Consider the following 70,889-nt stretch of genomic DNA (forward strand, 5'->3'; position numbering starts at 1 on the left):
ACGGTCTTTTAGACTTTTAATAAAAGATCATTTTAGAACTTATTCTAAAATCCATACTTGTATGGAATCTTTTATTTACTATAGCTTTTTGGGTTTTTAGTGGGATGACAGATGTGCATTTAGACTTTTATTTTCAAAAGATTCTACGACTTATAGACTTATGATCTCAACATAATCTTTGGTCAGATTTGATCCTTACTTGATTTAGGTTTAGTATCTAAGACTTTCCGTTAATCTAGTGTTTAGTCTATTCTAGTCATATTAGTCACTTTCTTATGTCTAACATAAGTTCTAGTGAGTAATTTGACCTTTGGGATCTCGTCAAATTTCTTTTGTTTGAACCATGATTAACTATCGTTGAGAGATACGAGATCAATCAAATGTAGCTTCATCCATGTTCTTTCAAATTTATTTGACTAGATTAGAAGAACTAAATTGGATCGTTCGGTATAATTGTTAAAAGTTGAATAGACATTTTTCTTGAGAACCTTTATAAAATACTGATTATTTTATTTATCTCCATAATCTTATTACAGAGTCAATGTTCTTAAAAAGAAAACGAAAACTAAAAACTAATTTAAAGTTATGCCTATGGAGCCCATGATCCTTCTCCAGCTTTATGTAGAAACTTTTGCTTCCTTCAGCTTTTGACAGGTTCGTCTCCTATTCAATAAATACTCAGCTTCCATTTGTTCCTGTCATTCATAATGAAAGGAACAATTTTAGGTATCCAATACCTTTTTGGAATTGTATTTAATTGAATCAACTTTCAATTCTTATTACCTTGTGCGGAAACTATATTTCCATTCTTTTTGTCTTCCAGGAATTTGGGACAATTTCTCTTCCAATGGCCTGTGCCATTGCAATAGATACACTTGGAATTAGATTTAACACCTTTGTTTTTGGAAACTTGTTTGCCTTTCCACTTGCCCATTTGCTTCCTCTTGAAGTTCTGCCTTCCTTCTTTCTTAAATCCCTTTTCCTTTTGAACCATCAGAACTTCTTTCTTAGGTTCCACCACTCCAATGTTCTCTTCGGCTGTTTGGAGCATAGCGTGTAGTTCTTCTAGAGATTTATCCCATCCATTCATGTGGTAGTGCAATCTAAACTGACTGAACCCATCATGAAGTGAATGCAGGATAATATCAGTGGCAAAATCCCGGCCATGGTCGACTCCAAGTCGAGCTAGTTTCTCAAAATGACTAATCATTTTGAAAACATGAGGCCCTACAGGCTTTCCTCTTTCAAGGCGCATATCTAATATTGCCTTTGAGGTTTCATACCTTTCCATTCTCGACTTCTTTTGGAACAGATTCCTAAGTTGTTGTATCATGGTGTAAGCATCCATGTGAATGAACTTATCCTAAAGATTAGGTTCCATGGTTGCTAACATAAGGCATGTTACGGGTTCGGACTTCTTTCGAAGACTTCTTTCTGAATGCTTCTCCTGATTAGTCGAATCTTCTGTGATTTCCGGAAGTGGTGTGTCTAAGATGCTTGCCTTATTTTCGAATCTGAGAACGAGTTCCAGATTCATTTCCCATACAATGAAGTTGCCTCCATTCAGCTTTTCTTTCTCTAAGAGCCAACGGATGTTGAAGTTTTCTTTGGACGTCATAATTAAACTACATGTGAGAAACGCGAAAGTGATTTAAACTTGTTATCCTGGCATGATATTTGTGTATGCCTATATTATTCTTTATTTATTGTCCCCTACGAATAATATAATTCCAGGATCCCATTTCTTCGGAATTAAGCGTACTAGGGCACTGCCCTTAATCCGTCGTCCTGGGTGAGTAACATCTTACTGATCATACTCTTATGACTCCTGGTTGACAAATTTCACACTTTAGTGTCAAATTGTCCTTTTGCCTCGAAATCCAAAACCCTTTTGTTGACTCGTTGAGAATAACCATTTAGACATGTAGACCTCTGTTATAGATCTACCCGTATCGTCCCGAGGTAAAATATGGCAGTCTGCGAAGGCCGACCCACCATCGATGAACAAGGGATCAACAGGTGTCTTAATCTGGGTAGGCTTTACTCAAAATTCTTTTGGGACTTTTTAAGTAATTTATCAAGTTGCGTTACTGTGAACTCTAGCATAACCAATTATGATTTATTACGTAAAAATTTATGTGGGTTTGCGTAATGAGTTATTCAAATCTTTAGTATATCCCTAAAAGATCTCATCTTTTAGGTTAATTTCTTGTTCGCCTATGGTTCGTATGGATTCTCATCCTTGAACCTCCATTGATTACTCCCACTTGGACCATGATCTCATCGTTCGGTTCATCAATGGATTCCTAAACCCTATACTCTAAGTATTATTTCGGGCACAATCACTTGTGTTTAGGAACAAGAAACGTTAGCCTATCTAAAGGTATACTAAACTACGCAATCACATAAAATATACATACATTCAAAAATATGACAGTCATAGTAAAGTATGTATCCTAGATACGTTTCTAGGTTCGCTATGTCTCGTATAGCTAAATGTGGGAAATTGAGACATTCCTATATCTAACGTGAGTTCTAAGTCTATAAAATACGAACCAATAGCACGTCATGTTTCTTCCTTAATGATTTCCAAAATCGCTTTAAGGAAAAACTCCATTTTGGTTCTTAGACGGCCCGGGTCAATTTTGGAAAAATAAGTTTGAAATTCGGAGAAAAAGGTCTGAAAAACTCCCACTCGGGTCAAGGCCCAAAAGTCCTCGAGTCAAACTCAAAAAGACCCAAGTTGACCCTGGTCAAACCCTGGTCAAAGTTCTCGTCAAAGTCCCTTGACTAGTCTCGGGTCAACCCTTGACTCTGACTAGTCATAGACCGGACCAAGGGACAACACGTTCCATCGTGCTTTGTCCCTTGGCCAGTCACGTCCTAGACTAGCTAGACGCGTCCTGGCCGGATCGGATGCGTCCTAGATGCATCTGGCCGTAGGACATACCCTAGGATGCGTCCTGGACGCATCATAGTGGAGTTTGGTGCATGAGACGCGTCCTAGACGCGTCTCGGGTGGGACGGCATGGGCATACATCTTTGGATGCCCTTTGGACGCGTCCTAGACGCGTCTTAGATGCATCCTAGATGCGTCTGGACATGGCTTCTAGTACCGAGACCTATTCCTAGTCCGTCTCGAACTAGGAATCCCAGACGCGTCCTGGACGTGCTGGGATGTCCGAAATCCTAGGATCTCGGACTCCTAGTCCGGATAGGACTAGGAATCCCGGCCGACACAGACTCTTAGTTCGTGTCCCACCCGTTCTCAGACAGTCTGTCCAAGACGTGCTGGATGGCCAGAAGATTTCCAAGATTTTCTAGGAAATCTCTCGGTCCAATCTCATCTTCCTCACTGGATTTCCTTTCCAGCTGCTGTAACTCACTGTTTTTAATGATTTTTATCATCAAAACAGTGGGTTTTGACCCTTTTTGGATAAATTTCAAAACCCTAAAACTAGTTTTCGAAAACCTTTTTCAAAAATCTAAAGTTTAAGTGTTTTAGGCTATTGAATCTACTTCAAAAACCCTATTTGATCTAATCAAGTTTGTGTTTAAATCTCCATTAAAACACTTTGTTATCTAATCTATCAAGTTCGAACCTAGTTCGTCTAGTCAAAGATAGTACATGTAATTGGCTCGTGATGCCACTGTAGGGTTATGTATGTATCTATTACACTATCTAGTGTTTATTGCGGAATCTCAAACATCTATATGTTAATGCTAGACATCCAGGATCGATATTTACATGACTAATCAATGAACTAGAATGGAAAGAAGATTACCTTAATCGCTTTCCCACGAACAAAATTTCGACTAGATTCGGAAGATCAAAAACTCCAACTGTAGGTCCTCTACTTGAGACACCGAGTGTATGACTTGAACTCCCTCCTTCGAGTCAGTTGGGACCTTCTTAAAGGTTGACATGAAGAACACTTTCTTCTTGACTAGATAACTGAGAAAACTCCTTTTTCTCTTTCTTGCTTTTTCTCTCTTGAAAAGCTCTCTTAACTTAGCTCTTGATTGCATACATAATTATGTCTAATGAGGTCTATATATAGGGAACATAGTGTAGGAGTTTGTCCCAAACTAGGATTCCTAAAATATCTCACTTAAGACATATCCTTAGAAGTCCCACATAAAACCAAATTAGGGCTTATGGTGTGCTCGACCACTATAGCCCATTATGGGCTTTGTGGCCGGCCCACTTAAGGGTCTAGCCGGCCATGTGCTGGCCAGCCCCTTTCTAAGGTCGGCCATCATATGGTCGATCCCTTTATGGGCACTTCCGGGCCTCCCTTTTAGCCCTGGTTTATGTATACTTCTCCGGACTCTTCCGAACACTAAATAATGGATCCAATCCACTTATTTGCCACTTTATATCTAGTCAATCTCTCTCCGTTCAAACCATCACTCTTATTTGTAACCCTTGTAGGATCCGGTCTATGTTAGCCGCGGATTAACGAAGTCATCCGACGATCGTAGTTGGTTTCTAGCTACGCATTACGACCCCTAATTCGACCGGACTAGTGATCTTCCGTATAAGGTCATTATGATCCTATTCGCCAAATCTTACGCATTGCCATCTTGGTCAAAGGACATTCCCTTAGAGGGATACCATTCCTTCGGACCGAGGGAATATATCCTTCACTTCCTTACCATATACTAAAGCTTTGGAAGAAGCGAAAGTAGGAAGAATGTTAACTAAACTAACCGCATCTGGCTGAAACTTAAAATCCTTCACCATCCTAACGAACAATTCTAACGCTTCATTTGAAACCCCAGACAGCATATAAGCAGTCACAATAGAGTTCCAAGATACGTTATCGATTACATCTCTTTGAGACATTTCATCGAACTTTTGTCTAGCTTCTTCTAGTGCACCACATCTAGCATATATAGCGACCAAAGAATCACAAACAAAGACATTTGAATCAAACCCATTATAGCAAACATAACAGATGGTTCTCTCATCATTCGACGGCTACTAGCCCTTCTAAGAAACCTAGCAGCTCTAAGTAAACTCGAATTCCGACCGATTATACAGTTACTATAACCATCTCGATTTCCATTAAAATTTCCAAATAACGAGGTTGAATCTACAATATCACTCACTGGTAGAGGGATTCAAAGGCATTATCGGTTCCATCTGTTTAGACGCTTAATTCAATTCAAACTCAAAGAATAAAACCCTAAACCTAATTTATTCAACTCTTTATTCCTTTGAAAAGTAATTCAATTGAAATCATTAGAACCCACAATTAACAAGAAAGAACTGAGAAAGTTGTCGAATTTCTGAAAACCAGATCAAACTTAATAAATAAGAAACCCTAATTTGATATTATGAGAATTTGAGTGGGAAGATAAAATGAGTCCGACACAACAGCTAATTTGAGTGAAGAGTATTAAAATCAGTACAAGGGTAATATTGGTATTTATTTAAATTTCGTCCCTAATCAGTTATTAACCTTTAAATTATGATAACTAATAACTAAATCTAAAAGGTAGAGGTTTTTATAGTTATTTCCAAATGTTTTTGTACCAAATAGTCATTTTCTCTTTAAAAAATGGTGGTAAAACTTCGCTACTACAGGGGTAGTATTTAAAGGAAAAAGGCGAGGATTCGCAGAAATGATAGCCAAGATGTACGAAGAGACGTCGCTCTATAATCAAAGCGTGACACATGGCAGAGACACGTCACTATGGACAGATAAAAGTCGTTGATTCAATATTAGATGACCAGACTAATGATAAGTCTCGCAACTCGAGAAAATAAAAGTAGGGTTGGAAGGTGGCCCCTCATGGTAAAGGCAGAAGCAAAGTCCCGCTCTATACTTGGCATAAAAAAAAAGAGAAAAAATATAGAAGAACGATCAACATGAATCAGCATAAAGTGTAATTAAAATCTTATTCATGATTCAAACATCTATTGTAGAAGTAATTACTACAAGGTTAGCAAAAACATCTGTCTCGGCCCATGAAAGAGAGAAACTTTACGAACAAGAAGAAAGGGTTGTCTAATAGATCCTCAGGTAGAATAAGGAAGTTCAATCGGCAAGTGGTCGCTTCCAACTTCTACCAAAAAAAGAGAGCAAGGAGGCGCTCCATATGCGAGAGGCACTAAAGGAGAGCGGTGCCTGTTGGGGAGTTTCCCAGGAAAATAGAAAGCATGCGGGTTTTGTCCCCTCATAACCCAACTATCTTAAATAGGAGGATGAGTAGGACAAACTCACAAGCAAGCTCTCCCCCCCTTCAAATCTTACAGCCAACCAAGGGTGGAGATAGCAATGGGCTCGTTGCGCACTAACCAGCTTAGCCGAAAAAAATTCTAAACCCTCAACGTTAGTGCGCCTCCCTTGAATGGAACTCCCATTTAGTTAGACTTTCTTGAACTGAACAAAGGACAAGCATATCCAAAATTAATATCGAACAAGGGCCTCATCAACAGCTTTAAGAAATTAAAAGGTTAAAGAAAAAATTATTTAGGCAAGAAAACAACTTAAGAGAAGTTAGAAAATCAAAAGATCAAGCAAGCTATTTATGGGCGAAAGGTGAAAAGCGAAGGTCTCAAAAAGTCTTAAGGAATGAACGAAAGCGCCTTAAAATCTAGCAAACCAATAGGTTCCCATAAATAAGTCATGACATATCTCTGACTAGGCATGAGATGGAATTAATGTGATAAGAACGACTAAGGCATCAAGCCAACGAAAAGAAGATGTGTGTCTCGCGCACGAAGAAAAGAGGTATTGTAATCAATTCCCAAAAGATAATCCAGAAAACACATGATCAGAAGATTAACCGCTAAACGTTAGAAGATCAAAAAGAGGGTAAAACTGAAACTTGGTCCCTGAAAAATTACAGACACTCGAACTTTTTGAAAATCAAGGACACGTAAGCAGCTTTGGGAAGCAACCCTAGAAAACAGCGCTGCAAAACATCTCGCTACATAGAAAATAATCAGGCTTCACGTACAACTCTGGTTCAGGTATACTCTAACCTTAAAGATTTACTTACTCAAATTACTCTTGCATTATTTTAAGTACATGTGAACTACTTGCATACAATTATTAATGAAAATCAAATGAAAGACTTTTAAGTTCTTATTCTCTTTAGTTTCTATTCTTTCGACTAAGGAATGGTGTGACTCGTTGATGATCCAAAAACGGGCTTTAGTTGACTACGATCAATAAGTCATAGAAAAATAAAAGCCCAACGGGTCTACCCGGATCAAGTCAACAAGGAGGTTGAATCCGAAAGAGGCCTGCCACTTAACCCCACAACTTGGGGGGTCGATCCGATTGTCTTAGGCGTGTAAGTAGGTTCGATACCTCGATCGCGAAAGATGGGGGGGAGGGTGGTTGAAGCGTGCCTAGTGCTTTACCAATTTAATCCCAAATCCTATAAAAGATTCCCAGCCGGTGAGGATCTGGGTGTTAAGAGTCCCCAAAGGATGAAACTTTCCTAAAGAACATACAAGCTCAGAAACACAAACAGATATGTGTTCCAATCCAACTCTTACCAGTTTCTGCCCTTTGTGCCCAATTAAATTTGGGAAGGTCAGGTTTGGTTTTGTGCCAAAAGAACTTAAAGGACAAGTTGTGTCTGGTTTTTTAAGAATTCTCAATTTTCTCTGACTTTTTTCTTTCTTTTTGTACACTAACTCTTAAATACCGTAACTACAACTATTATCTAGTTTTTGTAATTACAAAAAAAAAACTGTGAATTGAGCTACCACAAGTGTGACCGTCATAAATATAGCTCAAATGTTTTGAGTATTGGATAGTAATTGAAGATTCGACTTTTTCATCTTCAAATTATAATTTGATATATTCCATGAACTGAAATAGGATTTACAATATTGATAGTTTAATCTGTTATAAAATAGTACGTGAATTTATCAGTAATGAATTAAAATTGACTAGATATGTAGAGTCAAAAACTCCAGCATTATTGATATCAGAGTCTATTAGTTCTTATTTTTAGCTTGTCCTATAGTTAATTTCTGGCTTCGCCTATGGGTGAGGTAGAGGGAGGGAGAGATTAGGTGGAGGAGACATAAGATGAAGTGGAGGAAATAAGGGAAATGAGTGGCCACAAATTGGGAGTCAAAATAAAATTAAAACTGTTTTTTATGTACAACCATGGTAGTTAGAACTTCAAAGATCCACCTAAACAAGTAAATCTTTGAATTTGAATAAATTGTGTGTAAATTTATTTCCCAAAGTTTCTGGTCAGACTTTGAGTTAAAAGTTCTTAATTTTCATAAAAAATGAACAACATAGAACTTCAAAGTTCTTAAAAAAATTGTAAACCAATAACATGTGCGAAAGCTAATCAACTCAAGAATATAATCGTAGAAAGTGACAATATCAATCTCATCAAACATCTCCACAATAAACATCACACGGTACACTGGCAATCTTTAATCCACATCCGCAAAATTCGTGAAAGCAAAAAAGATTTCGAAGTGGTGAAATTCAAGTATACAAAAAGAGAACTCAATTTCAGTGCAGACAGATTAGCTAAATGGGCAAGGAAGAAAGGCGCGAGCAAAATTTGGAAGAATGTACCTTGTATTTTAGTTAATAAATATTGTAATAACGTTGTTATTTAATTTATGAAAGCTAGTTCAACAAAAAAAAAAATAACATGTGCTACAGTTCTTTAACCTACCGCCTTAGCCCATTTATAATCGTATATTATTTGAGTTGTCATTTCCCTTTTTTGTTGCAGCACTTGTCATTTACCTAATAAACTGCCAATTATTTTTTCTTTTTGGGCACGTTGTTGGCTGCCATTGCTTCCAGGCTGATTATTTTTATACCAAGTACCCCGTGTTTTCTTCAGAACAAATGTATTTTTATATTTGTTTTTACCCTTTTAAATTTTGATTAATATCCAAAAAAAAATAAATGAATCTTGTTATTTATATACTAAGTACATCGTGTTTGCTCCGCAACAAATGTATTTTATATTTCCTTTTGCCCTTTTAAATCTTGATGATATTATTAATAATGTCTGAATATATAAAGGAAGTGTGCTGCCTATAAAATAGTTGTGGGTCAGAAATGTCAGGTTAGAGATCATCTCTAAGTGATGATTCTCAACAAAAGAAGAAAAGAAAAAACCCCATGTGACACTCACCACTCATGGAGTCATGCTGCATGGCTGTCCAACAGAAAAAGAACTTAGTAACTTTAGTTGGATTAAATAAATGTGTTTGGAGTCTTTTCCCCAGCTGCCTCACAATATTTATTAATATTGAGAGTTGTTTAGGAAATGTTTAAAATAAGCGACAATGCCTCCCTAATCCCCCATTAGATGATGAAGTCTACGATTATATCATGAACTTTCTTTGTGAAATTGATGAAACAGGGTCTGCAAACAGAGAGATCATTCTGACGCTCAAGTTAGTTTGGATGTTTTTGCAATTTAAGGAATCAAATTCAAAGACTGAGTTAAAAATCTAACATTTCATGCCTCTTTTAGAACAAACCTGATGTGCTTTTATAGGTTTGGATAATCTACCATGATGCTCTGATGAGATGATGTGGTGGTAAACACCAGCTTTGATGAGAGCCAAGTGTGGATGGCCTTTAGGAGGACAATATTTGATGAATGTGTATCTTCTGACACGAACATATCCTCTACGGTCAACGGTTCATGTATAGAAAGTGCGTTTTTCGTGTGCTCTGGCCTTCCACCTCACACATCGTTGTTTAGGTAGCCTGAATCAGGCTTTTCTTAAAGCTCGAGCAGACTGAGCTTGTTCGACTGATCTCCCGCTCCAGACCCCAGTTCAGGTCGGGCTCACGTTGGTTAAATCTTGACTTGTTTCCACCTTATATCTTAAAAATCGACATATCAAGAAACAAGATCCAAATTGTCGAGCAAAGAAGCCACTGTGACCAGGGGCGGACCCAGAGAGGGACCCCTGGGGACACGTGCCCCCACGCGTCCAGTGTTCAAAGATATACAGTTTTTTCAAATAGAGCAAACCTTATAAATAAAAATAAACCCCACAAATGTTGTGTCAAGGATGGTTGGTGTGGTGGTCACAGTGTAAGGTGGTATCGTTGTAGGCCTGAGTTCGAACTCAGGAAACCTTCTCATTTTGTTTTTTATTATGAGCAAATTCTTGTATGCCCCCTAGTTTTCAATTATCTGTCCTATTAACCCTATGTTATTTGACCCCCTTATTTATAGATCTTTTCGCCTTTATTCTTTGTGAATTCGTTATTGACTCCCGTAAATGTTGCTAGAGCTAGTTTTCTTCGTACTACCATTTTATGCCTTCTTTTTATTTCATTTTCTATATATAATTTTTTTCTTGACTGTTTTTCTAAAATGCGTGTGTTAGTTTCTAACTATTTTCTAAAATGAGTTTGTTCTCTCTGTTTCCTTAACTTGTTTATATATTTCGAATTATAAGACTACTTATTTATATTGGTTATATTCAACATAACTTGCAAATCAATAGTAGTTGAGTTGGGTTTAAACTAACACTAATGTATAAAAATCACTAGCTCGGACGCACATCTAGACTTCTAACAATTTACAACTTATTATAACTAAAGCAAGGTCGGCCCAAACATTCTGGAAGCCCCAAGCGAAGTTAAAATTTGGGTCCTAATATAGTACACATTTGCAAAAATAAATAAAATTTCCAATAATGCTTATAAAAGGAATTGAACCCCTGACCTCTTACAAAATACACAAGCTCTTATCCATTAACTACAAATTAACTCAATTTTTAAATCTGTTTGAACTATAATATCATTTTGAAAATATCATACAAAATTTAAAGTTTGAGGCCGTTAATTATGTTGCGGCCCAAAGCGACCGCATTGGTACTTTGGGTCCGGGTCGTCCCTCACTAAAAGTGCCCCCACAAAGAAGATTTTCTGGGTCCGCCACTGACTGTGACAATGCTATTTGATTTTTTGACTGTTTTATGTGATTTATGAAAAACATATTATGATAAGAGTTTTTATCTTTCAACTTCATGAAGATGAACGTGGGAAAATCTTTCTCTTTGTTCATGATATGAAGGAAACAAAGCTTATGATAAAGTGGTTGAAGATGTCGTAACTTATTGGCCTTTTATTCAGTACTATTGCTTTTGAGACAATTTTAGCATCACTGATTTCAGATTTTATTTGGCATCTTTCATGTCAAATGGGAACTAAGAATGGCCTTGTTGATATCATCGTATATGGTAAAATCAACCTTAATGGAAGGTCTGGGGGGAAGCTATGAAAAGAAGAGGAGTATGATGGAATTACACGGCTAGATGAGCCAAAGGGACAAAGCTAATGGGTCAATCGGCCAAAGGGATTTTGTTAAGAAGTTTCTTTATTTTATAAATCCGATTTTGGTTAAGAAAATTTAGATTAATTAGAAGTTATTTACTTTCCTCATTCATGTTTATCTAGGTTTATCTAAATCTCTATATAAGAGAGTCTAGTTATCATTATTATCATTTTTGAAGAATTAATCAATCAAATTTATGAAATATCTTTGTTTTATCTGTTTATTTAGTTGGTTTATCATAGTTTTAATGGTGGATTCCGTCAACCAGTGACGGATCTATGTGGGGGCGAAGGTAGGCTTTAGCCTCCCCTCACCCCCACAAAAGGTGAAAAGAAAACAGAAGTAGACCGTTAAAAGAACTAAAACGTTGCTAAAATAATAATGGGAAAAATATGGGCCAACTGGTGAGAGGTGGAACGTTTTTTTTTTAGAAATCGGCCACGATCTACGTTTGTCGTTACAAGGCATTGACACATCATGAAGATGTGATAAGCACGATAACCGCCTAAGTTAAACCATTATTGAAAGAGGCCTAAAACCTAACAACATAAAAGAGCCTAAAGTCTGACATTAACCCAAATTCAATAAACCATGGATTCCACTTCCACTGGGAATCGAACCTGGGACCTTCAGGTTTTGGAGTTTATGTAAACACTTCTAACCTTCCAACCCTTGGGCAACCAAGTCTTGACGGAGCGCTGGATATTTGTTTGCCTCACATCACGGGTTCGACTCCCCCAAGTCTCAAATATCTTTCTTTCAATGATTTCTTTTACATACCTATCTACTTCTCTAACCTTTGTTTTTAAAGTTTATTCTTTTCCCATTGGTTTTTTAGGCAAAATCTTTTTTGGAAACAATTTCAAAGTTTTGTGTTCACAATGTTTGTCTTATTTTTTGGCCTCCTTGAACATTAATCCTGAATCCATGCTTATCACATCTTGATGATGTATCAATGCCCCTTTAATTTTTGGTTTAATTTAGGCAATTATCGTGCTTATCACATCTTGACGACGTATCAATGCCTTGTAATGACTACAGATCGTAGTCAATTTCTCAAAAAAAAAAAAAATGGCAGATTCCATTACTTTATCACTTCCTCAACAATTTACATTAAATAGCTTGTGTAAGCATTCATCTATCATACAAAGGTCAAAACGATTTTCTTTTGTGGTGGATGATTATTTATATCCACAAAAGAAAAAATTAAAACCGAATTGAATTTTAGTTTAGAGAAAGTTGGCCAAAACTCTCTAAAAGATTTGGACTTTTGGTTAAAAAGAATTTAATAACTTTTTATAGGCTTCAGCTCCCCGTGAAATTTTTATAAACCATTCAACAGAGATAAAAGACGAAACTGTTCTTATTGGCCAAAATACAATAGTTTGCACTGCTTTGCAAACAGGTTTGGATTGCTTTGCAATCTGGTGTGCCGAGCTTTGCAATCTGGGTTGCAGAGCTTTGCAGCTCGGTTGCATATATTCTTTTGAAAAATAATCACAACATATACACATGTTTCTTTAAATCTTTTTCAATAGATGCTGAACATAATCAAAAGATTAACATAAAAAAATATGCAATTATTTCTTCTGAAATATTGATATTCCCGCTTGATTATCCGAAGTCAAAGAAGGATCCAACAGGTTATCATTGAATACGTAATACAAATAGTTTGTAATTCATCAAAATTTAGCACACATTATATACATAAATTGAGTTATATTGCATTAAAGGTTATGCAAGTATGCCCAAAAATAGTTTAACGTCCATCTAAAGTGCAAAAGGATTCCAAAGCTTTTGATAATCTTGCAATGAGTTAGCAGCTTTGCAATGACTTCTATGGTATTTTCTATCTAGTTTTTGCAATGAGTTTGAGTGTTTTGCAACGCTTGCAACAAGTTTGCAATGCTTTGTACTGCTTTGCAGTAGCTGTAGCCACACCATTTTGTTTAGCTACTACAAAATAATTAGAAGTTCGAATTACTTTTGTATGTATAAAATTGTTAAAACAATGAAAATAAGTAAATCAAAAAGGAAAATTATACCTTGAAACAATAGAAGATTTTGCTTCTATTATTATTTATCAATAAAAATTAAAACTTTCTCGCTCTACAATTTTATTAAAAAAACTAGTTGAAAACCCTAAAAATTCAACTTCAAACAACTAATAAAGAAATTCAAACCTAAACCTTGATTTGATAGCAAAAAATCGACGCAATCTTCCCTCTACCTACGGTTGGAAGGAGAAATCAAAATTTCAATATCAATGTTTCTGAAATTTTGGGTCAAAGGAGTATTTTCGGTATTGAAAAAAGAGTGCTTTCAATATTGTTCTCCAAAAACATTTCTAAACTTTCTATGGTGCCCAGAAGGACAAAAAGTTAATGTCTTTTTAACCAAAAAAAAACAATTTTTATGGACCTGAAATCTTCTATTGCACACTAAACTTATAGTGGACCAATTTATATGCAAGAGGGAAAGAGGATTATCTCTCCAATAAAAGATGCCTTGTATACATATAACATTGAAGAAAAGAATGTAAACAAAATAATCTGACCAAACAAAGAACAGGGTAAAGAAGGTAACCTTTTACTCTGAGAACACGTTTTAAGAGGATCATCAATATACATGGAGATTATATGTGTAAGAAACACAATTTCTTTCTACTCAAATTTTAGAATTTTGATCACCACCACCTAGAACATTTCGGGTTCATAACAGAACTACACAAAGCCTGGTGAGGAAGTATTCCAACACCCTAAAGGAAGGACATTTCAGACAAATTCAGTACTAAAACTACGTTTTCTGGTCAGTGATAGCTGTTTTGTTCATTTGATATTTAGCCATGGTATGCTTAGGTGTTATTTTCGGGTGCAAAGCCAGGGGTGCAAAAGCTTATGTTTTATCAATTTTGATGATCATCAGCCTTATTATTGGGATGCGAATACTATGTTATTTCATTTATCGACTGTTGAATCCACCGGATCACGATGATGGTAGAAATGGGTATGGTATAGAGATGCATTCAGATCAGTCAGACCAGGTTCGGCGGATTTCTCAGCAAATAACAGATGCTGATAGCAAGTTTGTTATTGTTGCAGGAAGAAATCAGGTGTCTTTCATAGCTATACCTAAACCTTTTCACAAACTCCCTGTCTAAACACGATGCAATTAAAACTCTCTCTCTCTCTCTCTCTCTCTCTCTCTCTCTCTCTCTCTCATAGTAGAACCTACTAATTTGTTGGAATCTCTTTCTCTCTCTCACACATAGTAGTAGTAGTACCTGCCAATAACTTGTAAAATATGTATAGAGAGAGGCAAAATGTTTCAAGGGAGAAACAATCAGTTTCATATGAATCAGTAATTAGAAACAGGGCATACCGGTTAATCCAGCTGCACTGGCAACCTATGCAGCAAATGGCATAACACTTATTTCTCCCAACCAAATTGCCCCTTTCTTCACCAGAAAACGAAAAAAAAATAAAGCGTAGAAATATCCGAGGCAGACTGCGGAAAGCACCTGCCAAATATGATAATTAGAATCAGAAAGATGTGGTCAAAATTAAAAGAAAGACAAAAAAAAAACTGGTGCGCTAGAGCATATATACTGAAAACAACAAACAGAATTTTGTTTCAATAACATCTTGAGATGATCTACTCATTACACCTCGAATCCTTTACTTGAATAGTCGCCACACATCTGGAGAGCAGAAAACATCACAAAAGAAGATATTATGTGGTAATTATTCTATATAAGAAACAAGCTTAGTGACAAGTTGCACCGAAGTAACGACTCGTGATTCTACATATCACACCTGATGAGAACTCCGTATGAGAAGGCTAGAAGCAATGAAAACTGGAATCTGAATCACTAGATTAATGTGTTTACTTCGGATCTTAAGTATTTGAGTACGAAAATTAAAAACAATCATGGTCATATAAGATTTTGATTGAAAGATACAGGAACCATAATGTTTAACAAACTTATCAACCTCAATCGAATGGAAAAAAACATTACATAGTTACACATACCAACCATACAGGCAATATTAATTTTATGATTTATTAACAGATAAATTGAAGAAAGATTGTCATATTTACATCCATGTTATAGGAACCTTCAAAGCTGACACTAAAATGAAAATAGGGATAGCAATAGCAACCAAGCTTCATGAGGAGTCCAAATTATAGCAACACCATGTGTCTTTTAGTCACCTTAAATACAATATGCAAGAACTCGAGCAGCTTCTCCAAGATCCTTGGTTGAGGAAATAAATTGGGATTCAGCAATTCTTCTCAAGAAAACTCAAAAGGTATCAACCTCCAAGCAGTTGAGTAGCTTACTAAAGCCATCATAATTTAGTAGACTGAATTTATGAAGAACATACATATTCCCAATTTTGACTCAGATATAGAGTTGCCGTACCAATTATTTGGAAGAAGAAGAGTTGCGTCCTAGAGCAGTGCGCCAGCTGCTTGTAGGACCAAGTCTGCTATCAAGACCACGATTTAGGTTTGCAGCTTCGGCAGGCACCACGGGCCTTGTGATATTTCTCTTGGGGCCCACAGCCAAAGATAAAGAAGTAGATGGGATGTGCACATTGTCAGGATAACTGCTTAGTTTCTGAGAAATGCAAATAAGACATAAGCAGATAAGATTCATACAGGTAGTAAGTAGTAACCCAAGTAATGGAGTAAGCTATCAAATAGATAGCTAAATAAATAAATTTAGAGGAATAGGTAATGACCTTATTGTGACCCAAATAAAAATCTTAAAGAGGGTCTATAAAATTCCAGCCCCCTGATATATCTATTTGTTTACTTCAAAACTAGGGACTAAAAGACGTAAGGGTAAGAACCTCTTTGGTTTTATTGTTTATAAAATAATCAACATAATCCCATTTTACAATTTAGTGTAGTTCTGTAGTATAACTTACGGCGTTGTTAAAAGAACTGTCAACACCCAAATTCCTGCCTCCTGGTGATTTAAGTTGCATCCTAACGTTGTGACGAGCAGAGTTACTTGATCCGATGTGCTCTGTTGCCTGAGCTGATATGGAAACAGCATTTCCAGCTACAATGAAGTTAAATGACTAGATATTAGAGCTGCTTAAAGAGATACAACTAAATCTATGTAACACGGAATATCCGTACAGGTAGGGAGTTCCCACACTGGTACGAAGCAGTAACCTAGGAAATTCCCAATAGGGTGGCACATTGTAAATATATACATACAAATAATTCTTTTATTAAAATCAATGTGTTACTTTAAGCATAAAAAAATTCAGAGTCGGTTTATGATCCGAATAACATTTTGTGCAACAATATGCAAGATATAAATAAAAAATCTCATATTAATTCTCAGTCAAGTGATTGGAGTATTCATCTCTAACAAGGCAAAAGAATACTAAGGAACATCTTTATCAACATAGAGTAAAACTAAAATCCTAGCCAAAAATTTACCTTGACATTTATCAATATCCATGGTTGTTGCCCGATTGCTAGTTCCTCCGTAAATTGGCTGTAAATGAGATTAACGAAACAAATTATACTACTTGCTTGCAGCATGAGAAGATAATACACAAGTAATAAAATGTGTGAGCTGCACCAATTACCCAGTTAGTATAAAAACTGAGGCCCCCGAGAGAGCTACGCAATTATGACTCACTTCCCGATATATCTCATACCGCTTGATAGACGATACATATGTTGATATCCGATTTATTCACAATAACTCACTTCAAACTAGAAATCTATATTATTATTTCTACAAGCTTAAAGTTGTTACAGCCCACTTTCTTTTGTAAGAAGACTAATTTCTATGCACATTTTCCACAATTTTGTATATATTATGAACATCTTCGTGTTTTTATTTTTACACAAACATATTTCATTTTACGTGCTCATATATATTCCGGTATTATCCTCGATATATCAGTCACAGGATTAGCGGCACTTGACCTAAATGGTTCGATGTCTGACATCAAATACTGAAGCAAGACACTAAGTCCATGCTGAATTCATTATTGTAAGTTATAACACAGTTGCAAGAGATTATGGTCAAAGACCAAGTTATAAGGATTCTTACAGATAACCGAGGCTGATTTTTAGCCTTTTGTGCTTGCTGATATTTTAAAATAGTCCAATCAAATATATAATCAAATGTGTATCCTGCCATCCAAGAAACAGAAAGGACATTGAGGTTTAGCCATGCAATGGTGTAAAAAGATCAGCTCAGACATTTGATTTCTGCCATTTGCTGGCGCTGAAGAGAAGTTTTATGAACAAGAAATGTTAGTGAACCTCCTGCAACATGGATATGTCACAGATGTCCATAGAATTTCTAATGTTTGAAACTGAAAAATGAATTGGTATTTTCTGGCTGTTGGAGCTCTTAAAAGTTTAAACACTGAACCAATGCAACTTTGAGGCAAGTTTACTAGAAAGACATTCCTATTCTCCTAGGCGAAATTCTACTACTCAAGTGAATCACAAATTTACATATATCAATAAAAAACTATTTGATAACGATCAAATTTTTCTTCGTATTAAATTTAACAAAACTGAATTGCACCACAGATTTACTTATAAATATAAAATTATTTGATGTTTATAGATTAAAATATAATAATAAAATTTTCTTCGCATTAAAAGTTTCAAATAATAAAGAACTAAACCTAAATGCCTCCTAACATCTACTTCGGACAGTTCGGTATTCCTAAATAAGCTGCAGAAGAATACTAATGGATGGTCATACATGTTAATGTTATGTAACTAGGAAGTTTGTTTTCTTCTGTGCAAAAGAAACACAGACTTATATGAAATGGTGGTAACGATTTGTCGACCCATACCTTCACGAGTAAACAAATCACGGAAAAGGCGCTTCAGGAATCCATAGTCAGGCCGTTGATCAAATGTCAAAGAATGGCAGTAATGGAAGTACGATGCGAACTCCACTGGATGAGACTTACACAAAACCTATTCAAATGCTAATAACAATTAAAATCATGGACGGAAGGCAAACACAGGAGCAGAAAAAGCTTACCTCTATTGGAGTTGACACCTTCTTCTCACATATCTTGTCATATTTTTCCTTCTTATTGGCAGCTTTTAAACCTTGCCATGGAAGGCTACATGAATGAGCATTTGAATTAGGATAAACCAACCCAAAGCATGATTTGATAGATTTCTGTAATATCTTTGCTAAATCCTATGCAACTTGGGTACTCGTTAGCATTTTTTGCTTTTTGGCATGTCCGATTCTTGTGCAGGACACTCTGGTCCTACGGTCAGTTCTCTGATCACTTTAGTCAGTATAAATAACATCATAGTTTGACTATACACATAGTATATACTGGCGTGGCCGTGTTTGGATCACAAAATATCCTTATCAGTTAACATCTTTTTGTACGATATAGAAATGGTTAACCAGAAGTAAAAAAGAACTGCTTCAAGAAAATAGATTTTTACTGACTGTTTTCTTCCCTTTCTTTCACTAACTGGCCATTGAGATCTGTACACATATCCTTGTTACATAGGCTGTTACATAGATTAAATACTTAAAAATGATTCTCAGTGACTAAGGATAACAATCAACTAGCCTATATTGCAACTGAGAACCATTACTTATCCAAAATTAAGCAACATTTTCTAAAATACATGGGAGTAACAGCATTCAACAGTAAAATGAAAATTGAAGTGAATAGAAAGGGCATACCTCCCTCTAAGAAAATACAAGAGGACATAGCCGAGAGACTCCAAATCATCCCGGCGGCTTTGTTCTAAGAAAAAGATCAGAATAAGGAAAGATAAGGACCAAAGAGTATAAGTTGACCAATTTCTACTTTTTACCAACCATACTTCACTTACCAATGCCCAGATGAGTATTGCAACTCGCATAACGTGCAGTTCCTGTTAGGTTTTTGTGCTCCCTGTTAGTATTAAGAGGGTCAAGGAATCATTTATTATTAAGTTTAGAGTGTTGCACTCACCAACATGTAACATTTATCTGAAACTCTGGACGAATAAAAAGGAAAGAAGACATCCACAAAAAAACTCTGAACAGAAGATTGTATCTAGGCAATAATATGACAGCCTAAGTACACCAAATGATAGTCCCTGCAGTGGGTCTTCCATTCTTGGATGTCACTCTGTTTCTTGATATCCCAATCGCCCAAAAATAGCATGAGAAATACGTTTCTACAACTATCTCCCCCTCCTCAAAACCCTAACATGACGATAGGGTGTATTCAACCGATGTTGAGAGAAGCCAGAGAAGCAATAAGAAAAGAGGCAGTAGAGAAGAAGATGATTAACTTATTTCAAGTTTAGCACAAGATGTGTTAAGTTTGTGATCATCCAACTCAAAACCAATTGGCATCTAGACATTATATTCTTGATTACTAGATCACCCTTCTCCCATGTGGATTATTCCCAGTGCAGTGTTTTTTAGCATAACACGTGTTTTTTTTTTTTCGGGTGACGTGGAACACATGTGGCTTTTAAACCTATCATGTGCGGGTCTAGCTCTGAAACCATGTTAAGTTTGTGGTCTTCCAACTAAAAACCAATTGGCGATGAGTGGAGAGGTCCTAGACACTATTCTTACAAACTAGATCTCCTGATAGAGAAAGATATTCTCTATATTTAAAATTAGGAGTTTCTATATTTTGAAAGATATTCTATGATCATTTAATATTATGAGTTTCTATATTTTATAGTTTCTAAGTAATTTCGGAGTTTCTATAATTCTAAATATTGAATCCTAGTTGTAGTCTAATTAGGAGTCCTAGTTGGAGTCTAAATTGTTTGGTTGTAGCCTATATATATATGGCTGAGTTCATAATAGTTAAGAGATATGAATCTTGAAGTTATTAATAAAGTTTTCTATTAGTATTACGTTTATCTTTGGCTGGCCTAGAGAAGGACTTGGGTTCTTATCAATTAGTATCCAGAGCAGACGCTCCTATCATTCGCGTTCCCACCATTTTTATCTTCGTTAGATAAACTCGTCTATGATACAAACTCGAAAAGAAAAAAAAAAAAAAAAAAAAAAAAAAAAAGGAATGGAGAAGCAATTAGGTGAATTAGCAGAGAAGATGAATGAGATGACGGTAAATCAGAAATTATTGATTGAGAAGATTGGTCGATTGGTCGAAAATAGAGAGATTGTGCCTCAAAGAGGTGATCATTTTAAAGGTGAAAGGTTATATTTTACACGGTTTGACGGATCAAATGTGCAAGGATGGATTTTTCAAGCTGAACAATATTTTGAGTTTTATAACACTGCACAAGACCAAAAGATTCAGTTTGCAATCAGTTATTTGGATGGAAAAGCATTGCAATGGTGTCGTTGGGCTAAAAGAGGTAACTATTTTCGTTCATGGGAAGAGTTTGTCGAAGCGGTTGTAGGTCGCTTCGGGAGAACGACGTATGAAGATGCAAGGGATGCACTAGCAAAATTACGACAAACAGGTATCTACTATGAATATCAAGAAGCGTTTGAGCGTCTTTCAGACATGGTTAAGGAGTCTAGGAAAGGTAAGGAGAAGACAAAGACAAAAAAAACCAAATCAAAGGAGAAGAAAGCTCGCAGAGAGAACAAAAAAATCTCAAAGGAAGACGACATCGATGCCATCCTGATGAATATACAAAAAGAAGAATCTAAAAAGAAGGAAATTCACATTGAAGAAAATGTTCCTAGACCTTCTCCTCGATCAAACTGTTCCATGAACATCAATCCACTGAAGGAGACAAAATTGATCATATATGGAGGCGAATTCTATAATGGAAGCAAGACTTTCGTATACGGTGATCTTTACCGTTATGATGCCGATAAGCAGGAGGGGAAGTTGATATCAAGTCCTAATAGTCCGCCGCCTCGTAGTGCTCACCAGGTTGTTGCTTGGAAAAACCATCTTTACATATTTGGCAGAGAATTTACATCCCCAAATCAAGAAAGATTCCATAACTACAAAGGGCAGAGGTATGTAGTATTTCAATAGGAGGGTACGTGTACTTAAAGCTACAACTGTATCGGCAAGGTTCTACAGTAAGAAGGGTGTCTCAGAAGTTATCTCCAAAGTACTATGGTCCATATAAAATACTGGAAAGAATTGGTCCAATAGTGTATCGTTTGGAATTGCCAGATGGAACTAAAATCCATCATGTTTTTCATGTTTCCGTTTTGAAGAAGGCACTTATCCTCGATACAGCGATTGATGATGAAATACCAATTGTCGAAGATGAGGGAGATCCAGTGTTAACTATGATCGAGACCATCCTTGAAGGCATGGATGCTGTCAAGGGAGGAGGACTGATAGAAAAAGATATTCTCTATATTTAAAATTAGGAGTTCCTGTATTTTGAAAGATATTCTATGATTATTTAATATTATGAGTTTCTACATTTTAGAGTTCTCAAGTAATTTAGGAGTTTCTATATTTCTAAATATTAAGTCCTAATTGAAGTCTAATTAGGAGTCCTAGTTGGAGTCTAAATTGTTTGGTTGTAGCCTATATATATGGTTGAGTTCATAATAGTTAAGAGATATGAATCTTGAAGTTATTAATAAAGTTTTCTATTTGTATTATGTTTATCTTTGACTGGCCTAGAGAAGGACTTAGGTTCTTATCATCTTCCTTCTCCCATGTGGGACTATTCTCACAAGATGTACCTACCCACTATCATGGATCCTCTCTTTTGCAAGATTATTAATTACTGATATCTTGAGAAGTGAAGCCGCTCAGCCCAACAAGTTAACTCTCGAGAACTCTGTTTCTCCAAATAGCTTTGCACACTCTGTATCCAAGACCTCAAAACCTTTCTTTTAGGACTTGCATGATTGCATGAATTCCTCTAAACTTACTTAAGAAGTTTTCTCTAATTGGGCAAATTTGTTTTGCTAAAATGTAACGTCCACTAAATCTGAACATAAAATGTAGATAGAATAAGAGATGAAACAGCATTTGAGCTAAAGAAAGCTGAATACAATAACTATCAACTATTGGAACTAATTGCAAGCATAAGCACTTACCTGTAAGGAATATGGCGATTTGTTGTAGCATCACGATACCTTTTTGCAAGTCCAAAATCAATGATGTAGACCTGAAGATTGCACATTAAAGTGTATGATGGAATACAATCAAACTAGGGTAGGAATATTGACCTATTGATATCATTTTGATTCAAGTAATGATTGGTAAGGAATGATAAAAGTATTACCTGATTCGCTTTCCGACCAAGACCCATGAGAAAGTTATCTGGCTTGATGTCCCTATGCAAAAATCCTTTTGAGTGCATATACTCTATTCTTGTAATCTGAATTAAGTATTCATTGAAATAGATCCATCAATGTAGAATCTTTGTATGTATTTCTAATAATGAGTCTATAGAGAATGCACAAATTTAGAAAAGATCTTAGTACTTAGTAGTAAACTTGCAGAAATGGAAGTTTATCTGGTTTTGCTAACTACAAAGACATCTTACTTGGGAAAGCGACAGCCATTATAAGTGAAATGAGCTACTAGAAAAGAGAAAAGGGATTAACAGAAAAATACAGTTTTTCACCAACAAGGACAAACGAAGATTTTTAACTCAATAGATTAGTTTTGTTTATGTATAAGATATTCCTTTTTAACAATTTAGGTTTATAGTATGCAGGATGAGCCTATGAATGTCCATATGACGAAAATTTCATTTACCATCTGATCAGCAAGCATTAAGACACTCTTGAGCGAAAATTTTCTCCCGCAGTAAACAAAGAGATCTTCGAGACTAGGTCCCAATAAATCAATAACAAGAATATTGTCCTCGCCATCTACCCCACACCATTTTATGCTAGGAATACCACCTAAGAGCAAGGTCAATAGTTAATAAAAAATTAAACTCTAAGCATGACAGTATCCAGAATGAAAGAAATAATCAATTACTATCATCAATTACTCTCAAGACTTTCACATACTTCCACCCTGAAGAAGATTGTATAGCTTGGCTTCATAAAGCAGTTGGGGATGTTTTGTCTTGCTACTCTCCTGTAAACGAACAAAGCAAGATAACTAACTATCAGAATTACTTTACCAACTATTTTCTGAAGTTTAGAGGCAATTATGAAATTCTGATCGAAAAACTGCTCTTCCAGTGTAAGTTATGCCCATCACGTGCAGCAAACTTGAGACTAAACCCATGTCTTTTACTTGGGTGACAGAGTACATGTGGCCACTACGCCTATTACCTTGACTTAGCTCAATACTATCTTTTGATATGTTTTCAAAGTATCCTTCCTCCAAATCTCTAAAAGGGTCTGTTTTCTATGGCGGATAAGGTGAAATCTACACCAAGATAGGTAATTTAAGATGAATACTTTCTAGGAAATTGTCTGTAATCCGAACTGCTGAGAGTAAGCCTTGTGCCTAGGTTCATCATGTCATAGACTATCGTGAACTCATATGCACAACATAACAACATTTTACCCTAGATAATATACAAATTCAAAACCTTAGGTCTGAAATTAAGCAACTTCTAATTGGGAAAATCGAATTTCGAACTGAAGTGAAATTTGTACTCATAATCAATCAAATTTCTAATTCAGAAGACTTGTACATAAACTAAATCGAAGACTGATTTTAGAGAAGAAAACAATTCAATGAAATCGATTGATAATTACCATTTTTACTGCAACGATCTCACAAGTTTCGACATGAGTGGCTGGAAAAAAACAGAATCAATCAGAAATTAAACTGAAATCGAAAAATCAATTAAGCAAATGAAAAGGAAGTTGAAATTTGTACAAAAAAAAAAAAACTCTTACCAAGAAAGATTTCTCCAAAAGATCCACTACCGATCTTCCGTCCTAGCTTAAACTTACCTCCGACAATTCTTTCCATGCCCTAGATCTATCTCTCTCTCTCTCTTAGTTTCTCTCTCTAGGTTGAGGTAAGACTTACAATCAGAGTGCATGCAAGTTTTCTCTCTCTTAAATTAATAGAGGGAATTTGAAGCCTGACAGGAAAGATTGTTGAAACAAATATGAGAAGCTCAATTTTTTTCCTTATATTGTATTTTCTTTTTCAGGCAAAGCTACCAACCACAGACTTGAGACGAAATTGACCCGAGAAAATTATCAAAAGGGGAAAAATGCAACTTAACTGCACGACTTTCCGATGGGCAAGGTTGGTGTAAAGTCAGAACCCAAATTCTACTAGTTTAAAAAAAGTTGTAAGTTTTAATCATGTAAGATTTCTAATGGGACATGGCGGGTCACACCTTACCTGCAAGCTACTGCAGCTATGACCTCTGGTTATGTCGTAAGATTTCTAATGGGACATAACTGGTTGCGGCTCACCTGATTGGTTGCTGCAGCTACGACCTCTTGTCATGTCATTAGATTTCTAGTGGGATATGGCGAGTTGCGCCTCACCTGCAGGTTGTTGGAGCGACGACCTCTAGTCATGCCGTAAGATTTTTATAATGGGACATGGTGGGTCACCCCTCAGCTACAAGTTGATGTAACGACCACCTCTGGTCATGTCGTGGTTTGGCATAAAATATGTTGTTAAACCTTGCCTCATTAACACAATCTTTTGTAGGACAAACTAGCCACTCATGTTCTAACGGTGTTCACAACAAATTAATGTCAATAATCTTGTTTAATAAAGATAGGGTTATTTCTCTAATGGCCCCCAACTTTGTGACCAGCTTCCCGCCTGACCCCCTACTTTACGAAAAATGTCCATATGGTCTCCTTCCGTTATAACACCGTCACTCTCTCTCCTCCATCATGTTTTCTCTCTCTGCCAAGTCACGCCACATCATCTTTTACGCCACCTCATCATCTTCTCAGGCATGGGTCGCCGGCCGGCGACCTTCAAATTTTTTTTTTACTCTCTCTAAAAAAAAAAAAAAAAAAAAATTTTTTTTATTCTCTCCTCTCTCTCTCTCTAAACTCCGTCTGTTCTTGAACAGACTCGAACTCCGACGAAGGGTTTCCCTTCGCCGGAGTTTAGAGAGAGAGAGAGGTGAGAATAAAAAAAAAATTTTTTTTTTTTAGTGAGAGAGAGAAAAAAAAATTTTAAGGTCGTAGCCCGGCGAACCATGCCGGAGAAGATGATGAGGTGGCGTAAAAGATGATGTGGCGTGACTTGGCAGAGAGACAAAACATGATGGAGGAGAGAGAGTGACGGTGTTATAACGGAAGGGGGTCATATGGGTATTTTTCGTAAAGTAGGGGGCCAGGCGGGAAGCTGGTCACAAAGTTGGGGGCCATTAGAGAAATAACCCATAAAGATAACATTAAAATGTTAATTAGCCCTTCAAACAAAGTTAATGTGTAGCTAATCAACCCAAGTATATTTAAGCATTTTTGTTCCATACTTATGTGGTTGAACCACAAATCTAAATAAACCAACAAAACTTCCAAACTACCTTTTTATTTCCTCATTTCAAAAGATAATTTCACAGTTTTTCCTTTAGCGTCCAAATCAAAGAAGTGGACGCTGCAATGGTAAGCTACTATGGCACGGAGCACTGTGGTGAAACTTGTAAAAGTAAAATATCTCAAAAATACAAACTTTTGGACATGTGCATCTAAGTCGCCCATGACTTCAACTTGGAGAATTATGTTAGAAATGAGACCTGTTATGCAAGAAGGCATGTGTTTCTCGGTTGGTGACAGGACAAGAATGCAAATTTGAAACCTTAGGGGTCAGGACCGTGCCTGAGAGTTCAAGGGCCCCGTGCGAAATTTGAATCTGGGTCTGTTAGAACAAAAAAACTACAAACAAAATTTGAATAAAGTATAATTTCTTTGTTAGAATGTATTCTTTCTTTGTACAAGATATAGTATAGAATCTAAAAGTGGGTTTTTGGGTGTAGCATTTTTGTATCATGATTTTACATACATACCTTCGAGTTTTTTTTTACGAATTTTAGCTATCTATTTCTAAAAATACTTCAAAAAATGAACCCAAATACGTAACAAAATGGTAAAAAGAAATGTAACAAAGTAAAAAAATAAAGATTCAATTAGCAATGTACCATGAACATTAATTACAAAACCAGCTAAAGACCAAAATTAATTTGCAAGCAGTGGGTTTCAAACCCTCGCCAAACGTGTGAATTCAGCCACTTCCAACCAACCCGGCTCAGAGATGGTTTATGTATGTGCATGTATCTATATTTTATAAAGAATTGCTATAAGGATATTATTGTAAATGGGCCCTTGTCGGTGGGGGGCCCTGTGCGGCCGCCCTGCCGGCACGGGCCCAAGCACGGCCCTGTTAGGGGTTCAAACCTTGTAAAAAACATGAAGACTAGGAGGTATCGAATTTGAAGATGGTGAATGAGCTCATTGATGAGGATTACTGGTGGAAGAAGGAATTGGTTGAAACCACATTAGATAAACTTTCAGTTCGGGCTATTATGCAGATTCCATTGAATGGATTGAGTATTGCAGATAAATTGTTGCTGGTACACACGGGAAAGGGGTCTTTTTCATCAAAATCACTTTACGAGTCTATTTGAGAAGAACTTGCCCTCGTCATCACAAGTTTCGGTACTTCATAATGGTCTACCCATGAAACAAAGAGCCCTTCCATTTAATGATGAAGCTTCAAAAGTATGTGCTACGTATATGAATAAGTAGAGGATATTGAGCATTTCTTTAGAAATCGTAAATTTGCTAAGGAGGTTTGGAGTTGTCCTCAATTATCACTCAATATGGAAGAACCGATGGGCTTCATTGACATAGTTTTTGGGCGGCTAGATTAGCCATAAACATGATGAGTGACTTCTCCGTGAATGAGACTAAGTTTGATTATGTGGTGGACAGAGTAACAATTGAGAGGGAAGTAGTATGGACTCCTATGGCTGAAGTGACAAAATTCAACTTTGATGCCGCTTTTAAAGATGGTAGAGCGACGATAGTTGCGGTTGGGAGGAACCATGATAGGTCATTCACAACAACTATACCTAGAGTTGTGATGGTAATGAATGCATTAGAGCCTGAAGTAATGGCGGCTAGATTAGCCTTACATTTAGCAAAACAAAGTTGTCGTCTGAAGTGTATTGAAGGTCATGCAAGTTAGTGGTAGATGCTTACTCCCATACTAGTGACACCCCTCCTTGGAAGATAAGAAACATTGTGACGGATCTCAGAAACGCAAGTACCTCCATTTACACCTTGTTAAGTTCCTCCCGTCCAAGAAAGGTAAACCAAGTAGCTTACATACTAGCAAAATCCCCGTTCAATTTAAATTTAAATGAGACTTAGGAGTTACCCAATATCCCTAATTGCATTGTAAGGTTGTGTTTGTTTTTTTTTTTTTTCAGATCTGAAATCTGAATTGGACTACAATTCAGATTTCAGATGTTTGTTTTTCTTTATTAACAAAATCTGAAAAGTTAGCTGAATGGATTGGAAGTCTGAATAGGCTGAATAGAGATCATTTTTTTCAGACTTCAAAACAAGTCTGAAAAAAGTGGGAACAAATCTGAAAAGGTGAAATCTCGAAATTGCCCCTCTCTAAAACTCAAAATGAGTTGAGTTTCTTCAAAAAACTCACTGGGGTTTTGTTCTTCAGCTGGTTCTCTTGTCGTCTTCACTAAGAAATCTAGGGTTTCGAAAATCCTAAGCCGAAAGATCAAAGTAGGCTTCAACAATTCGTTCACCTTCTCTCTCTGCTAGGGTTTCACAAGCTCTCTCTTCCATTAACGGTTCAAAACGAGGTAAGGGTTCAAAAATTACTCATCTCTCTCTATTCGTACATCATTAACTTCCTGCAACTGATCCATTTATAAAACCCTAGTTTTATAACCAAATAGGACTTTTAACTCACAAAAATCAGACTCTCATTGACCAATTTATAAAACCCTAGTTTGATTAATGTAAGGGTTCAAAAATTACTCATCTCTCTCTATTCATACTTCATTAACTTCCTGCAACTGATCCATTTATAAAACCCTAGTTTTATAACCAAATAGGACTTTTAACTCACAAAAATTAGACTCTCATTGATCCATTTGTGGGAAGAATAGTATTTGTTTTGATTCAATTATTGGTACAGTTAGCAGGCATGAACAGGCCAATTGCTCTACCACAAGCAAATGCTATTATCAGTCGAATAGATCTTCTCTGTGAGGTACTAATGTCAATAAGATCGATTAGTAGATATGGTTTTATCTTGATGTAATTGGTGGTTTGTTTTTGTTTCTCTATTATCTTTTCTACATTTGAAGAAACAAGTAAAAAAATCAATTTGATAAAATAATGTGTACTCATAAAAATTTCTGAAATCAATTGGAGCAGTAGTTATTACAACTTGCTCTGGACCAATATCAGATTGGCTAGGTCGTCGTATGATGATGATAATATCTTCACTTCTGTATTTTGTTAGTGGTCTAGTTATGTTATGGTCTCCCAATGTCTATATCCTTCTCTTGGCAAGGCTTTTAGATGGGTTTGGAATTGGTCTGGCGGTTACCCTTATTCCCGTTTACATATCCGAGACTGCACCACCAGAAATACGTGGATCACTGAATACTCTTCCACAGTTCACTGGTTCTGCTGGAATGTTTTTGTCATACTGTATGGTTTTGGGATGTCCTTGACAGATGCACCCAGCTGGAGGTTAATGCTCAGTGTTCTTTCAATACCTTCTCTTGTTTATATCGCGTTAACAATATTTTTCTTGCCTGAATGTCCTCGATGGCTTGTGAGTAAAGGGAGGATGGTTGAGGCGAAAAAGGTTCTTCAACGGTTGCGTGGGAAGGAAGATGTGTCAGGTTTGTTTGACATCACTCTTTCTCACTATTTACGTAGTATTGCTGGTCACTATTCACTAATAGTGTAAGAAGTCTTCCTTAAAGTTTAAATTGTCATGTGGATGCGTTGACTGGGAGCTTCAAATAAGAGATTGTTAATTTGCCTATTCAGGTCTACATGTGTATCTAGTAGCTTCTTGATTGAAAACTTTACATATGTGAAGAAGTAAACTCCTAGTAGATCTCTTAATTGCTAAATAAAGTCTCGATGACCACTCCAGAAGCTTACTTTATCTACAGGTGAGATGGCTTTGCTGGTTGAAGGTCTTCAAATCGGTGGTGACACGTCTATCGAAGAGTACATAATTGGTGGTTTGTTTTTGTTTCTCTATTATCTTTTCTACATTTGAAGAAACAAGTAAAAAAATCAATTTGATAAAATAATGTGTACTCATGAAAATTTCTGAAATAAGACTATGTTTCATGGTGACAGATAGCTGGAGCATCCCTCTTCGGCATTCTTTTGTCGAAGTATGACCCTGTTACCTGCTTGAAGCTTGCTGCTGGCTTAATGATATTCACTCTTCCCGTTGTGGTAATTACGTTCTTTGTGACCTGCTTAATGGTTCTCTCTTGCCATCTTTCTAATCTCCTGATTCATTTTCTATTTTGAAGGTCTTTCTTATGTGGCTCTGTAACAAAGTTTCATCCGGTGTTCTTGATCGCTCGAAATGTCCCCAGATCTGTGGTAGAACTTTTGAAGGAGCACCTCTGTCGGTTGATGCAAATTTAGGTGAATATATATGATTCTGTAATTTTATGTATTTTTTTTTTGTTGAAAGATTTGGATTTTATGTAAGTAATTGTTGTTTTACTATAAGGGTATAAATGTAAAAAATTCAATTCAGACATAATATTTCAGATGAAAAAACAAACATGCTAACTCGTAAAACTATTCAGCCAATTCAGATTCAGCCAATTCAGTTCAGCCAATTCGGATTCAGCCAATTCAGATTCAGACAAAAAAAAAAACAAACACAACCTAAGTCACTTGGCGAGAGACAAACAAACACTATGTTGAATTTCTATTTCTTAATAAATTCAGGCAAATGTCTTCTTCAATACAAAAAGAATATATTTTTTTTATTAATTTCAAATATGATTGTGTAAATTGCTGATAACAAAAAGTTGAAATACATAAAATATGAGAAAATAAGGAATATATGTTGTGAAACACACTAGCAGCACAATCTGCTTATTTATTGCACTTATAGCTGGTTAACTATTATGCGCATTTTGTACTCGGCTTAATCGACAATATCGGTTTCGGCGTATTGCTATTAATATTGTGGCAGAAGGCACTCACTGGGTATCTTCCAGTTGAATCTCTTATAATCCTTGCAGTAGTCATAAATCATGTAGTTGTCTCTAACCCATTGCATTTGACCTAATTGAGCAAAATTCAACATACTATATCCAGGGTAATTAGAAGAGGAACCAGAGGAGGTGCACCAGCTGGTGCTGTCCGGTCCATACCAAGTACAAGCATTTGGATTGAAGTTTCTGAAACTAGCTCTGAAGGGTGCACTTGCCCAGTCAATTTTGTCAAGTCCACCTCTTGTTGCCCAGTTATCAGCATTCCATAAACTGCAGTAAGTCTTCATACCTTGTTTATTTGGAAATGGAATACCATCATTCTCATAGTTACGAAAAACGCGGATTGGAAGTCCGTCAATGAACCACCTAATAACAATAACAACCATGTCAACTATTATGATCATGTAAAATTTTTTATGTTATATCCATTGAAAGGACTCCAATTATGTAACGATATAGCAAAAATAATTAAAAATCAATATTGTTGCATTGATAAATAAGCTATTTGACCTTCGAGAGAGGAAGTTGATAGTTTTAAACCATACAAGAGTAATCAATAGATTTTCTATTGAGATGAAGAAGAAGAGAACGAAGATCGTGTTCGTTTTTTGTTCGAGTCAGATTCAGACTGTTAGTTTTTGTTTGACTCATGTAAACGATTATTTCGGGTAGATTTTGGGGTTGATTCAGATTCAGGCAATGAGAATAAATAGACACCAGCAAAGTAAAAGAATTGATATAGTAGCCATTTATTTATTTGATTTGGCTCGAAGGAACTTACACAATCTGGCTTGGATTCCAGTGAATAGTGTAGTTGTGGAAATCGGCAGTAGGGTCGAACCATGGGTAAAATTGCTCCTCTTTGCTTCCATTACCTTGAGCATAGACATTTGTATGCATAATGTAAGGTTGTCCTGTTACATTCCCTAAGAATTCGAAATCAATTTCGTCGTGCTTCTCTCCTGTGGAAGATAACTGCAGAAAAATAAAAGAATAAAAACATTTACTTTGAATTGATCTTATAGTACAAATTCGGTTACGGTCTAATGTTGAATACAATTTTGATAAATTCTTTGCTTCAATAAGTACTTACATAGGATTCAAAAAAAAAAAATAAGTACTTACATAGTAGGCAGTTACTGTACCGGCAGAATTCCCCGGTACTAACTTGATTAGCATTTCAATGCTCCCAAAGAGGTAAGAGTTCTTTGTTTCGATTCCAGATCCTACAAAACGGGAAAAAATTCACCATAAGTTCGATATCTAGTCCACCATTAGCTGGTTGCTATAGCAGTTTTCTATTGACATATCTATTTAATAAGGAACGTAGCAAGTATTTTTTTTTTTCTTTCTGATTATTCCGGTTGCAAATTATTTATCATAAACTTTGTATAAGACACCATATGACATTGTTTGCCCTCCGGTCGACAACATTTACCTGCCTATAGGGAGGGAATATGCCTAGTGTGTATAAGACTAGAATCGACGGATACTTGGATATAAAGTACTAGAAAAGTTAAAATTCAATAAAGAACCTGAAGATTTATCAAGAACAAGTTGAAGATCATTGCCGTCGCTCGAAACCCAAGAATGTTCAGCTCCCCAGTTGAAAACCGTGGTATCATAAAAATTAGCTTCAACAATAACCTTAGATGTTTGAGGATCAAAGGCAACCAAGAAGACACAGAGTGCCATGAAAAATGCCTTTGAGTTCTTCATCATTTTCATCCCAACACCCAGAGCAAAAAGTGAATTGAAAATGGAAATCAAAGTTGGGATGATTTTCAAAGTGTTGAAGATTGGTCTCTATTTATATAAAAATATTAGAATGGGTTTGAAAAAAAAAATGAAAATTAAGGTGGAGTTCTTGTTGACAACTCCTAAAAATAAAATAATTTGGGTCAATTCAGAAGATTAGTTTGATAATTTATGACAAATTTGTAGTATTTGTTCATGCATGGGTCATGGTGGGAAGTAAAGATCCTGCTTATTCTATGTATAGAGGAGGAGAAACCATTTTAACCATCCATGCGTCTTTGAAATTTAAATCCAACGGTGGAGAATGGTTAGTTTCAGCGTTGGAGGTGTTTGGTGATTTGGAATAATCAGCTGGGAGTTGGAAAAAAAAATCGTGCACGGAACTATAGTCAGAGGACCTGCACCAGGCCGGCATAATTTGCATAACCAGACGTGGGGACATATTAGCTTGGTTCATCCAATAGTTTCCTGCCACGTGTTGGACCGGGCCCCTTCTTCGGAAGGCACCCATTGCCTGCCCCCCCCTCTGTTGCCTTAGTTTTTTTTTCCTCTTCTCTTTCTTAATATCATCATCATCGTCATCATGAAAGACAATCTTGTTTTCAAATACGTCATCGTCGTTCCACAATGAAGAGTTAGAGAGAGAATGAACCTTATTTTAGAGAGAGAAAGAGAGAAATCATCATGGAAAGAATCTTGATTAAATCAAGATTGATCCGTGATGTGCAGTTGGAGAGATAAAGAACCTTGATTCTAAACCCTTGATCCAAAACCACCATTAAAAATATCCTCGGACTAGTCTCGGACTCTAACTAGTCTGAGACCTTAAGACAGGTTTCTGATTGACTAGTTCGAGACCCAAAACAATGTCTCAGACTCGTCCGAGTTCGTGGCTTTGCTTTGAACCAATAGTTCAAACGGGTCGATCCATGTCCTTTAGTCAATCTCTTCCTCCAGGTGCTAACAACCTTTTGGCCGGATACTTTTAGCCAGACCTTTTTTCTTTATAAGATAGTTGTATAATTTCATTAACTAGTAATAGTATTTAAAAAAGTTTTGTTCTTATAAAAGGAAATTAAAAAGATGGGATATAATCTTAACATTTGAAGAAAGTTTTTGCTATTGTTCGAGCTAATACATTAGCTTCCTTAGTAATTTTTCTTGCCATCCATGTGAAAGAAAGTGAAACAAAGTGTCTTCTAAGTTTCTGAATTTTCTTGATGAATGATTTGGAAATCCAACTGATAATTGTGCTTCTTTATATTGACCGCATTAACAATCATTGAAACGTCTCGTTCTACTATGATTGACAAAAGATGGAGTGTTTTGGCCACACCAGGGCATGCAAGAGTTCTCAACACTTTCTTCACTGGACCTACAGAGGATTAAGATTATTTTTTCCATAACAAAGTTATCATGTATGACCATTCCTATTACTGCAGTTTTATCGAGAGCAACATATAGTACGTTTACATTTAATTTAACGCATGCATGTTAAGTGGTGGATTCCAACTTTGAGTTAAAGGACTTGAGCGACGTATGGTTGTGATCTCAGTAGGTAATGTATACATTTCTACGAGTTGAATTTCTGATGTATTCTTGTTATGGTATGTGAAGGTAAAGTGAGAACTCCTTAAACCAAACAATTACATTTGTTCTTCTATAAATGTTATAATATAACAGAGTGTAAAGTATAATCAACTTGGACTGAAGAGTGTCTATCATGAAACTATGATTGTATCCGTAGCTTCAGGGTCGGTCCAAGTAATTGGGAGGCCTAAAGCGAAAAAAAAATTGAGACCCTTTTTACACTAGCTATTAAATTTTTTTATTTTTTGCCATAACAAATAAACTAGTATGAAAAAAGCATAAATCCAATTGATGTGTATGTTTCATTCGCACAATAGTTTCAATTGAATAATTGAGGTACATTACGAGAATTTGGACATAAAATAGAAAATTAAAGTTAAATCAAACACTTATAATCTAATCGAACATTACAATTCTTTTAATTACGGTGGTAACAAAAGAGTGTTTAGTTATAAACCAAACATAATATTTACCAACTAACTATTGCATTATGATATGTGACTATGAATGTTTATTTATTGCATTGAAGATTTACATAAATAGATTTAAAAACATGCCTTATAAAGAGTAACGGAGATCCCAAGAAGAGAGAATATAATAATTGTTATTTGTTAAAACTTAATATTAGTAATAATAAAATCAACACTTGTTCTTTAATAATAAAATATAAATTAATTACTTTTAAAGAGATATAACATCAAATGAAATACTCAAACAAATAGAAAAGAAAAGAATAAAAAAACCATTGTACATATAAGATTTGAAAGAGAAAATCATTACCTATTGATAAAGTTGAGAGATAAAATTGTTACAGATTTTTTTTTTATCGCAAGAAATTGTTAGAGGTTTGAGTTGACTGGGGGTGGGAATCGGGACAGGTGAATCGGGACAGGTGAATCGGGCAGGCAGAGCAATAGTCGGGCACAGGCGGGTTCGGGCGTCCTTGCTTCCGAACCACTTAATTTTTCGGGCGGCAAAAATTTCTTCCTTACTCCGTCATTGCCCGCCCGTGCCCGCTTATTTGAGCAGCCACATAGGGCAATGGACTGGCATAACTCGGGCCACCCGATGCGCCCTTAAAATTTGGAATTCACCCGTGTCTCAAAATGAGAAGCCCTTAGCATAAAGTCCAACTTAGGAGTGAAGCCAACCCAAGGTTTGAAACTCAGTTAAAGGTATGATGCTTTATTTAGATGGAAAGTGGTTGAAGGTATTTATAAAATGCTCATGCCTCTTTAATTCCTCACAAATTTCAATGTGGACGATACTCTTTTCCCGATAATTAATTTTCCTTTCTTTTTATTAGTCCCACATTAAAAGGTAACAGAGTTGAAGAGAGGTTTGAAGGTTATATCTAAGCTTCTCATGAGGGCATCCTTGTTAGAGCTGGACAAGCCACTACCTTGGGCTCCAAACAAACCATAAACGGGTCGGGCTCGGTGGGTAGTCGGCGTAAGGTTGCTAACTGTGGCCGCTCATTGCGTTAGAGCTGGACAAGCCACTACCGTGGGATCCAAACAAACCATAAAGGAGTCGGGCTCGGTGGGTAGTCGGCGCAAGTAGTGCCTGTTATCCTGCAACGGGCCCCGATTTAGAAGGCAGGTCTCGGCGCCCGTAGAGGGGGGGGGGGGGGGGCTCGAGGCAGTGGGTTTATTCCCACCCCCGTTGACACAATGCATGAGAGACATAACATAATTTTTTTTATAAAGATGGAAGAAGAAATTTAAATAAAATGGAAGCAAAAATTTAGAAAGAATGGAGGAGAAAGAATTACGGTTAAAAAATCTTCTACCGCCCTAGAATTTGGAAGTGTTATATGATGTGGCTGTCCAAATTGTTAGTTGATGGTGGTTACCCAAAGAATAATATCGGGTGCTTTTAGTATAATACAAGGTACCCATAAGGTTTCTCAGGAAGTTCTATTTTGCTTTGAGGTGAAGCAATTTGATATTGCCACCTAGAATGAGGTGGTCGGCTAACACACCTCCCCATTCCAACTCACCCCTTTTCCCTCCAACTCACCTCTTTCATTCCAATTCACTTCTCATCCTAACCCCACCAGAGTTTGTATATATATGAATTTTAGAATTAGAGATAGAGAGAGACAATTAAGTGGGTTAGTAAACAGTGAGTAACGAAAGTTCATTTTGAGGAATATAAATTTGTTCATCCTTCAATTTCTCTAGTATAATAACTATATTTATAGTGTTTTAAAATTTTCTTTCTTTATCTATTAATTTACACAACGTTATCAGCACTATTGTTTCTACAAGCGGGTAAAGGTTTCAGTTATAAATGAGGGATTGTCTTGAAAACCATCTGAAGATCAAAGTAAGTTGTGTTACTACATTTCAAATGTCGAATCTAACGAATATAAATTTTGCAGTTCATGACCTTACAGGAAGGAACTATATCAATTGGGCTCTTGATGTTGAATCTCATTTAGAGGAAAGAAATCTAAAGAAAACCATAGCAGAGGGTAATAATGAAACTTCTCAGAATCGTGCAGCTGCACTTAATTTTATCCGACACCATCTTTGTGAAGACTTATAGACGGAATATTTAAATACGGGAGACCCTCTATTACTATGGATTAGTTTAAAGAAACGTTTTGATCATTTAAAAAGAATTATCCTTCCTAAGGCCCTAAATGACTGGCTTCACCTTAGACTATAGGATTATAAAACTGTTTCTGAGTATAGTTCTGTTCTGTTTAAAATAACGACAAAATTGGCAACTACCACAATAAAAATTCGGAGAAACATGATCGTAGCGACGATCAAAATAAAGATAACAGAAGCAGTCGTTACAGTTCTGGGGGTCGCGATCGTGGCTACGGTCGAGGCTGATGGACAAATAACTCGGCCAACAGATACAAGCCGTATAATCGGGAAAATAAAGGGAAGAAGGTGGTAAATGAACCTTCTGAAATGAAGAATCAACCCTGTTTTAAATGTGGTATTACAGGGCATTGGCAAAGAACATGTAGGACTGCTAAACATCTAGCAAATCTTTATCAAGCATCCTTGAAGAGACGTACTGCCGATGTAGAAACAAATCATATGGAAATCAATGATTCTTCATGTAACACAAGATTGGATGTATCTGACTATTTAACTGACGATGTAAAAATACATCTTACTGAAGTTAGGACCGAGTCAACAATAACAGATTATGGCATTAATCTGAATAGAACCGCATCAGTGATGCAGTCCCCCATCGAAGAAAATGATATATATGATAGTGAAGATGAAAATCTTACTTGTAATGAGTTCGATCAATTACTCTATGATGAGTTTGACGAAATGATTGATCGAATTCATAACTCTCCTCTGTAGTGTTTTTATAATATTTCCAGTTGTTGTAAATTTTGGATTATATTAATGTTTTACTTTTGACTATTGTAAATCAATGTAATATATCTATATAACAAAACAGAGTGGGGCTGTGCTGACTGGGACAAAATAAATGCTCCTTGATGGTGAGTTGGATGCTGATTTGGACAATCACTTAGATCCTTTTTTTTTAATCTGGGTCGTTCAGACTTATCTAACATATGGTACCCACGATCATAGCCCTTGGATCCTACTTGACTTAGGTCATTAAAACGGTCAAACCATCCATCCGTATCCCTTCTCTTTTCCTCTACCAAACGTCATAACCCTCTTTCAAAGAAAAAAAAAACGTCTGAACCCTTCCATTTCCCTTTTCCCTCTCACAACTTTATTCTTCTCTCTATCTGCAACACACTGTATGTAATCGCTCATCCTCATCTTCAGTCGTCCTCTCTCCATTCTCTCTCCTGTCTTGCCAACATTGAAGGTAAGATTGTTGTGTTTGTTGTTTCTCTGAGATTGGATTTTCGACTTTCCTTTATTAATCGAGTCTCACATTTTGTTCTTTATGAAAACCTCTTTGGATTCTTTGAAACTAATCACAAATATTTGGTTTTTAGGGTTTCTTCGCCTTTTTGTTCAGTTAATAACAACAGAGGTTACATTACCTTTATAGGGTTTTAGGATTTTCAACAATCCAAGATAAATCTGAGTCAGAATAATCTAAGGTAAGTCTATCTCTCTCTCTCTCTCTCTCTCTCTCTACGACTGTTTCTTTGTTTGTTTTGATGAACTATGCATTATCATTTTGCTTTTCTGATTTGGTAATCTTTTATGTTTCAGGGAAGCAGAATTTCTTAATGATTTATTAATAGGCACCCTTAAGAACAAGAAATTGAAAGATTTGGGTAATGCTTTTTTTTCTTTTTCTTTCTTCATTAGTTAACTCAGGGTTGTTAGGAGCGAAGCTTATGTGATTTTAAATATGATGATTGGTGTTTTAGGGTTTAATAAAAATTCTTTATGAACATCTCATCATTGAGCTCTAAGTGTTTATGGTTTGCATGGAACTCGAAGTATCATGACTAGAATAAAAATTCTTCATGGACATCTCAACATTGAACTTGAAGTGTTAAGGGCTTATATTTAACTCAAACCGTTTTTTTTACAGGTATTTAACTCAAACCGTTAAGAAAGTGCGTAGTGACAAATTCTTTACGATTATCATAATATTGAACCCAGTTTTTAGTGTTTAGGGTTCTTCTCTAAAAAGACATTAAACTTAAAATGCCTACAATTCAGTTCTGTTAAATCAGATTTCAAAGTTGCCAACTTTGACTAAGCAAGGAAAAATTAATTTTGATTATTTTCTGAATTTACAGCACAATCTCGTGCGTATTAGTCCGGCGTGTTTATGAATGTGATTACAATACAAGTTATCATAGCCATTTCTTAGATATTGACAAATCCAAATGATAGCTAATGTTTTCATTTTCATTATGCCCTTTAAATTCTTTCAGTTATACTTGTGAGAGACTGGTGTTAGATGGTTGCCTTCCGAGAGGCTATCAGTTTACCAAACATTGAAGACCAATGAATTTATCTACTATCAGTTTATCAAATGAGATTATGTGCTAAGTAGATACGTCAAATCTCCGTTTCTGAGTTGACTGTCCTTTTCTTTTTCATTTTTCTTCTTTTGTTTCCATTTCCAATGTGAGACTGCCACAAAATCAGTGCAGTTGTATCGGGCTTCCCGACTTTAACTTATGCATAAGTAAAGTAGCTCTTGAAGTAGAAGGAATGAGGAGATGGATGTATAACAAAAACGAACAATGTAATCATCTTATTGCAAACGTTAAGAGAGTAGGCAGTTGAGGTAGGAATCTTCAAAAAAATTGTTTGGTGTGATGTTTCTGTACTTCTACTATAGAATTAAGCTATTTGTAAAATCTTCATATAGAAAGTTATTTGGTGTAATATTTTAGTACCCAGCTTCTTATAGCATGGATGACCTTTCTACTGCGGAGTTCAATTATTTGTATCTCAATGCAAGTAATAGTTTTCCCTCTTTCTATGTAGATTTCAAGTAAATTCCAACTTGCTGAATTTCCTTCAGAGAAGAAGAAAACAGGTTTGTTTCTCCACAACTGACTATAGCCAAAAATAATTTGCTAACTTGATGGAAATTTATTGGTAGGGTTGCTTGCACAAAATTTATGTCTTTTATTTTTTAAGTTCCCTTTTCTCTATCTTAGGTGCTTGATTACATAACTTATTTGATTTGGGTTTAATACATCAGATATAAGGGTATTCTTTTAAGGGATTTTTAAAGTGATTTTGCTGGATTCTTTTGTTGATGAGTAGTTAATATGGTATTCTACTTCTTCTCAACTTGGTGTGATTTCTGAAATTGAATTTTTTCAGGTTCACTCCTATTATAAATTTGCAGCATTGAGTGTCTCTTTAGTTGGATTGATTTCTTCAGATTGAACTTCCTGTAAGTAATTGATCTTAGTTTTTTTTTTCTCTAATAATTGCGCTCACAAATTTGGGTTTTTTTAGGTTTGTTTGCAAGAGCTTAAAATCGAGAGCTTCATTTGTATGTCTAGCCATCTAATTTAGAAAGATTGAAGTTTGGTGTAATGAAATAGGGACGATGAACTGTCATTGCCTCAGGCATTTCTCTTTTTTTTAGGGCATCAACTCTTATAGAATCATGGGTTACTTTTATATTATCATGACCAAGCATCATGTGTGAGATCTGTTTAGTTTCTAGAAGAACTCATCTGATACCCTATCTAACCAACCAACAGATGGGTTTACTGGATTTGAGTTTATGTTTCTTTTATTGTTCTTACTTTCCCAAATACCCATAAGGTGAAGTTGTGAAACCATGAATCTCTTTCTCATATTTGGTCATTAATACATAGAAAGGAAAACTTAACTTCTATGAATCATTAAGTAGAATTAGATGACTTAGTCTTGCTTTTTTAAGACAAAATAGAGATGCAGTTTGATTCGAAGCGAGCTGTCAAAAAGAAAAAGTTAGAAATGAAATAAAAAACTCGGGTATAGTAATACCAAACCAGGATTTGATCTCCTGATATTATCCTCTGCATTATTTGAAGATCAACATGATGCAAAATAAATGTACTAATTCCTTTCGTTTTTATTTTTGCAGATCACTTTCTTCTACCAGATCTTTCGTTGGAGAACATGAAAAATGGTTACAAGTTTCCATACCGTGAAGGGGGATTCAATTTGATAAAATTAATGATGAAAAAGAGTGATGTCCTGTTCTTTAAAAGAATTACTTTCTTCCAACTTCAAAGAATATTTATGCGGAAAAATTCTTCAAACTGCGAAAGCTGTGTGCCTTAACTCTCTCCCTCTCTCTCTCTCTCTCTCTCTCTCTCTCTCTCTCTCTCTCTCTCTCTCTCTCTCTACAGTACCATAAGCGTTAATGGCCAATCAAAATTTGCAAATATACTGCATACGAATGAGCTTGGAAGACGACAAAAGGTACTCGTAGCTCAATTCAATTTTACACCTTTTCTTCGAGAAGTTATTCAGGATTTTATTAGGGAATCTAAGACATTGTTCTATTCATTTGAACAGGAAGAAGACATGCAAAAACCCGATAGTTCACTTCATCCGAAGGCTATAATTACCAATCGTCTTCGGCATCTTAGAATTATAAGTTTTGTTTGCTTTGTTTGGAAGAAATTCACAAGTAACATGGTATTATTTGTTGCACTATGCGATTTTTGTTCAACACATCTTTCTAATGCAGGTTTTGCATTACAAATATGACACTTTTGGTCTCCATCCAGGAGCTTACTTACATTTTTAGTTTTGAAATATTTTGTTATATATGTAATTTTTGTCCCAATCTTACCATTACTTTCATTTATAAGTTATCTCACTCTTATTCTTACTTTTATTTATAAAATATTTCTTTTAATAGACTTTTATCTAGCGCAACTTGTAGATCTCTGCTGCTTTTTTTTATAATACTATTTTTTTTGTTGAAAGTTTATAATACTAATTTGAAAGTTCACGTTTGGGTTATACAAGTTTGGAAGAATTTGAGATTCAATTGAGGGAGATATGTTATTATGATCCTTCTGATTTAGTTAATGAGATTATGTCTTTCAGAACAAGAAGAATGCATCTAAAAATGTGGAAAATGTGAAAGATATTTAAAGAGTCACAGGAAAAGATTTCAAAAGTATTTCTACTTAAGTAAGAAATGAATAATATTTGCACATGAATAAAACAAAAAATGAATCATGTTCAAGGAAGAATTAAGTATGTAAATGGTGAGGACTTGGCAAGAGGGTAATATGGGTCACTTTTTGTTATCATTGATAAGATGTTGCCATCGTAGATAAAAAAAATATACGAAGAAAAGAGAAAAAATGTGATTCACTAATAAAACCTAATGGTGTGCAGGTATTATATCTCCCAACAATTAACAAACAAGAGTAACATCTACAGTTTCGGGGCCATCCTTCTCGAGTTGATTTTTGGTCAAGAAACTATATCTTGTGAAAGCGTTGATATTAACTATCAGTACTTGTGTGTCTATAATTCACAATGAAGTATTGGTGATTGATGAAACTTGTACAAATCAAGAATTATATACAATAATTTCGAATTAACTTAAAAGTATTAAACAGGCTTCAAATCGTATTAACAGGTGTATTGTGCTAGACCTTCGCACTTGCTTATTACGTAATGTATCAGACAAGTTTTTTCGTGCCGAAGGCACGGGTAATACCTAGTAAATTTACATGTTTTCTATCAGTATCTTATGATTATTTTTATGTTCGTTAAGGTATGAATTTCAGAAGTACATTTTTCAGAGATGATGAAGATATTTGTCTGGCAGACAGTGGAACCACAAATTCTATCTTTCGAAGTAAAAAGTACTTCTTGACTCAAAAATTATTTAAGGCTAATGCAATTACTATCGCTGGTTCATCTAGTCTCATTGACGGCTCTGCCAGAGCAACCATAATATTACCAAGTGGTACGAAGTTAACCATTGACGATGCATTGTATTCAAACAAATCTTTGAAGAATCTGTTAAGTTTTAAAGACATACGTCGAAATGGTTATCACCTTGAGACTAGAGATGATAATAATGAAAAATATTTATATATTACTTCAACTACTTCTGGTCAGAAGCATGATCTCGACAGATTGACAACTCTCTCCTAAGGATTGTATATTACAAGGATAAAAATGGTTGAATGTTATGTTGTCATAAATCAGAAGTTTTATGATCCAAGTGTGACGACACTTTGGCATGACCGTTTGGGGCACCCAGGATCTACCATGATGAGTAGAATAATTCAAAATTCTCAGGGACACCCACTACAGAATCAAAAGATTCTAATAGGCAAGGATTTTACTTGTACACCTTGTTCGTTGGGGAAACTAATTGTAAGACCATCTCATACAAAAGTTCATATCGAATCTCCTAGATTTCTAGCAAGGATCCAAGGAGATATATGTGGTCCTATTCACCCACCATGTGTACCATTTCGATATTTTATGATATTGATAGACGCCTCTGCTAGATGGTCTCATGTTAATCTCCTGTCTACTCGTAATAAAGCATTTGCAAGGTTGTTTGACCAAATTATTAGATTACGAACTCATTTTCCTGATTTTCCGATTAAGCCCATACGCCTTAATGGAGCAGACGAATTTACATCAAAAGCTTTCGATGCATACTGTATATCAGTTGGTATTAATGTTGAATATCTTGTAGCTTATGTTCATACATAGAATGGTCTAGCTGAATCGTTCATAAAACATATAAACTGATTGCACGACCAATGTTGATGAAAACCAAGTTGCCTGTTTCTGCATAGGGATCTGCAGTATTACATGCTGCTGCTTTGATCCGCCCAGTGAATGGTCAACATTCTCCTTCGCAACTTGTTTTGGGTCATCAACCAAACATAGCGCCTTTACGTATTTTTGGATGTGCGGCACACGTGCTAATTACACCTCCTAAACGGACAAAATTCGGACCTCAACGACGTCTGGGGATATATGTTGGTTTTGATTCACCATCTATTATCAGGCATCCAGAACCTACGACAGGCAGTACTTTTACTCCAAGATTTTTGCAGATTGTCAATTTGACGAGACAATTTTTCCGCCATTTGGGGAAGAAAATTCGTCTGCAGTGAATAACAAACAAATTGAATTGTGTTGGAGTACACAAAGTTTATCTCATCTTGATCCTTATACAAATCAATCTGAGCTAGAAGTAGAAAGGATAATACATCTGAAAGGCATTGCAAATAAACTACCAGATGCATTTAATGATGCAACAAGAGTAACAAAATCATATATCCCTGCTGCTTATGCTCGTACACGAATTAATTTTCCTAAAGGACCAGGAGAAACTTCTATAGCAAATGAGTCGTCTAAGACACGTCAGAAACGTGAACGACCAATTGGTTCTAAAGATACTATCCCTAGAAAGAGGAAGAATCAATCACAAAATAATAGTTCTCTAGAAGAGACTATTAATGATACGCCCACACTTTCTGAACAAATACCCCTTGAAGAAGGTAAAACCCTTGATGAGGCAGAGATACCAAACAATGAGGAAACTTCTATAAATTATGAATGTTCGAAAGAAGTGTGGGACCGAAATGAAACAATTATCGACGAGATATTCTCTTTTGCAGTGGAAACCTCAATCCTGAAAGAGAATGATGATTATGAACCACACTCTATTGAGGAATGCCGAAAAAGACCTGATTGGTCGAAATGGAAAGACGCAATTCATGCAGAACTAGATTCACTCAATAAACGTGGTGTTTTTGGACAGGTGGTTCTCACACTTAAGGATGTAAATCCAGTTGGGTTCAAATGGGTTTTTGTAAAAAAACACAATGAAAATAATGAAATAGTTCGCTACAAAGCACGACTTGTGGCGCAAGGTTTTCTACAAAAACCTGGCATAGATTATGAAGAAATATATTCTCCTATTATGGATGCAATTACATTTAGATATTTAATCAGTCCGACGGCTCAAGAAGAACTTAGTATGCATCTATTAGATGTCGTTACTGCGTATCTATATGGCAATCTATATACCGATATTTATATGAAAGTCCCTGATGGATTCAAATTACCTGAGGAAAAACCACGTGTCATGTATTCACTAAAAATTAATAGAGCTTTATATGGTTTAAAGCAATCAGGGCGAATGTGGTACAATCGCCTCAGTGAATACTTGAGCAAGGAAGGATATATAAATGATCTTATTTGTCCATGTGTGTTCATTAAGAAATCATATACTGAACTCGTTATCATTGCAATATACATGGATGATATAAATATAATTGGGACAGTTGAAGATATCTCAAAAGCTGAGGAATATTTAAAGAAAGAATTTGAGACGAAAGAACTTGGAAAAACAAAATTCTGCATAGGCTTACAAATTGAGAGAAGCGAAAGTGACATACTTGTCCATCAAAATTTATATACAGAAAAGGTTTTGAAAAGATTTCGCATGGATACTGCATACCCTCTCAGTACTCCAATGGTTGTCAGATCTTTAGATATTGAAAAAGATCCTTATCGTCCTAAGGAAAATAATGAAGCACTACTTGGTTCTGAAGTACCATATTTACGTGCAATTGGTGCTTTATTATATTTGGCTCAATGTACTAGATTTGATATTTCTTTTGTAGTAAATTTATTAGTCAGGTTCAGATCGACACCTACAAAGCGACATTGGATGGGAGTAAAGCATATTCTTCGATACATTCGAGGAACTACACATGGGGTTATTTTATTCGAAAAATTCACCCGGTGGTTCACAAGTAATAGGATACACTGACGCTAGATATCTCTCTGACCCACATAAAGGAGTTTCACAAACATGTTATAATTTTACTAGTGGCGGTACAACTTTCTCATGGCGATCAAGTAAGCAAAGTATGCCCGCTACATCTTCTAACCACTCAGTGATTATTACTCTTTATGAATCTACCAGAGAATGTGTATGGCTAAGGTCTATTATCAATCATATTAGACTTTCATGTGATCTTCCTGGAATTACAAAGTCAACTACCATTATTTATGAAGACAATACAGCTTGCATTGCTCAAATCAAGGAAGGTTATATTAAAGGTGACAGAATGAAACACATTTCGCCTAAGTTATTTTTCTCGCACCATCTACAGAAGAATGGGGAAATAGATATTCAGAAGATACAACCATGTGAGAATTATGCCCACTTGTTCACCGAGTCTTTACCTACTACAACGTTCAGAAAATTAGTACAAGGCATCGGAATGCGAAGCTTGAATTATCTAATGATGTAAAACTGCATCGATCCACGATATGATATTCATCAGGGGGAGAATATTATCATGTGAAGATTTTCGCATCACTTATGGATATCTACAATCTGTACTCTTTTTCATTCGTCTAGTTTTTATCCCAATGGGTTTTTCTGGCAAGGTTTTAATGAGGCAGTATATTCGTATCCAACACCTTTGAGAATCTCTTTTATTTTACTTTTTCTTTCATTAGATTTTGTCCCACAAGAATTTTTTCTGACGAGGTTTTAATGAGGCAATATTTCAAAATGGTGGTAATCCAACGGGGGGTGTTATATGATGTGGCTGGCCAAATTGTTAGTTGATGGTGGTTGCCCAAAGAATAATATCTGGGTGCTTTTAGTATAATACAAGGTACCCATAAGGGTTTCTCAAGACGTTCTAGTTTGCTTTGAGGTGAAGCAATTTGATATTGCCACCTAGAATGAGGTGGCCGGCTAACACACCTCACCATTCCAACTCACCACTTTTCCCTCCAACTCACCTCTTTCATTCTAATTCACTTCTCATCCTAATAGAGTATATATATATATATATACACTTACCCCACTAGAGTTTGTATATGTATGAATTTAAGAATTAGAGATAGAGAGGGACAATTAAGCGGGTTAGTAAACAGTGAGTAATGAAAGTTCATTTTGAGGAAGATAAATTTGTTCATCCTTCAATCTCTCTAGTGTAATAACTATATTTATATTGTTTTAAAATTTTCTTTCTTTATCTATTAATTTACGCAAGGAAGTTAAATGAGGCTAGATTTTTTATTGTGGTCCCCACCATGGATAGGTTGTTATTAATTCCTTCCAAAAATATACAGCAAAAGAGTGGCCACGGCTTTTGAAGATAGCTCTTAGTGGGTTTTTTATTGACTGGATCTTGGTTTTTTATTATTACATGGAGGTGCCTATAGTTCATTAAAATTTTGGGGTCCTTTCACAAATTGAAGCCCAAAGCAGTCGCTTTGGCTTCTTTGGGCCTGGGCAGCCCCTGCATAGCTTAATGTTGTCTACCTCAATGTTACCAGTAATATTGCCAAAATAAAACCATATGCTTCTAGCATATTCACAATGCAACAAAACATGCAATTCATTTTCATGACAAACAAATCATAGATTTGTGTATTTCAAAATGTAACAAATTTTAATTTAGAGGTATAACATGAATACAACTTTCCATAGAGAGATTAACTCCTGGTGGTGTTTTTATATGCAAATGTTTCTATTTTGTTATATAGAGAGGCTACACTAAAAATTCTTGAGTGTATTTCCTACATACTATGTGAATATAAGTTTTTAAATGTGGTATATATTGATTTTCAAAATCAAGAGTGATTTGGGTTTTTGTATCCAGGACAGGATCATATGTGAATGTAAGTTTTTAAAAGCTTTAGAACTTCGTATAAGACTATGGAACCGAAAGTAAGAAGATTAAACTAAAATACTGAATTTTTTTGATAAACTGAATGAACAAAACAACTACTAGATCTCCTTTATATAGCTTAGGGTTTCTTAAACCTAATCAAATTCAAATAACAACTTCTAAGAAGATAAAACACTAGAATCTAAAGAAAATAAGAAACTGCCTAAACTAAAAAACACTTACTAGAAATAGTAAAAAGAACTACAAAAACTCCGTTTTGAGGACCTAAACGATGGATGCTGACCCTTAAAGTGGGTCGATAGTGGAAAAGCGACAACGAATGAGAGGAAGGTTATTTCACACCATGCCTCAAAATTTCGTCCAATTCTAACACCCGTAGCTTCGGTTTTGCCTGTTTTAGTCTGTCACTTTTATATTTGGCCGCATCGATTTCTTCCATGTATTTTTCAGCCAATTCGTCTACATCAGTCTCCTTTACTTAAAAATAACTCGACTTCGAATTATGGTTAGGATAAAGTAGTATATCCGGATAGAAAGTATGGATATCAGTCACATTAAAGGTATTTCAAATTCCCATGTCTTTAGAGAGATCCACCACATAAGCATTGTCATTGATTTTCTTCAGAATCTTAAATGAACCATACTTCTTAGGTTTCAACTTACTATACGTTCCTACAGAGAAGTATGTGCATGTTAAGTTGGAGGAGATGGAATCATCTCTTTCACAGAAAGGAAAACATCCTTCCAAGTTTACAATTCTCTTGATTTATCCATCTTTAAAACCATCCATTAATTGATTGCAACTTAATCCATTCGACAGGAACATAAAACATAGTTTCTATTCGGACACCGCATTCTCCACCCAAATCTTATTCGTCATAAAATGATCATGAATTTTGCCAATCTCGTTCACACTTCCAACTAAAAAAATCAAAAATGACAAATTTCAGATTGTTTGTTTTGTCTTTGATTTCATATTTGAAGTAATTTTGCTTATCATAAAAGAGAAAGTGAGAGTAGAAATGTTTAAATAAACCTAGCCACCATGTCAGGAACAATGGAAACGATGGCTCAACTATTTCGGTAAACTCATCAAACTAAAAAATCAAAATACGGGTATAAGATTGTTTGATTTCTCTTTGATTTCATATTAAAGTAATTTTTTTTATACTAAAAGAGAAAGTGAGAGTAGAAATGTTCAAACAAACCTAGCCACGATGTAAGGAACAATGGAAGCTATGGGCTCAAGCATTTCGGTAAACTTGTTCCATTGAGAGAAACACACAAATCTATATCGTTATAAATGGGAATTTTTGTCACCAAATATATATAATGGATATGATAAACTTACTGGAGATTAGGTTACAAATTCTTTAAGAAATTTGTATGAAAGAATCCTCGTTCTCTCCAATTTGTGGCTCGAAGATGTGGTCGTGACAAATGTTCGATATAAATATGCAACTAATATGAGGGTGGAACAAGGAAAATAGGACATGTGGCTGAAAAAAACTAGTAAGGTCTAGTTAAGAACTTAAGCTAAGCAAGTTCGATTAACACTAAAGCTTACTGTTGAAGATTTGAAAACTATATGTTTTTCACAGGTTGGTAGAGTCAGTGTTAAAGCTGCATAAATAAGAAAAAGGATGCCTTTCAGAAAATGAATCAGGGTCAATGGAACCTGAAGGATGTAATCTAGACCGTTGATTATTTTTAAAGATCCAGATCAGTTCAGATCTAAACCCCCGGGGGGTCGAAACAAGAAAAGAGTAGCAGAGGGGGGTTACGTCAGGCGAGGGCATCGAAGTTCAGTCTCAAAGGCCATCGGACCTGGAATGTCGATTTCACGTTAGTAGGGGGTCGGTTTTAGCACTTACGAATAGCCCCCCCCCCCCCCCCCCCCTCGTTAGCTTCTCTACTGGAATAGAAACGAATAGATTCGCACTAAAAGCTGGATCTATCTCATCCCCCGAGTCGTGCCAAATCAAAACTAGTGGTTTTGTTACAGTTGTGACATCGCTCCGCCAGACCCCGTGTGGACCAAGAGGGCAGGGACACTTGTCGTTCAAGAGAAAGTGGAACGATCTGCTTTGCAAACCGCCACTGTTAACAAGTCCCTTAACGAAACAGAAAGGGTCACCGAGAGGCCTAGCACGAGTTTCCTCCAGAGCTTGACCAGTGGATTGTTGAGTGCGCAAGAAAAAAACTAAAGCAAGAACCTGATCTATGCTCTTCCTGTTCTGATTACCCTAGGATCTTTTTGCCCTTTCTTAGTTCTTAAGAAGAATCATTCTTAACCCTTCGTATTTTCTTCCGAAAAGACAAAGTCACCCGCACTTGCCTACCCGCTAGCCCGGAAAGCAATTCGCCCTTCGACCTTCCTCTAACCTAAAATAGACGTACCGCTCACCGCAAAGAAGAGTTTTTTTACTACCTATTTATCCATAAGAAAGGCTTGAGCGCATCGCTTTCCAACTGCGCCTACTTCTTGCTTGAAAGTAACCCTCGACTTCCAACTGGCCCGCTAACCGAAACTTACTTTCACTAGCGCTTTACGATGCGAACTGAACTAAAACTCTCTCTATGGTCTGCGGCACCTGCCGTGGGTGCTAGTTACTAATGATTGCTAATAAAAATGAAAGAAATAAGACTTTTTGGTATCCCAAGAAAGTAGAACGAACTGCTTACCGCAGTTTTACTTAGATAGGGCTGGGGCTTTCGGAGAGCGCGGGATTTGACCATCCAAAAGCATTTGCTTCCATTTTTTCAGGACACCATTTGAGTGAAAGGGTGCGATGATGTGGACAGTACGTAGAGACAGACAAAATAAAATAAAAGAGAAAAAACAATTAAAAATAAGAAACAAAATTTAATAGAGTTACAACACAAAACAAAAAAGAGAAACATAAAATTGATGGTAAAAAATGGTCATCCAAATATAGAACAAGAGCCACAATTGAGGTCCAAAACAAATGTTTCCATACAATTGGGGACAATAACAAAATTTGGTCAATCATATATTTTGGTGAGGGTGGTGGAGATGAATTTATTAAAGAGTTAAAAAAAAAAGCATTTTGATCTTTAGAGGTAAAATTAAGTTTCCCACCAAATCAGTCAGATTGAAGAGTAAGAGAACAAACATGTTGATTTTTAAGTTCCCCACAAAGTCAATAGGAGTCAAATATTATTGACCAAAATTTGTATACCTGAAGGAGCATACAAATAAATAAGTCAAAAGTCAATATAGATTTCGTAAGTCATTTAAATATAAACAATCAGGTAGGCGCCTGGAGAGCTCCAGAGTGGGCAGTGGGCGCGTATAGAATAATAAAGCCCCAGACAGGGGGGCACATCTTCCGGGTCTAGATAAAACCACAACCCGGAATACCAAATCCGGTAGTCCGCGCCTGGATCCATGGAGCCAAATCCGTGTAAAAGTCGGTTTGTCTAACTCATGGATCTAGCTTGTTTTCCGAGTAAAACTCGATAGTCCTTCTGGATCCATGGAGCCAAATCCCAGTTTGATTAACTCATGATCTAGCTTGTTTTCCTCATAACATCCATTAGAGCACCAGGTTTATGTGAAAAAATGAGAACCTTTAAAAAATGATGAGAACCTTTACAAAGTTGAAACCCTAGTTTCGAAACTTAGTACTTGGTATACCAGAGAGAGAGAGAGAAAGCAAAATCAATGCAAACAAAGGATAGTTTTGGGAACGGGGGGTTTTGACACTCTTACTGCTTTTAGTTTAGAGAAAGAGAGAGGGAGAATCAAAGGAATAATTTTAGGATCAACCGGAAGGTTTGGGAACCGGAGGGCTTGGGAACTGAAAGGTTTAGATAGAGAGAATCGGCGAATACTGAAGAGAGGATCCCTAACCCTAAGAGGTTTATGGGGGGTTTGGGTCTAAACTGATCTGGACCGTTAATTATATTCAACGGTCCAGATAACATCCTTCTGGTTCCATAGATCCTGATTGATTTTTTAAAGGACCTTCTTTTCTCCTCATTTATCCAGCTTTAACACTGACTCTACCGGCAATCTGTGAAAAATATATAGTTTTCAAATCTTCAATAGTAACCTTTAGTGTTAATCAAGCTTGCTTAGCTTAAGTTCATTAACTAGACCTTACTAGTTTTATTCAACCACTCATATTAGTTGCATATTTATTCGTATTATATGGAACGTTTGTCACGACCACATCTTCGAACCTTAGATTGGAGACAACTAGGATTCTTCCATACAAATTTCTTTAAGAATTTATGGCCTAATCTTCAGTAAGTTTATCATATCCATTAATTGGTGACAAAAATCCCCATTTATAACGATATAGATGTGTGTGTTTCTCTCAATGGGACCAGTTTATGCTTGAGCCCATCGCTTCTGTCGTTCCTACATGGTGGCTACGTTTGTTTGAATATTTCTGCTCCCACTTTCTCTTTTGTGACAAAAAAATTACTTCAAATATGAAATCAAAGAGAAAACAAACAATCTGAAACCTGTCATTTTGATTTTTTTAGTTTGACGAGTTTACCGAAATGGTTGAGCCCATTGTTTCCGTTGTTCCTTACATGATGGCTAGGTTTGTTTGAACATTTCTACTGTCATTTTCTCTGTTTTCAAATATGAAAATAAAGAGAAAACAAACAATCTGAAACCTGTCTTTTTGATTTTTTAGTTGGAAGAGCGAACGAGATTGGTCAAATTCATGATCGTTTTATGATACACCAGATTTGGGTGGAGAATGCGGTGTGCGAACAAAAACTATGTTTCATGTTCTAGTCGAGTGAATCATTTTGCTATCAATTAATAAACGGTTTTAAAGATGGATAAATCAAGAGAATTGTGTTTTTTCATGGATGTTTTGTCTTCTGTGAAAGAAATGTCGCAATCTCCTCCGACCTTCACATACTTCCATCTCTGTCGGTGTGACATTCAAACTTCCACGTCTCCTTGAATTCATGGGATGCAGAGGTGGTTTCGAGTTTTTGAGAGAGGGAATAGATAGAAAAAACGTGGGAAGGTGGCATTCTTCTTCCAGTAGATTCGATTATTTTTGGAGTTGGGGAGTAAAGAACGAAAAATAATCCAAAGTTGAATTAGTAAAACTGAAGTTATTAAGTATATTCTACGCCAAAAAAACACTTAATCATCAAAAGTATTATACTTGATAAATATGGTTTTTGGTGCAACTTTTTAGCGACAAACTATTTGTTTTGAAAATTGTTGCGACAAACTAATGATTACGAAAAATCTTTTTGCCGATCAAATAATATAATCACAGTTGTATCTTTTCTGTGACAAAATTAAATTGTGTAGCCAAATATATTATTAGGAATGATTATTATTTTGTCGTCAAAAATATATTTTTTGCAACGAAATGTTTGGTCGTAAATACATCTTTAGCAACGAAATACTATTTTATCCGTAAATTACGTTGCAAAAATTTTTATGGACGAAATATATATTTTTTCTTTTTAATTTCAACGAAGAAGTTTCAATATGATTGCTCAAAATATTATTTTCGCGATAATTAGTCACTTTGTCGTTGAATCTCACTTTTAGTGATAAAATTCATATCCTCGCTAAAAACTTGGTCGTGAGACCAAAATTTTCTTTTAGTGGAGTGACAATCATTTCGCAATCGTAAGGTATCGAGATTCATCTTTGGGATTATCCCGTATATTTGATAAATGCAACTTTTCGTATTCAAGGATTTTTGGTATTTTCGAGTTCCCGATCTTGTAGATTCTGCGGGAAAAGTTTCCTTTCGCAAGACTCTTGCATACCAAGTTTATTGAATACTTAAGATCTTGGTTGGCTAGGATCTTTGGTGAGATTCAGACTTAAGTGGGGAAAGCATTATGCACGTTAGCTTCTACCCTTATATTTTAGGAATGAGGATTCGGCCCAACTTATGCATACCCCTTTGTCTTTTATGAAATCCGAGGGAAGACCTTGTGGTATTTGAGCCAGAGCAGAAGTCAGGCGCCTAGGACACTCGTACCACCCCCCCCCCCCCCCACCCCCGCCCCAAGTTATAGTCTTGAGTGGTAAAGCTCTTTCAGATTCAACCTCCCTAGTGACTTTATATGGGTTGACCCGTTGGGGGTTTTGGTCTTTTCTCGAGTCATTAACCTTAGTCAGCTGATCACCCTTTTTTGGATTAGTTTGCAAAAGGTAGGAAACCATGTTTGATTAGTCAATCTAAGGTTGAGGAACTATGATGCCACCGATTTGGTATTTCTTAGCTGTGCTAGACGTGGTCCCCTAAGATTCTATTCTAACACGAACAAAGGAACCAATCCTTGTTCTTGTGTTGTTGATCTTAACAGAGACATTGCGGATAGATATAAATATATTTTTGGTGTTCTTCTAAGAATATGATTCCTATTTATAGATTTGGAACTCTAACTGCTTTAAAATCCAACGATTCACAATCTTTTGGAATTGATTCAACGATTAGAATTTGAATGAACACAAAGTATATTCCCAAATAATATTCCAATCGAACTAGCCAGTAAGGCATATTCCATGGATTATTTTCTTTTGTAGTCAAATACGGTAAAGGCAAAGATAAATCTAAAGTATGACTGCATGTTCTTTGGTAGACCAAAACCTAGACCAGGTTAGGTCGGGTCGCTGACCGTACCCAGGTGAGTGTTTATTTGTGTGTGTTTCCTCAAAAAGTTGTGGAGATCTCCTCTGGAGAGAATTCTTATACCCCCAATGGACACGCCCCTTACTACAACTCTCATCCTTTTTAAACATAAGAGCATGTTTATCTTCTATAAATGTGGCGGGATAACTCAAATGAACAACGAGTCAAAAATAGATTTACAAAAAGATTCTTTTCTTATTTGTCGAAACATTTCAAATGTCGTTATCTTTACTTGTAAAAACTCTACCAGTTGTTTGCAAACAATTTTTCTCAACAAACTCTCCACCAAGAAAAGTTTCCACTAAACAAGTATTTATTTAATCATTTTAAAAATTTAGAATTATTAAATATAACAACAATTACAGCGACAAAGAATCTAGTTTTTTATGCTAGAACCGAACACATTGACTTGCCACAACATTTTGTAGAGAACTTGATAAAAAAAAAAGGTCGCGACTTTGGGGAATAAAAATTTTCAACAAAATTAGTCAACTAAGATTGACTTTTTTTATTTCTATTTGATGCTATAGGGCTTCCAATTTTGGCAGTTAAAAAAAGGGTTATTTCCCGAAAGGCCTCCTACTTTCTGACCAGCTTCCGGCGTAGCCCCTCACTTTATCAAAACTATCCATATGGCCCCCCTTTTTCCGTTACCTCTCTCTCCTCCATCTTCCACGTCATCTCTCTCGGCACCTCATCATCTTCTCCGATAAGGTCGTCGGCCGGTCAAAATGTCTGTTACCCTTACTTTATGAAGAAAAAGATGATGAGGTGGCGAGAGAGATGACGTGGCAGAGAGAGGTGATGAGATGAAGGAGAGAGAGTTAATGGACATTTAAATGTAACGAAAAAAAGGGGCCATCTGCGTATTTTTGATAAAGTAGGGGGCTATGCGGAAGCTGGTCACGAAGTAGGGGGCCTTTCGGGTAATAACCCTTAAAAAAATTAGATTTTTAGAAGATCTCATAAAAGAATTTAGAAGAAACTTTTATAAACTTCAATAAAAACGTTCTAGCGTTTCTAAGGATCTAAAACCTAAACTCCTTCCAAGTCTGTTTCTTGTTTTCTTCATCTTCTTCTCAAAAGTTTTGTTTTTTCGAATCACTAAATCCTAAAATCATGGAGTACAAACCTAATAAGTTTGGAAATGATGAAAACGGTGTTTTATAGCTCAAAATTAACTTATTTCTAGGGTTTAGAATGTTTTATCTCTCTTGGGGAGGATTAATGGATGAAGAAACTTGCTTTGAACGTCCAATGGAAGATATAGAAAGAGAGATTCAAAAGATTTTGTTTGATGATTTCCAAGGTTTAGAATATTTTTTCCCTCTATCTCTCTAGCTTTGTTTCTGATTTTAGAGAAGTAGGGGTAGTAGGGGTTCGAGTTTGGGGAAGATAAGTAAGAAGAGTAATGGATAAGGAAGAACAAAAAGTTTGGCTACAAGTTATGGAGTAGATGAGATGGATGAGTTTTTCTCCGTAGAAGAAGAAAAAGGAAGGGGAAGAAGAAAGAGGGGGAAAAGACTTAAAATAAAAATTGCTTAAAGTTAATTTTGTAAATTGTAAATTTTTTTTGTATTCCCCATACGAAAATATTCCTTAGAGATTTTGCAAAGAACCATAGATTCCCCAGGGATTTTTCTTTTATTCCCTAAAACCGCGGCCTCAAACACCCAAAACAACAAACACATCCCTTTGCACACCCCCATTCCTTTCGGTGACCACTACATGGACAAACACATTTCTTATATGGACAACCACTTATTGGGGGTAAAAAGAATATACTTCTTTTATATGGGGACACACAGAATGAAAGAGATTCAATTGTTTTTACCCCAACTCTTCTCTCTCTAAGTTACTCGCGCTGGTATCTCTCTCTCACTGACTCACTCGTCTTTTTCTCTTGTTCAAAGGATGAGAAACCAAACCCTAGAATTGAAATTGAGATTTTTTAATTTTGGTATCCATTTAAAGGGATGTCAATTGATATGTCGTTTGAATGAGAGATTAGGGCGGGACACAAATGGTCTGTTATATGGATTATTGTGGTATCAAGACATAGATCCCATGGGTTATTCCTCTGTAGTTGTAATTCAAGTTAAACCCTACCTCTTACTTTCCTCAGATTCCATTGCCTCTCAAATCCCAAACCATTACTCTTCTCGCTTTCTCTGAACAAACCCTAACTATTTTCACTTTGAAAACCCTATCCTTATTTTCTTGGACAAATCCCAAGTTGATATATTAACCAAACATCGATGTATTCCAAAACCTAAACTGAGATTTCTTTTCCAATACATTTCTTTCATTCTTCTTTGTCCATTTTTACTTCATCTCTTGCTGCCATGGTTTTGGGAGGTGATGTGAAGGAAGCAAGAAATATTTTTGTCCCCTAATAAAAATTTAATTATTTTTACACCCAATATTGATGTCCATATAAGAAGTTTGTTTGTCCGCGTATTGGCGACCTAAATGAAACCCACCAACTCCAAATTGTATTCCTTTTTTCCCTGTGCCTTCAACACTGAGAGTACTATATTCATGGGGTGTTAAGAATATCAATTCTATGGAAAAGTAAGGAACATTCTAGTTAGACAACTGCGTAGATAAACTAAAAAAGTGAGCCAAGACAAATGTCAAAACATAAATCAGAGCAGAAGGTAAGTTAAATAGCAACTATAGCAAAAAAAGCTACCTAGCTAAGGGTTATCTCCCGAAAATCACTAGAGAAAGTTGAAGAAATAGGCTTTGGTAACTAATGACACTGAAACCTAGATGATACTGTATGTGGGGGTTGAAAACGTGTCAGAAAGGTTTCAGAAATGTGAAATACCATCACAACCATGAAAGGAAATCCTGAGAGACATACACCAAACTGTTGGTACTAGTACGGGCGTGTAACATGTCTTAAGGAAAGAGAGTTTATTTTTCCCTCGACTTAAACATTCTTTCTCTAATCGTCCAATATTTTTCTTTTCTTTTTTCGTTTATCTGGTTTGCAAATCAAAGACATCCCGATCATCAAGAAATATATCGGATTTCTATTTTTAAGTCAGAAAACACTAAAGGAATGCAATTTCCCTTTTCAATCTTAAATCGATTGTGAGATCCACTAAGAATCATTTGTTCTAGATAATAGACACTATCGGTTAGAAATACAAAAGAAAGTGTTTTTCTGTTGATTTAATAATAATGTCAGAGAAAGAATCTGTTTCACTATGAGCCCGTAATCGCTTAGTAAACTCGTTAAATCGGTACAGTGGAAACCAGGGACGGATCCAGGATTTTCACTTAGGGGGTTCGGATTTATATACCTAATTTTTTTTTTGCAAACATAATAATTAATAAAGTACTTATATTCATTAATTATATTGATACATCAACGATTACAAATACAATTGACCTCTACGAGAGTTCATATTTTGAAATGTTCGCGTAATCGACTCATTGTCAATTTCACTAAAAACTTCTTTTTCAATAAAGACTACTAAACTATCATTTAGCCACGCATCACTCATCCTGTTTCTTAAGCGTGTTTTAACTAGCTTCATAGCTGAAAAAGCTCTTTCAACAGAGGCAGTTGCAACTGGCAAAATTAGTGCTAATGTTATAAACAAATAAACTAAATGATATGCTTTGTCCCTCTTAGTTTCCACCAATGATCTAGCAAGAGCTTCAATTCAATCTTAATTTGAGAAATCATCATTTTGCCTCATATCGTAAATGTAATTATCAAGCTGAGAACTTAGTAGCATAGTGTCAAGATTACTGAAATCTGACGGATAAAATTCAGCAAGACGCATCAACTTACTTTTGTCGAAAAGGGCAAAATCTCTAGATGGACTCAAACATGCCATACAACGGAGCAACTCGGTAGATGAAATGAATTTACAGGATTTATGGTAGATGATTTGAAGTTTATAGGGTTTAGGCTTTAGGGTAGATGAGTTGAAGTTCGTAGGATTTATGGTTTAGAGTTGACGTTTGTAGGGATTTAGGGTAGTTGAATTGAAATTTGTAGGGGGTTTATGGTAGATGAATTGAAGTTTATAGAGTTTAGGGTAGATGAATTGAAGTTTGTTGGGGTTTATGGTAGATGAATTGAAGTTATAGAGTTCAGGGTAGATGAATTGAAGTTTGTAGAGATTTATGGTAGATGAATTGAAGTTATAGAGTTCAAGGTAGATAAACTGAAGTTTGTCGGGAATTAAGGTAGATGAATTGAAGTTTGTAGGGATTTAGGATATTTAATTGATTTTATATAGGTTAGTAGTTGAATTGATTATATTTTAAAAAATAAAACTAAAATAGGGGGAGGATCGGTCCGAACCCGCGCTATTTAGGTACACTTTTCCAGAAGACCATATGTTTCTACCATAAAGTGGTTATGCGACTTTCTCTAAGAAACCTCGAATGAGCTGAGAGATGCTTACGGATAAAACCAATATCATAATCATATTGGCAGCACAGACGAGCCAGGAACCCTGAAGAAATGACTGGGAGTTCTTTATTCTCAGAAGGCTTAGGATAGTTGATGGTAAGTTTCCCATAGTCAGAAAGGCTAAGTTGGATAGACATCAACTGAGAAAGCTCTTCGATATTAGCTTTAGGGTTAGTCAACATGAGCAGAAGAATAAGAAGGAAGAAGGTGAATACAGGAATTTGCTTTCCACACCTAATGAACTTTAATTCTCTTAAATGAAGAAGAGTGGGAAGATGGAACACAAAATGCCTATCGTAAGCAGAGTCCATTAAATGATTCTCATCTGAATGTACTCCACGTGTAAGAGGAAAGCCAAGGGTTTCTATTCTTCTCGAAGAACCCTACCAGATATAAACCACTTGTAAGATCGAAGGGGATGAACAGAGAAGGAAGGCCGAGCGTCTAATTTTTCCTTAGAATCCGGCGCATGCGTGAGGGTTCTAATGAGTAGTCCGTCTCGGTATGTGGATTAGTTATGCCACGTGTTAATTACGCTATTAATTTCAAGACAGATGTAATGAAGAAAAGGGTTAAGGGTTACTTATCTGAATATGCCGGTTCTTCTTCCTTTGCTTCTTCCCGAGAATCGTCTTGATCTGTTTGTCTTTTCTCTGAGTAGATCTTAAATGATTTGGTTTTAACTGCTTCTCACGTTTTGATTATTCTTCTTTATGATCTCGTTTACCTAGGCTGATTGTAGTTGGTTTTTGTGTGTGTTGATCCGGGTGTTACATGAGCATTAATCGTGAATTATGAAAGTAAAAGCGTGGGTTTGATCTGGTTAGGGTTTCGATGAGTGGAGATTGGAAGATGGGTGAACTTTAGGTTTGCAGCAAAGGAGAGAGTGAGAATCGCCTGATGACGTTAGCTCAGACGTTGACAGGTTCATTTAAATATACACTTAAATGCACATCCATTTCAAAAAAAAAGTTTAAATGCTTAAGGTGGGGTTTGAACTCATAACCTTATGGTTAAGTTGATTTGTGACCCATGTTTTAACCATTACGCGCAAGCCTTCTTCATGTCATCAACACAAATTACCAATTGAAGCTAGGTTAATAAAAGAAAAGGAGAAATGGATATTCTTTAAATAGTTATCACAAAACAGTAATCATTAGGAATTTGATCACAAAGTATAACAATCAAGTTCAAAAGAAGAAGACAACCCCTAAAAATGAAATTATACTCTTGATTATAATTCATCATGAATGGATGTTTTCTAATTTCCAATTCGAATCCATACTCCTTTACTTGGAACACCACGATGAACAACAAACATAAGATAATAACCAGGTGGAGCAACCTTACCAGATGGTGGTATCATAGTTCCAACCCTATAAAACCCAGGCAACCCTGGTCTAACCTCAGTTATATCCAAAACTATAAGCCTTTGGTTCATTGAATACCCATGTGTTGTAAATGGTGGTGCATAAATTGTCACCTTTAAATCTGACTTATTTAACATTGCGAACTCCATTAACTTAATATCTACTACCAAATCTGATCCATAATTCAGAATATTCCCAAGAAAATCTCCATCAACTTCTGGTCTATGAATGTTTAGTAATGGATCTAAATATGGTGGCCAAAATTTTTCTACTCTAAGTTCAGTGGGATATTTTGTACCACCAAACTTATACACATTATGTGTGTTACTACCTGCGACTAAAATTTTTCCATCGGGGAGTAAAGCGGAAGTGGAATGGTACATTCGAGCTATAGTTGTTGGTGCTAGCTCGACGAATCGTTCGGTTTTAGGTGCCGTTGGTTTGTAAAGTGTAGGTCTGAAGTTAGGGTCTTCAGCAAATTCCCAACCAGCTACACCTTTCTTAGCACCATTTAGCATAATGATATCACCTGTTGGAAGGTTTAACATGTCTCCCATTACTCTTGGACTTGGCATTGTTTCCATTTGCCATGCTGCATCAGGTTTTGTTATTTCAATTCTTCCACAACTTGTTAATGCAGGTATGAAGTTTTTCTTCTCAGCCATTGCTGTTCCTTCAGGTTTTGCACCACCACATACTATCACTTCAGCTGGGATGTTTTCCCCATCTGCTTTGTGTAGTTCTATTGGAAGAAGTGCCGACATTCCCGATCCTGGGTAGTTCCGAGAACCGCCTTGCAAGTTTGGAAATTTCTTTAATACTTTTCTGGTATTAGGATTGAGAAGAATTGATTGACTATTAGCAAAAATGAATAGATTTCCATCTGTTGATAAATGGACGAATGGGTATAGATTGTTTTCGGCTGTATCAGAAGTTTCTCGAAGAAATGGTAGTTCGTATGAGCCGGTATTTGATTTTCCAGGGGCTGGAACGAATTCATAGTTAAACATCCTTCGACCTCCGACCACAATGAAACTCCCATCTGGAAGAATTTGCTGAGTTGAGTACCTGATTTATATATCAATAAGTCAGAAAGGTTAAAAGACTTGGTTATTGGGTTATATCAACATAATTTTGATAGATCTTACCATCTTTGGCCAGAAAGTGCAGTAGGGTACTCAGTCCAGTCACAGTTAGGACATGCCCTTAGGTATCTTACAGATTGCTTTCCATCATCCCACCCACCTGTGCTGACAAGGGTTCCGTCTGGTGCGAGCCCACCCGATGAGCACCATGTATCCGTTAAAATCTGCAACACAAATTATCAAGATTTATGAGTTTGAGATCTCAAGAAAAAAAATTGTTTTCACCCTATGTATGTGATAGTCCCACATCACTCACGAGAATGTCCGGAGCCCGAGCTATAGGTGAACGCTCAAGCTTAATAAGTGTCGAGGCCTCCGGGTATGAAACAAACCTCACACCACAGTAGGTGGTGGTGGCTAAGTGAGGACCAAAACGTACATGTGTGGGGTCCACCGTGTTGCAGCCTACTCTGATGGTCGGGCGAATCATGTGTCCACGCTAATATCGAGGCTTTTTGGGTGGGTTCGTGGAGCCTTCGTCAAGAACAAAACCCTGTACCTGTGGACTTGGGCCTGAGGTGTCTAAAATGAGAACAATGTCAAAAACAGCTAAGACTTGAACGTCACAACAGGGCATGGTCCTCGGTAGTAATCTTCTTTAAAAACCACCCTTAAGAGTACGGGTACACATATGGAAAACTATATGAATCATGAAAGTGAAAAAGAATCTTAGAATAATATAAGATGTATATATATATATATATTTATATGTATACGAGGTAAATGACCTTAAGAGGGCGGAGTTCGGCCGTATCAATGTCAAATTCAACAGCATGAGCAGTACAATCTTTTTTGCCTTTGCTCTTCGGAATTACACGACAGTTTCCCATTAACGGCACGGGAGAAGCACCGAAAACCGTTGAGTCGTACATTATAGCTTTGTTAGTAGGAAATAAGATAATGTGCATGGAGGAAACACCTGAAGTTGTGGCAACAAGTTCCCATGAACCTTTATATTCAGTCTCAAAATCATTGGATTTTTGAAAAGTTTCACCATCTACAAAAGGACCTGGTCCAAATAAACCCCTCAAAGGATCCAAACCAAAAGTACCAACTACAGGTAAAGGTAATTGGAAGATCATAGAAACCCCTAAAAGAAGAAAGGGGATAGAAATGGATGTAGAGGGTAACTCCATTATTAACAAAACTTCTATTGATGCTTAATTAGTTCTCATTTCCTGCAAAAAGCTTCAAATTCCCTTCCTTTGAACTTATTATCTTCTTCTTATTCTTTATAAATTCTATTTTAAGGCCTTCCATTCTTGTCTTTTCTTGTCTTGTTGTTTTCAACTCCTAAATTTGGAGTCTTTCTAATGGTTGTAAGAATGGGATTTTTTTGGAATAGAGTAGTTGGGAATGGTTATATCATAGCTTATATTCCAAAATAGCAAATGTTCAGTTTCATGTTGGAGGAAGGGGACTGGGGTCAAATTTTGCTGTTATTATGGCTTAAAAAATTAAAACACATTCTTTGGAAAAATTAATAACCTTACCCTTTCCATTCAAATTCTAATATAATTGTTAAAAGCTCAAGAATTTGAGATTGGGCTTTAAATCTAAATGTAGTGATGACTACACATGGTGGTATACTGGTACGGAGCATGGGTGACTTCAAAATACCATTTGTTCTACCCTCCACCACAATAATATAAAGGAGTATTTCCTTTTGAGCCCCCTATTTTGTCTTCAACTCTCTCTCAACCTCTTGTGTTTCATAAAATCAAAAGTGGTCTTTTTCCATTAAATAAAGGCCACGGCTTTGGGGAATAAAGAAAATTCTCCGAGAAATAAATTTTCGAGGGAATCCAGATTTTTTTGACCTTCAAACATTAAAAAAAAAAACAAAATTTATTTTCTCTCTCCTCTCTCTCTCTAATTTTTTTTTCTTCTCTCTCTCTCTCTAAAACAGATCTAGAGAGAGGGTTTGTTTTCACGAGCAGACCTTTGATGGCTAATGTCGAACCCTAAGGTCTTTTCTTATATGACCGTCGGTGGAAACCCAGCCGGCAGAATCGTAATGGAGTTATTCGCCGACGCCGTACCCAAAACCGCCGAGAATTTCAGAGCTCTCTGTACCAGTGAGAAAGGCAAAGGAAAGTCCAGCAAACCACTTCACTACAGAGGATCATCATTCCACAGAATGATTCCTAACTTTATGTGTCAAGGTGGAGATTTCACAGCCGGAAACGGAACCGGTGGGGAATCAATCTACGGAGCTAAGTTTGCTGATGAGAACTTCAAGCTAAAGCACACTGGTCCAGGAATTTTATCAATGGCGAACGCTGGACCAGGAACTAATGGATCTCAGTTTTTCATATGTACTGAGAAAACTTCATGGCTTGATGGGAAACACATTGTGTTTGGTCAAGTTGTTGAAGGGATGGATGTTGTTAGGGCAATTGAGAAGGTTGGATCTCACAGTGGAACTACCAAACAGAAGGTTGTTGTTGCTGATTGTGGTCAACTCTGATTTTCTTTTTATCAGATCCCCAATTCTCTCTCTAGATCTAATCTAGAGAGTGAGAAAATTAAAAAAAAGTTTAGAGAGAGAGAGGAAAGAGAAAAAAAGGTTTTTTTGTTTTTTATGTTGAAGGTCGCCGGCCGGAAAATTGACCGGTCGGCGACCTTCGTCGGAGAAGATGATGAGATGGCGTGAAGATGAGGTGGTAAAGAGAGGTGATGAGATGGAGGAGCCTTCTAAAATTTGCTTTATTTTGAACTCCCAAAATTAGAAGCCCCTTAGCAATAAAAAGAAGAGTTAATTCCTATTTGGCCCCCTACTTTGTGACCAGCTTCCTATTTGGCCCCCTTTTTTCTGTAAATTCAAATATGGCCCCCTTTTGTTAACACCGTCAGTTAAGTTTAGTGGTTAACTCTTCTGTTTCCATTATTGCTCTTGTAATAGAAGAGATTTTGGAAATTCAGATTTGGCCCCCTTTTGATATGGGTCAATTGAAAAAAAAATCAATCATTTTGGACAAAATTAGGGGGCCAAAATAGAATTCAATCTAAAAACACTTAAGATACCTCATCCTTCTCTCTCTTCCACATCATCAAAACCGGACACCTCATCATCTTCTCCGGTGAAGGTCGCCGGCCGGCCAATATTTCCGACGACCTTCAAACTCAAAAAAAAAAAAAACAAAAAAAAGAAAGAAATTTCTCTCTCTACTCTCTTCTTCTTCTCTCCTTTCTTTTCTCTCTCTTCTTTCTTCTCTCTCTTTCTTCTCTCTCTATCTATTCTCTCTCTCTATTTCTATCTATCTCCGGCGAAGGGGAGTTCCCCTTCGCCGGAGAGTCTGGTTTTCCAGACCTTCAAGGTCTGGAAACCAGACCGAGAAGGCCTGGAAACCAGACCGGGAAGGTCTGGTCGACCAGACCTTCAAGAGGTCTGGCGACCAGACCTCGTCTGGTTTCCAGATCTGGAAATCCAGATCCAGACGAGGTCTGGTCGCCAGACCTCTTGAAGGTCTGGTCCACCAGACCTTCCTGGTCTGGTTTCCAGGTCTGGTCCACCAGACCTTCCTGGTGTGGTTTCCAGGTCTGGTCGATCAGAGGAAGGTCTGGTTTCCAGGCCTGGTCGCCAGACCTGGAAAACCAGACGAGGTCTGGTCGCCAGACCTCTTGAAGGTCTGGTCGCCAGACCTCTTGAAGGTCTGGTCGACCAGACCTTCCCGGTCTGGAAAACCAGACCCTCTGGCGAAGGGGAACTCCCCTTCGTCGGAGATAGATAAAAATAGAGAGAGAGAATAGATAGAGAGAGAAGAAAGAGAGAGAAGAAAGAAGAGAGAGAAAAGAAAGGAGAGAAGAAGAAGAGAGTAGAGAGAGAAATTTTTTTTTTTTGTTTTTTTTTTTGAGTTTGAAGGTCGCCGGAAATATTGGCCGGCCGGCGACCTTCATCGGAGAAGATGATGAGGTGTCCGATTTTGATGATGTGGAAGACAGAGAGGGAAGGATGAGGTATCTTGTGTTTTTAGATTGAATTCTATTTTGGCCCCCTAATTTTGTCCAAAATGATTGATTTTTTTTTCAATTGACCCATATCAAAAGGGGGCCAAATCTGAATTTCCAAAATCTCTTTTATTACAAGGGCAATAATGGAAACAGAAGAGTTAACCACTAAACTTAACTGACGGTGTTAACAAAAGGGGGCCATATTTGAATTTACAGAAAAAAGGGGCCAAATAGGAAGCTGGTCACAAAGTAGGGGGCCAAATAGGAATTAACTCTAAAAAGAAACATAAAAGTCAATCTTATTTGACTAATTTTAAGAAAAGTCTTTATTCTCCGAAGAATTTTGTTTATTCCCCAAAGCCGCGCCCTAAATAAAATCATGCACTGATGATTAGTTACTTTGATTATTTACTGAACATGTCCTTCTTTAATTAAATTTTTTAATCTATGAATGGGGTTTGATTATTTTCTTTTAACGTAAAAGCATCTCCAATGGGAGACTCAAACTCTAAAACTTAGAGTGCCGCTTAAGATTTGTAGAGATTTTGTTAAAAAACCTTCTCCAATGGGATACTCAAATAGACACTCAATAATGATGTGGAACATTTATTAATATAGAGTCTCAATGAGACACTAAGTATCACTATAAACTTGTGACCGATAGAAACCCTTGTTTTTAAACTACTTTTTATCTATTGATCTGAAGAGTGACATGTACATTAAGTAGAGGTATTCTACAGATCTCCATTGGAGACAAAAATTTTTTTTTAAGTGTTTCTATATTAACACCTAGAGCATCTCCAATGGGACACTTAAATTCTAACACTGGGTGCCACTTAGGATTTTTTTAGAGATTTTGTTAAAAAACCTTCTCCAATGGAACACTCTATTTGACAATCTATGATGTTGTGAGAGCATTTATTATAGAGACACTCAAGAGAGACACTCTAAAACTAGAGTGTCTCTTTGAGACTCTCTTAGTCTGACTTTAAAATTTAAACCAGTAGAAACTTTTTTTTTTCAACTACTTTTTCCCTATTCAATTTAAGAGTGACATGTGTATTAGGTATAGAGATTTTAGAGATCTCCATTGGAGACCAAAAAAAGTTTAGAGGGTCTCTATATTTACACTTCGGAAAAAGAATCTTAATTTGACACTTGACAACTAAACTTTAGAGTTTTTGTTAGAGTGTCCCATTGGAGATGCTCTTAGGAAAGAGAATTTTCATTGACACTTGTAACAAGACTTTTAGAGTGTTTGTTAAAGTGTCCTATTTGAGATGCTCTAATGGAGGAGAAAGGGAATATATCTCTCTCCCCCCTTTCCAGTAAATTAGGCTGAAAGAAACGAGGGATTCTCTCTCTTGCCTCGGGATGTCTACTGGGGAACAAAGTGAGAAAATTAATATTCTTTGCACTCCCCCATAAATAAGAGATGAAAAAGATAAATCTCCATCTTTATAATTGATAAAGTATTCACTTTGTGTAACTCTTTAAGACCACATTACACGTTTTCGAAGTAAAACCATTACAATATTGATTGTATAAAACAAGTTGAAGAGTGCTGACTGGGACAAACATAGAGATAAATTTAACCGTCCGTTCCTGATAAGCACTAATGATAATTTTCACATGAAGATGACCAAATAAATCAAAAATATTTGATGGTGTTCATCTTATGCGCGCGCCATTGATTTGTCATGGTTAGATTGCACAATTGCAACATTTACGAGATGGAGATTTCGAGAGAGAGGGCCTTGATTTGTTAGAGCAATTGAAACCAGTCATGTCAGGAACATCTTAATTGAGAATAAGAATAAGTCACACTTGTTTTATGAATGGAAAAGTCCACTTCCATCCCATCCCACTCCAATCTCGGCCTCTCAAGTTGTAGGCGAGCTATTCCTTAAGAGAAAATGAGTTATCCTCAACTCCTTTCATGTTTGCTTCAAGCTCGTCATCTCCAGTGAAGGTAGGCACTTACAAGTGTCTTTCGTGCAACTTGATTGTGGACAATTAGCTAAAAAAGGGGACCATCGAGGGAGGAAGATCTTCAGCGTTTATCCCTTCCAACTAAATGATCGCATTGTCATCTTAAATGAAGGACACCTCCTTTAAACGAGCCATGAGACTACATTATCGACAAGCAAATGAATTGGTCAATGAAAATATGCTATGGGAATGAGTCGAGCTCCTGGCCTCACAGGTACTTGAACACCCTATTGGGTGCTGAGTGGGTGATCCTACTGACCTTAAATTTTCTTCTAATCACCATGCAGGTTCTGGTCGGAACTAGTTCTCTTGGATTAGCATCCCCGCACGTTAGGGTGCAGTTTGCTCTTTTCCATTCGCATGTATATATGCGAGATGTGTCCATTTAAGCAACTCTCGAACTACCACTAATCTGAGAGTGATGAAATCTCTTGTAGTGGGTGCTGATGTCAAAATTTGTCACTCCTGGAATCAGTCAGAACCGTGTGATCGTGATGTTTGATCCAGTTCGATTGATGAATCTGTTCCTGCTCCTGAAAACCTAGGGGGAAGACCTGCAAGGAGCTCGGAAACCTCTCCGACGCTCAAGACAGTCAGATTGCCCTTATAGTTAAAAGATTAAATATTGATTGAACCTTTCGGATACATACCTTCTTCGAGGTGATTTGATGCCTTTTTATAGGGTGCTTTGAACTAACTGTTGATAGACGGTGATGATGAAGCGGTTGAGATCCACAGTTTATGATTGAGACTACTCTTCGATGGTTAAGAGATTTAGAGTTTCCTTTTAGGTTTATCTCGTATCTTAGATATTTCGGAGTAACTATATTTCCGGATCCTCGATAGATATCTTTCCAAATTTAGGAGATGTTTTCTCTTACAGAGACTCTGGACGCCAAAGTTAGGCAAAATACTTAAGATCTTCACAGACTGAGAATCTTTGATAAGATTCGGGATTTAGTCGGTAAAATACGGTAAAAATAAAATTATTCTATTATGCAACGGAAAAAAGATGTTTAGCATGTTCTATAAACATAAACCAATAAAAAAGATAATATTAGATCATACCTGAGAGTTCTGGATTGAATAAATAAGAAATAGAACCAATCCGCAGCCTCTCTGATTTATGCTTAATCTGTACTGCATTAGTATTTCGGCTATAACTCTCTAGATATAACTCCAAATGGTCTAAAACTTTCAGGGTCGACTTGAAATCCTATTATGAAAAACTTTGTCAGAAATATCCCTAGGCCAATTCGGTTTCTAAGGTGCTCAAATCTGCACGTTTCTATTACGAAGTAAAACTGCAGTTTTTCAAGTCCGAATTCTAGTAGGGTTTCTACTAGAAGATAATGCTTCCCCTTAGTTTCTTAATCTTAATGAACTCCTCCAATTATGATGCTAGACCTAAGTGGAGTAGTCAATCTGAAAGAGTATAAGCAGAAGAGGAAGGAACTGAAAGGAGATTCTAATCTATTTTGGAGAATGAGAATGTGTGTATATTTAGAGAATGGAGAGGGGGGTTTATATAGGCCAGGGGAGTTGGTTTTGGCGCCTAGGGTTTTACCCCTAGGTGTGCTGCCTCCCCCATGTGGGCCCCACCTCCATTGCTTTCTCTAAACCCTAATCCTTATCTTCAGTTTTATCTCTTCTTCTTTCTTGAAATACCCTTAATGTGCATCAATGGTTTAGAGCTTTAAGATTAGGATCCAAATCCTATCATTGAACCGGCCAAGTGGGTCCCTTAAACCACAAGACTTATCTACGTCCACCATAGGATATCGTCCTGACTCTCGTTTCAATAAATAAAGCTAAAACCCTTCGTTCCATCGGACATTAAGTACATTGCATGTTGAGCATCCGTGAATGTCTATCCAGAAATTATTTGTCACCACGGAGGATCATTTACATCATGTTAGTCCATTAGTAACCAACATATAATTACTTAGATCTTATCTCATGAAGAGACACATGCGTTTTCACGCCTCGGGGTTGATCACTTAAGTTTATGCTGCCTAAGGGACACTCCCGTAGTCCATACTAGACTATAATAGCTCTGTCAATATTCATCTAGTGACAATGTACTCATATCTGGAATCGATGTAATGAACCATACGTCTATGTGACCATTTATGACGTATTTCATTACGGTGATCCTGTTCGACCCACCTAAGTATGCCAACACCACATACCAGAGACTCCCACTCCGATGGCTGCTATAAGCCACTCCTTTTGTATCGGAGTATGTGATGCTACAGTTTCCATATCGACAATTCCCAAAGTCGATAAAACTACGAACTGATTTATATCGATGTCCTAGCAAGAAGTATTCCATCTCCCTCGTATCAATCCTAGATACTGATGAGCCTAGAAGGTTACCCTAAAAGCTCACCACCTGCAAGTATACGGGCATCATATAATAGTTCTGGTAAGACCGGTTCGTTCCTCAGAGACTATGTCAATCCATAGATGTAAGCCACTAATCAAATGTATCTTGATTGAATATTATGGTTGAAGCCTCTGACATCTTATAACTTTCGCAGTGGTCAGAAAACCCCCTCAGTATTGCAAAATACCAGAACGACAAGGAGGTGAGAATCTTACTGATTTTAGTTCTAGGAAGATTGTGTAACCACTAGCATATAAAATAACACAAACTTAGGTACTTTTATGCCTATTCTAACTAGATTAGATTAGCAATCTATCCAAATTTAACCCGTCTTGTAGATGTAATTCATATAGACATAATGAATCCCTCTTCCACAAGATTAACTAACTCGTTCAAAAATAAAAATTGAGCGTTAGAGGAGTTAGTTATTTTCTTTCATTCAGATTTAAAATAAGTCTGACGGAGATGAGTACAAATAACTCAGCTTGATCTTTTTGGTTTATCAGATTAGGCGAGTCAGGTATTGAACAAAAAAAGTCAGCTTTCTTTGAGTTCCTTTACATTTAATTCTTTACATTTAATTTAGTTTCTAACACAGAAGTTTCTCTTCTAGAAAGAGAAACTAATTCCAACTCTAATTAGCATCAAATTCTAGAAAGAGAAAGAAAGAGACTCCGAGAGAAGGAAAGAGAGGGAGAGAGAAGGACTTCCAAATAACTGAGCTAGCTTCATATCCATAAAAAGATTAATAATCTTCTTATAAAGTTCAAGATTATCACTAATACCAGAATCAAGTAAAGCAAGCCATCCACAAATGGCTACAGTTCACTGCTAAAGAGAAGAAGGCAAAGCTTCACTATTAATCAAAACATAAATTGTGAGTTAAAAATAGGTTGGGTTAGGCCAGGGTAAAATAGTATTTTCTCATCTACTTGGGGGTAAAATAGTATTTTTCATCTCTAAAATGCTTTTGAACGGTTATATTTAACTATTTTTTTGAAAAAGGGCGTCCAAAATGCAACTCTAGAAAAGGGGAGTCAAAACAACAAGTGAATTATACGAAGGGGGGTCCAAACAGCAAATCTCCCTTTCAATAAAGAAATCTAAAACACTTCGTTCCATCGGACATTAAGTACATTGCATGTTGAGCATCCATAAATGTCTCTCCGAAAATTGTTTGTCACCACGGAGGATCATTTACATCTTGTTAGTCTATTAGTGACCAACATATAACTACTTAGATCTTATCTCATGAAGAGATACATGCGTTTTCACACCCCGGGGTTGATCACTTAAGTTAATGCTGCCTAAGGGGACACTCCCACAATCTATACTAGACTATAATAGCTCTGTCACTATTCGCCTAATGATAGTGTACTCATATCTGGAATCGATGTAATCAACCATACGTCTATGTGACCATTTATGACGTATTTCATTATGGTGATCTTGTTCGACCCACCTAAGTGTGCCAACACCACATACTAGAGACTCCCACTCCAATGGCTGAGATAAGCCACTCTTTTTGTATTGGAGTATGTGATGCTACTGTTTCCATACCGACGATTCCCAAATTCGATAAAACTGCGAACTGATATCAATGTCCTATCAAGAAGTATTACATCTCCCTCATATCAATATTCCTAGGTACCGATGAATACTATGGACTTTGATAATGAATACATATAACCTGCAAACACTATGTGAAACATACAAATGCAAATACTAAATGCTCATAAGTCTCATGAATATGTATAAGTTGATATTAAATTTCAGAATTCTAAATGTCTTATCACAAATTTGCTTTCATTAAGAAGATCGTGTCGACCTTCTGATTCTGGGCTTAAGTGGCAAACCATTTCAGGCTCAGTGGTCCTATCGACTTGACAAGGATTGACCCGTTGGGATTTTTGTCTCTTCTTGAGTTATTGACGTTAGTCAATTGATTATCTTTTTTTATATCATTAGTGTGGTCGTGATCTATATAAAATTTGAAACACTTCATAATGTCTCACTTGTCTCAGGGTATCTTTATCTTTCATGCC

The 70,889-nt window shown here is 36.4% G+C and overlaps 6 protein-coding genes and 2 long non-coding RNA genes across 10 annotated transcripts; 4 read left to right on the forward strand and 4 right to left on the reverse strand.

Annotated features, from left to right (window-relative positions):
* Positions 1-14,597: 14,597 nt before the first annotated feature.
* LOC147543900 (uncharacterized) lies at positions 14,598-15,029 on the reverse strand. Its single transcript, XR_015223116.1, has 2 exons — positions 14,981-15,029; positions 14,598-14,833 (listed from the first exon to the last, which is right to left on the reverse strand). It is a non-coding gene; the product is annotated as an uncharacterized LOC147543900 (long non-coding RNA).
* A 202-nt stretch (positions 15,030-15,231) lies between these two features.
* Positions 15,232-24,746, reverse strand: LOC147543901 (casein kinase 1-like protein 3). 2 transcript variants are annotated; one of them, XM_086632689.1, is made up of 15 exons: positions 24,122-24,746; positions 23,978-24,018; positions 23,276-23,345; positions 23,016-23,164; positions 22,537-22,632; positions 22,349-22,419; positions 19,183-19,244; positions 19,031-19,094; positions 18,359-18,443; positions 18,165-18,291; positions 17,402-17,484; positions 16,777-16,834; positions 16,251-16,387; positions 15,740-15,937; positions 15,232-15,652 (listed from the first exon to the last, which is right to left on the reverse strand). In XM_086632689.1, exons 1-14 carry the CDS (start codon positions 24,195-24,197, stop codon positions 15,743-15,745), a joined length of 1,314 nt encoding a protein of 437 aa, XP_086488815.1. In that variant the 5' UTR covers positions 24,198-24,746; the 3' UTR covers positions 15,232-15,652; positions 15,740-15,742. The 2 variants fall into 2 exon arrangements, with proteins under 2 accessions (XP_086488815.1, XP_086488816.1); XM_086632690.1 differs by having other exon boundaries at positions 15,232-15,656; positions 24,122-24,572.
* On the forward strand, positions 19,783-21,791 carry LOC147543902 (uncharacterized). Its single transcript, XM_086632691.1, has one exon. The coding sequence runs from the start codon at positions 20,328-20,330 to the stop codon at positions 21,315-21,317; it is 990 nt and encodes a 329-aa protein (XP_086488817.1). The 5' UTR covers positions 19,783-20,327; the 3' UTR covers positions 21,318-21,791.
* Positions 24,747-27,948: 3,202 nt separating the features above from the next.
* Positions 27,949-29,944, forward strand: LOC147543903 (solute carrier family 40 member 3, chloroplastic-like). Its single transcript, XM_086637310.1, has 4 exons — positions 27,949-28,035; positions 28,374-28,448; positions 29,564-29,665; positions 29,746-29,944. Exons 2-4 carry the CDS (start codon positions 28,383-28,385, stop codon positions 29,875-29,877), a joined length of 300 nt encoding a protein of 99 aa, XP_086493436.1. The 5' UTR covers positions 27,949-28,035; positions 28,374-28,382; the 3' UTR covers positions 29,878-29,944.
* A 243-nt stretch (positions 29,945-30,187) lies between these two features.
* Positions 30,188-32,413, reverse strand: LOC147543904 (putative xyloglucan endotransglucosylase/hydrolase protein 26). The gene is made up of 4 exons (XM_086637311.1): positions 31,983-32,413; positions 31,573-31,673; positions 31,229-31,422; positions 30,188-30,813 (listed from the first exon to the last, which is right to left on the reverse strand). Exons 1-4 carry the CDS (start codon positions 32,173-32,175, stop codon positions 30,411-30,413), a joined length of 891 nt encoding a protein of 296 aa, XP_086493437.1. The 5' UTR covers positions 32,176-32,413; the 3' UTR covers positions 30,188-30,410.
* Positions 32,414-37,462: 5,049 nt separating this feature from the next.
* On the forward strand, positions 37,463-40,976 carry LOC147543905 (uncharacterized). Of its 2 annotated transcripts, XR_015223723.1 has the most exons (8): positions 37,463-37,617; positions 37,751-37,858; positions 37,974-38,038; positions 39,213-39,264; positions 39,558-39,630; positions 40,315-40,419; positions 40,583-40,655; positions 40,752-40,976. It is a non-coding gene; the product is annotated as an uncharacterized LOC147543905 (long non-coding RNA). The 2 variants fall into 2 exon arrangements; XR_015223722.1 differs by having other exon boundaries at positions 40,315-40,655.
* An 18,115-nt stretch (positions 40,977-59,091) lies between these two features.
* LOC147543906 (aldehyde oxidase GLOX1-like) lies at positions 59,092-61,783 on the reverse strand. The gene is made up of 3 exons (XM_086637265.1): positions 61,238-61,783; positions 60,513-60,673; positions 59,092-60,432 (listed from the first exon to the last, which is right to left on the reverse strand). The coding sequence occupies exons 1-3, from the start codon at positions 61,643-61,645 to the stop codon at positions 59,256-59,258; spliced, it is 1,746 nt and encodes a 581-aa protein (XP_086493391.1). The 5' UTR covers positions 61,646-61,783; the 3' UTR covers positions 59,092-59,255.
* Positions 61,784-62,463: 680 nt separating this feature from the next.
* LOC147543907 (peptidyl-prolyl cis-trans isomerase 2-like) lies at positions 62,464-63,006 on the forward strand. Its single transcript, XM_086637267.1, has one exon. It carries the CDS (start codon positions 62,464-62,466, stop codon positions 62,977-62,979), a length of 516 nt encoding a protein of 171 aa, XP_086493393.1. The 3' UTR covers positions 62,980-63,006.
* Positions 63,007-70,889: the final 7,883 nt, after the last annotated feature.

Source organism: Eschscholzia californica, unplaced genomic scaffold (assembly GCF_041429995.1).
Source record: "Eschscholzia californica isolate CP2 unplaced genomic scaffold, dmEscCali1.0.p SCAF_4, whole genome shotgun sequence".
In the NCBI taxonomy this organism is placed as follows: Eukaryota; Viridiplantae; Streptophyta; class Magnoliopsida; order Ranunculales; family Papaveraceae; genus Eschscholzia; species Eschscholzia californica.

Coding starts and splice junctions, on each gene's coding strand:
- LOC147543901 (XM_086632689.1), bottom strand. CDS start 24,197: ATGGAAAGAATTGTCGGAGGTAAGTTTAAGCTAGGACGGAAGATCGGT. Junction 22,420..22,536: donor TTGGTCGGAAAGCGAATCAG/GTAATACTTTTA, acceptor TGCAATCTTCAG/GTCTACATCATTGATTTTGG. Junction 16,835..17,401: donor AAAATCAGCCTCGGTTATCT/GTAAGAATCCTT, acceptor TCTCATTTACAG/CCAATTTACGGAGGAACTAG.
- LOC147543906 (XM_086637265.1), bottom strand. CDS start 61,645: ATGGAGTTACCCTCTACATCCATTTCTATCCCCTTTCTTCTTTTAGGG. Junction 60,674..61,237: donor CCGAACTCCGCCCTCTTAAG/GTCATTTACCTC, acceptor TTTGTGTTGCAG/ATTTTAACGGATACATGGTG. Junction 60,433..60,512: donor GCACTTTCTGGCCAAAGATG/GTAAGATCTATC, acceptor TATATAAATCAG/GTACTCAACTCAGCAAATTC.
- LOC147543904 (XM_086637311.1), bottom strand. CDS start 32,175: ATGAAAATGATGAAGAACTCAAAGGCATTTTTCATGGCACTCTGTGTC. Junction 31,674..31,982: donor TGTTCTTGATAAATCTTCAG/GTTCTTTATTGA, acceptor CCCGTTTTGTAG/GATCTGGAATCGAAACAAAG. Junction 30,814..31,228: donor TGGAATCCAAGCCAGATTGT/GTAAGTTCCTTC, acceptor TATTGTTATTAG/GTGGTTCATTGACGGACTTC.
- LOC147543902 (XM_086632691.1), top strand. CDS start 20,328: ATGATACAAACTCGAAAAGAAAAAAAAAAAAAAAAAAAAAAAAAAAAA.
- LOC147543903 (XM_086637310.1), top strand. CDS start 28,383: ATGAACAGGCCAATTGCTCTACCACAAGCAAATGCTATTATCAGTCGA. Junction 28,449..29,563: donor GAATAGATCTTCTCTGTGAG/GTACTAATGTCA, acceptor TCATGGTGACAG/ATAGCTGGAGCATCCCTCTT. Junction 29,666..29,745: donor TATTCACTCTTCCCGTTGTG/GTAATTACGTTC, acceptor TCTATTTTGAAG/GTCTTTCTTATGTGGCTCTG.
- LOC147543907 (XM_086637267.1), top strand. CDS start 62,464: ATGTCGAACCCTAAGGTCTTTTCTTATATGACCGTCGGTGGAAACCCA.